The sequence below is a fragment of the Suncus etruscus genome, chromosome 4 (assembly GCF_024139225.1).
Source record: "Suncus etruscus isolate mSunEtr1 chromosome 4, mSunEtr1.pri.cur, whole genome shotgun sequence".
Lineage (NCBI taxonomy): Eukaryota > Metazoa > Chordata > Mammalia > Eulipotyphla > Soricidae > Suncus > Suncus etruscus.
Genome location: NC_064851.1, coordinates 134,553,735 through 134,625,823, shown reverse-complemented (window position 1 = coordinate 134,625,823; position 72,089 = coordinate 134,553,735). Strand labels below are relative to the sequence as shown.

General features: G+C 32.7%; 2 non-coding genes across 2 annotated transcripts; one reads left to right on the top strand and one right to left on the bottom strand.

Annotated features, from left to right (window-relative positions):
* Nucleotides 1–46,379: 46,379 nt before the first annotated feature.
* Nucleotides 46,380–46,512, top strand: LOC126007966 (small nucleolar RNA SNORA51). Its single transcript, XR_007495428.1, has one exon. It is a non-coding gene; the product is annotated as a small nucleolar RNA SNORA51 (small nucleolar RNA).
* A 9,914-nt stretch (nucleotides 46,513–56,426) lies between these two features.
* LOC126007919 (small nucleolar RNA SNORA51) lies at nucleotides 56,427–56,559 on the bottom strand. Its single transcript, XR_007495390.1, has one exon. It is a non-coding gene; the product is annotated as a small nucleolar RNA SNORA51 (small nucleolar RNA).
* Nucleotides 56,560–72,089: the final 15,530 nt, after the last annotated feature.

Below are 72,089 nucleotides of genomic sequence, written 5' to 3'. Positions count from 1 at the left end.
TTTAGATAGTTTCTTGGAAATTACAAAGTTATTTATGATTGGATTTTGGGCTTACAATATTTTAACACTGCTCCTCTCACCAATGTACACTACGCTGTCTACCATTCTTATCTGCTTTTTACCAGTTTAGTTGTACAAGAGGCACTCTTAAAATACAATTTTTTGCTCTGTGGTTCATAGTACTGATCTCTTTCATATTTAGAATATATCTCATACCTAAATATTTAGAAAATTTAGAATTTAGACACATAGTGGTAGGATAATGAACATTCAAAGGCAATGGAAACAAAAAACATGAGAATGGTATTTATTATTCATGAGGAGGCTGAAAGAATTTAAAAATTTAAAGCTCTTTAAGTAGCAAATATTTGGGGAAGTACATAAAAAGGCATCCTCAAAAGTTCTCAGAGTTTTGGAGACCAATACCTATGATATTCACACTAGATGAGTAGTTTAGTTACTAGGGTCCATGAAACTGGAACTGCTCAGAATCCATGATGTGGGGACCTCCTTGGCTACAACTAGCAATGACAAGGATAGAACCATGATAGAACCATAAAGAAAATGTTCATGATGGTAGTTTTGTTCTGTAGTAAATAGCTTAAGAGATTTGTAGCAAAACCAATTCAACTATGGCAAAATCTTTTCTTTCCACTTACTTAATATTCTTTGAATACCAAATACTAATCTTCTAAATACTCGTGTATTTAACTGTTGAGTGCTGTTTTAGACTCATGGGTATTATTTAATATGTATGTGCAGTTCCAAATCATAACAACTTCTGAAATCTAAGACATAGGTTTGTCCTTAAAAGTAATGAATAAAGAAATTTGAATTTGTTCTAGCCTTAACTCAGCAAATCAAATACCATATTTGTAAGCTTTAGTTTTTCCTGAAAGATTAAGTTGTAACTTTTGGCCTTAATATATTATTCAATGAAAAGTATACTAAAAGCAATTTTATTTTTAGAGTAAAAAATTACATCTTCAGGAGACTTGCTGTACATATTGGGCTTACAGAGATCTGTTTTCCAGTTTTTATAAGCCTAAAAATTGTGACTTAAGAAATGAGTGCACATTCAGTCTTATAAAAAAACAATAAACCACAAGTAATTTAAGTGTTTAATACAGGCATTACATAATCCAAAAATGATTACTGAGAAACAGTGTCTCATCACTCAAAGTGCTGTATTACAAAGATGAACTATTTTAGAGTTAAGAAATTTTAGACAAAATGTGGTAAATTGATACAGGTAAGGGCTAATATACCAATCTTGGTGCCCAGCTGGAATAACAAAGAGGGGGGTGAACTCTTTCTCTATGTGTGGTCTCTCAGACATCAACAGATTTGCCTCACAGTTGCTACATTTCACTCACTCTGGATGCATTTATATAAATAACTTGGCCGGACTTTTCCCAAAGTGTGAGCCTGAGTGTACACACAGCAATTAGAATTCTCAAGGTAATAACTTATTGTTCCCTGGCACCCCTGCAACCCCATTTCCATTTAAATTTGGCTTTAATTCAGAGACTTCTGAATTAGCCCTGTAGATGTCCGGGAGAGATTAGCAGTATGCTCTAGTTTTTTTAAAAAATAATCCTATGTAACCAAAGAGTCTGGGGTGGTTATGAATAATGATAAAACTTCACATAGACATTTTTATAAATTTTGTAAAACCTATAATAATGGTGCTAATAGAGTTTCATGCTTTACCTTAAACTTAAAAAAGTGAAAAGCACTCACAAGAAATGGACTTTATGTATAAACTAAATGTAGAAATTTTATTCTACATACAATTGCTTTTCTCCTAAATTGTAGCACAAACAAAGAAAGTACTTTCAACCTACAAAAAAATTTTTACCCAAACGTTGAACCCTCTCCTGCAGTCTGGGTTTGACTTTTATGACATCTCCATAACTCTGTGTGCCCTGAAGGCTTATTCATTATTTACAGGATATAGAAATACATGGTTGTTGTTCTGTTGAAACAAGGTTACCTATGTTTCAAGTTTTACTGTTTTGTTTCTTAAGATTAAAATTCTAAAGAAAATTACACAGCTTTGCTGGGAGCTTAATGCTTCTTGAGATCATTATTATAGCATTAAAGCATATGATATAAAAATCAGAAAATCAGATGCTTCAGGTGACTCAGCATTTTTAATAGTAAAGTGAGTCATGTTCTAGCAATATTATTTGCCTTGTTTGAGGCCTTTGTCCTTACACATCCTGAACACTGCCCTTAAGTGTTTTAAGAACTTTTAAGCTCAAAAATACTTTAAATTGTAAATAAAATTTAGCTAAGTATGCATTCTAGAAATATGAGAACATGCAGCTAGCAGACATTCATTTACAAGACATTGAATCAGTGATGATGACTTGTTTATTTTCTCATTTGGAATCTGTTCCTACACACAATATAATATTTAGAATAATTTTTAAAGAGATTAGAAAACTTGAAAAGAAATATTAGATTATCTTCTCAGCATGAAACAAATAAAATGCAAATTTAGTCAGATAAAGAAAATCTACAAATATTGCCAGCTGTAACCCTCATACAAATTAAGATCAATTAACATTTACAATAACCATGCATGCAAATCAAAAACATTGAAATAATAATGATAATACAAGACATTCTCTTTAGTATTTTTTAAACCAGATTTCACTTTTCAGTGATATATATGGATTCAAAAAATACTCATTTAAGATACTTAATAAATGACACAATATAATTAAAATAAAATATCACAGCATTTGTTTAAAATTAGTGAGTATTATATTCAAATATTTTAGAAAAAATGGATGATAATCATAGAACTACTATAATAAGGTCGAAGACATTTAAAGTAATTTTAATTTAAACTTGTATTTCATATATATTATATATACATACTTATACATATATACATATATGATATTTGGTTAGGTACCTTTCATAGAGAGAAGTAGAAATCAGTTTTATTTCTAAGCATTTTGCCTACTCTTAAGTATTTCAATAATCAAAAATCCAGGAAATACATGGTAGCTTTTCATTAATTAAAATGATATTTTATTTGCATTAATACAGAAAATAATATAAGCAAAGAGTTTACAAGTAAATAAATTTATTAAATTAATATAAGATATCAAAGGCTTAAGCATCTTTTATATTTCCTATTACATGGACCTTATATGAATAGAAAAAAATCTGTATTATAAAGTTAGATATTCTCACAGTTGCATATTATTTACAGATGTATTAATTGTGTTCCATTTTAGTTAAGCAACAAAGAGATATCTAGGTAGGAAATCTCACTCTCTTATCTTCTAATTCTCTTTAAATGCCTCATAGCTAAGCTTTTCAAAATTATTTATCATTAGGCAGAGAAAATACCTAGAATGCTGGAGCACATAATGATGGCACAATATCGATTACCAATGTCACATAGCCTGCAACACCAAAAGATGTGTGCTTCCTGGTGGTAGGGAAGACAGAATTGATGGGTTCAAGGACTAAACTATCAGCACCTGCAAAGCTAAGAGAAGTCTCTCTGGAAGTGACTACAAAGTATTTTCAGTATTGTTTGGAAGCTCCCCATACAGAGTTACAAGGTATAAGTTAACATTTCATTCTTCTTAGACTTACATAAGTGAAACTTATGTTTCTTCTGGTGTTTAGATTATGGAGCTTTGTTTATTGTGGCAGCTAGGATTTTCTAAGGAAATCCCTTAATATCCATAAAAATATTCTTCTGTTTAAAGAAGCCCTAATGAATAGTAACATCTGTACATAATTAATATCACAAGTGCATTCTTTTTCACTTACTTGGAAAATAAACTTTTATATCATAATTGACAATTTTACTAATTCTACTAATAAAACCACTGATTATCATTTTAACAAACAATTATTAAGCATTGGTAATGTGCCAGACACTATGGTCAATACATATATTGTTCAATACGTATACTGTAAATATTGTGTCAATTTTAATTCATAAAATCTTGAAAGTGTTGTTCTAATTTTAAGACTCAAAAAGTTAGAAGAATGCATATAAGAAATTCCAGTATCTGCCGAAAAATTTACCGTATTTTCCGGCGTATAAGACGACTTTTGAAACAAAAAAATGTCAACAGATTAAAATGTTTCAATATGCCGCTAAACAAAACAAAACAAAATCAGGCCGCAGAGTTTCCAAATCTCTTTCTTGGGAGCTCCCAAACAGTACTCAGGAGATCTGGGGGCCACTTCTGGCAAAACCCAGCTAACTCTGTAGGTGGTTCAGTGCTAGGGTCCCAGGATGGGGTGTTGTTTGGTTCATGTAGTGGGGAGATTAACTGACGCCACCAGGGAATTGCCAGAAAAGGTGCCTATGATAAGGGACCAATCACTGTGCAGGCTGCTCGAACCGCCTCTCTAACTCAACCAATCCTAGCAGGCTTTTTATGCATGCAAATTAGACAATGTTCTGTACCGAATCTACATTGTAAAAAGCCTGCTCAGATTGGCCAGAGTCAGAGAGGAAGTCTATTACAGTATAACATCTGAACCTTTCTTGTTGTGATTGGCTCACTGTGGTACATGAGCACAGGAACACATGCAACACATGCAGCACAGGAACATTCTGTCTAATATAGGGAATATAGGCCTAAACCTATGTTTTAACTGCAAAATTAGGGGGTCGTCTTATACGCCCAGTCGTTTTATATGCCAGAAAATATGGTATATCCTTTGTCACTTACATTTTTTCTTTATATGACTTATCTATAATAATTCCTTCTGTTCCTATTCCAAAGAAGTTAATCTTCTCTCTCACCCACACCATCATCATTATTACTCCTTCAGTTTTATGTATTTCACAATGCATTTTGAGACAATCTTATCGATTAGTTAGGAAGAAATTAAGATTAATAGAAGTAATTCAGTCACTATGTGACTTCCTACATGCTTGCTCTAATTTTTTTTATTTAATTATTTTTATTAAAGTGTTACACTAATGTTTAAGTTTCTGGCATTGATATACAAAGTCAGTCACTTCTCTACCACTACAGTGCTCAAGAGAAACCCCAAACTTTTGTGACCATTGGCCCTAAATTCCTCTCTCTCTAATAATCACCACTATTATTTTTATTGGAAATATTTTAGTTCATAGAAATACCTTTCAAGCACCATTCATGTGCTGAAGACCTTCTATTTCTGTTCCTTGTTATTTCATTGTAACCTATTGGTTTTTCTTACCACCTGTTTTTCCCAAACCTGATACTCTCATATTTGTATAGCACTATCCAAACTATATTATCAATTAATATTATGTACATCTTTGATTTGTTTCTCTGCATGCCAATGAGTGAGAGAGATCATTCTATTTCTACAAAAAATGAGAATAAAGACAGAAGCTAATATAACTTATAAACACAGCAAAAACATCACTTAGGGATAAGTTCAACAGCAATATAGACACTAATCAGGAAAGATAAAAAATATTTAAATCATTTGTCTACATGTGCAATTAGAGAATTATAAAAATTAAACTAGAGAATTATAAAATTACAATAAGGAAAAGAAGAAATATAAAAATTATAAAAATTAGAGCATACATTAATGATATAGGTATAAAAATAATGCATAGATCAATTGAACTAGAGGAAGATTATTTCTTTTAGAATAAATGAACTGACAGACATGAAGCTATGAACTACAATCACGAGGAAAAAATAAAGCCCAAATAAATATTATCAGGAATTAAAATGGAGAAATCACAAAAGATACTTTAGAAATACAAAATATTATAATCAATTATTAAGAACAACACTATGCCAGTAACCTAGAGAAGTTCATTGCAATGAACAAACTCTTATAAACATATTATCTTCCAGGAAATAGGAATCCTGTGCAGACTAATTTCAATCAAGGGCATTGAAATAATAATTAAAGAACTCCACAAAAATTGAAGTCTGGGTCCAGATGTGTTGAGTACTAAATTGTAGCACACTTCAAAAAAAAGATGCATAATTTATTCTCAAATTCTTCCAAAATATTGAAGGAACAGAAATCCTTTCAAACAGAAATATTAAGCCAAAAACACCTTTTAATTCCAAGCCAGACAAAGATGTCACTAAAAAAGCAAATTATAGACCAATATCTCTGCTGAATATATATATTCAGTATATATCAATATGTATCGATATATATTTCTATATCTATATATATTGATTTTGGGCCACACTGGTGACATCCTGGATATGTGCTCAGTAATCGCTTCTGGCTAGGGGGACAATATGGGACACTGGCAATCAAACCAAGGTCCGTCCTGGGTCAGCCACGTGTAAGAAAACACCCTACCACTGCGTCATTGCTCTGGCCCCTCTGCTGAATATTGATGAAGAAATTTCTCAAAATTTCCAAATCCAATCCAGCAACCCAGCATCATAGTAAAGGATCTTACATTATGATCAAGCAGGGTTCATCCCAAGGATATGGATGATTCAATGTAACCAAATCAATTAAAGTAGTATCAGTCAAAGGTAGGATAACATTCATATGATTCTAGTTGACAATTGATATTAGTTGACACAGAGAAAGTGTTTGAAAAATTTTAACATCCATTTATGATACTCTCGATAGAACTGGAATCAATGGAAAGTTTCTGTTCCTAATATAGTTATAACTATTTGCAACAAATCCAATGCAATCATCATATTAAATTGCTAAAAAGTGAAGGCCCTTTAGTGGAGGCATAAATCAAGGATGATAATTTTCACCACTTTTATTTAATGTGCTTTGAAAGTCCTTGACATATCCATTAGGTGAGAAAAATAAAGGTATCAAATTTGGAAACACTCTAAATTTTAACTTCCAGAATACAAGATTAAAAATTAACTGAACATTATATACTATTTAATTACAAAGGAAAATTAAAACATTGAATTTATTATTCAATTATTTATTTATTCAATTATTTATTTAGACATTAAGGTTATTACCAAAATGAAAGTATTGAATAAACTTCTATTACTCAACAACACCTAGGAAATAAAAAGATATAGAAATGCTTGTACCTACATACACATATGTGTTTTGTCTTTGTAAAAGAAGTAGAAAAAGGAACTATCTCTATTTGCAGGTAACATAATAATATTATGAAGACCCCCACTGAAATCTCTGGAATAATATAATTTAGTGCAATAAAGCTGTAGGCTACAAAATCAATAATCAACTATGATTTAGAAAAATATTTAGTAGCACATTTTCTTGGGAATATGATACATTTTAATTAACTCCAATTATTTACTGATGTCAGAGTGATTTTTGCTTGTTTTAATTCACCAACACATATCCTTTTTATTTTGTTTGGGGGGGCACACCAGCAGTGCTCAGGGTTACTCCTGGTTCTGCCTATGTGCTCAGAAATAGCTCCTGGATTGGGGACCATATGAGATGCCACAGATTGAATCTACATGGAATCGCACCTTCAGCTGCATGCAAGGCAAACACCCAACCACTATGCTGCCTCTCCAGTTCCATAACTCATATCCTTATGTCATATCATATAAAGAGTTTGTATCTCTGTTTACTGAGTAACTTTTTCAGTACTTGAAGTTTTACTGAAATTTTACTTCTGAACTGTTATATTAACTGATCCTTGGAATTCTTTAAAAATTGCTGAACTTATGAATATGTGAAAAATAGAAGTTCACTAGTTATCCTCTTGAGTTAAAACTGAATCTAGCTGGAGTGATGGCGCAAATGGTAAGGCATCTGCCTTGTGCGCGCTAGTCTAGGAAGGACCGCAGTTTGATCCCCCAGCATCCCATATGGTTCCCCAAGCCAGGAACGATTTCTGAACACAAAGCCAGGAGTAATCCCAGGTGTGGCACCAAAAACAAAAACAAATAAAAAAAAAAACCCTGAATTTTGTAAATTTGATAGTGCCTATTAATGATGAATGATAACTTCTCTGATCAAATTACTACTTCAAGTTAGCACAATTTATAGGTTTTTCCATATCTGTCATCTCTTAATTGAACCACAGTAACCATCTAAATTTTAAGTTGTGTTAAAATGTCATTTTGTGTTTGCTAGGTAATCTTTTCTGTTCATAAATTCAACTTAGAATATGAAACTTTTATTTTTTGTTATTACAAAATTAATTGTAAAAATTAAATAATTACTTATAAAGTACATTATAAATTGTTATATTTATACATTATTAATCATGCATTATAGTTTATTATATGTTATTACAATTATAAATTTATAAGCATTTAATGAATAAGTTTAAATAATTTTGTTAGCATAAATTTATATAAGTATTGCAAAACAAGTCTTGATAAGAAAAATAAGTCATTTAATTAATTTAATTCATTAAGAGAAATATATGGCAATTATTTCAGAGTACTTGAATATATTTAAAATGTAGATATTAAATAATAAAGACTGCTTTAATAATGAAAGTAGTACTTAAGAGTATGCACTTAAAAATCTATTGTGATGATGATGATGATGAAGATGATCAACAATTTTTGTGCCTTTTAAGCTCTCCCCTGATATTCAACAGACATAAAGTTTCAGATTATTTTCATACTCTGTTACCAAGAGTATTGTCATCTAAATGTGATTATGTGAGCTAAAAGGAGAGCTAAAAGTTAAAATGAAGAATAAAATTGCTACTTTGGTAGCCTCATTAGACTTATTCAGAGCATTCATGAAGATTTGCAATTACTTTTAAGGATTCTACACTGAATTATACTCCCAAGCTGCCACTGAGAACTACAGTCCTAGCAAGTTGAAAATTTTTATAATTTAAAAATCAAAAATTTTAGGGGTGGGGTTGAAAAAATAAAAATAAAAATTTTTAAATTAAAATTGTAAATGTTACTTATGCTTTTTACAAATTTAGTAAAAGTCTATAGCTGTCAAAATTACTGAAGTTATTTAATTTTTAATACATTCAAAACTCTGGCTGACATATCTTGAATAATCTATTGCATAATTTGATTATAAATTTTATTCTTAAAGTTTCCAGCTTTCTACTAAGTTTTGTAGATACAGAGTGTTGGAAATAACAGGAGTACATTTTACAACTGCTACAGAGTAAATATATTAGTCAGACAGAAGAGAGATCAAGAAGTGTATGCATGCTCTTAAAAATATATACTGAAATGATGCTTATATATGTAAGATTTTAAAGATGATGCTTACATATGTAAGCAAAAATTTAGATTTGGGCCTGATAAATATTACAGTAATATTTTACTTTTTTTTTTTTTTAGTTTTTGGGCCACACCCGGTGACGGTCAGGGGTTACTCCTGGCTATGTGCTCAGAAGTCACTCCTGGCTTGGGGGACCATATGGGACGTGGGGGGATTGAACTGCAGTCCGTCCTAGGCTAGCTCTGGCAAGGTAGACACCTTACCTTACCTTAGTGCCACCGCGCTGGCCCCATATTTTACTTTTTTGTCTAAGACCATCTATAATATTCACTGAGGAAGAACCCAAGTGGAGATTAGTATGTACGCATAATAATTCCCATTCTGGCACAACTAGGAGAATAGAGCAAGTTATACAACAAGGTTATAGATTGTGCAAAAAAAAATAACAGACACAAAAAATAAATAAATGACAGTTACATCTATTAAACTTATATTTGGCAAATGCTCAGACATCTTCAGTTATTATGCATGTTTATATATTTGAACACTAACCTCATAATGGTCTTAATTCATTTGAACACTCTAATACTATAAAACTTAATCTCCACAATATGAGCATGAAAGTAAACTAAACATACTATTTTATTATAAATAGACATTAAAAATCTGTTGAAAAATATTGAGTTTATTATATACTTGTGGTTTTAGTATTATGGTTTTTACCACCCAAATTGAAAGTATTCATTTTTTTTTTTTTTTGGTTTTTGGGCCACACCCAGTAACGCTCAGGGGTTACTCCTGGCTATGTGCTCAGAAGTTGCTCCTGGCTTGGGGGACCATATGGGACACCGGGGGATCGAACTGCGGTCCGTCCAAGGCTAGCGCAGTCAAGGCAGGCACCTTACCTTTAGCGCCACCACCCGGTCCCGAATGTATTCATTAAACTTTCAGGTTACTCAACAACCAGGGAATAAAAAATTATGTAAAAAATAGATGAAAATTTCTAGATTGATAGAGACATTCTTATACCTTTGTACATATGTGTGCATTGTATTCACATGAATAAAACATTAAAGTGTGGGGACGGTGTATATCATCAGAAAAATCGAATTATAGAATGTTCTCTATCATGTATCTTGATAATGATGTGACATTTATTGGTTAAATTGACCATACATTTAAAAATCACAAATATTTCATTTCATTCTAAGTAAATTTTACCTAAAAAAGTGAAGTTAACTAATATTTATTCTAGTTAGCAAACTTGCTTTTGGTAGTAATAGTTTTTATTAATTATTATGAAGATATTTTCTATACATTCAGGCTTCGGGAAGTTAATAAATTCAATTAAAATGGTGAGGAACAGAGTTCTCACTCTCAGGAAAGGAACTATATTAATGAAGATGACTAAGTTTATAGTGTCATATAAACAATGTGATCATATATTAACATATATATGTGTGCACATATAGAGATGTATATTCTAAGTGTATATATTATTGCTAGATAAATAGCAAACAAAAGTTTTGACATATGTCTACATGAGTATCTAACTTCAAAGGACTTAGACATCTGAACATGTTACTGTTCGAAGTTTTAGTTATAATAATCTCTATGGATAATAGAAACTTGAACTACTTCAGGAATAGACAGAATTTAAGACTAGGTAAGATTAAATGTAATAACAGGGATATATTTGAGTGGCTAGAATTAAAGATTAAAATAACAGCTTAAAATAACAGGTGATTGTTAAAAGTTTAAATACTAACAAATCACATTAAATCTATGACAATTTTATCAATAATGAAACATTATTAAAATATGAATATAGAGTTAATGCTTACATATATTAATAAGTAAGTGGCAAAATATAAGTAAATGGCAAAAAAATTAAACTCTATGTATTTAATTCTGTTATTTATTTCATTGTAGACTGTCAACCTTATTTGTTTTCTTATAATTTTTTGGCATCTCTGTTTACAAAGATGCTATTGATGTTTTCACACATAAAACATTCCAGCACCACACCATCTGCTAAACTGTTCACTTTCCTAAATCATCATTCTGGTAACCCTTTCCCAGCCATTTCTTGCTCCAACCTATTCTCTCTGTAGTAGAATTCAGTTAAAGAGCAACTCAGTTTTTGTTGCTTTTGGACATTTGTTATTTTCCTTCTATGTGTTTATAAGAAACAAACATGAGAGAACTCATTCTTTCTGTCCTTCTCTTCCTTCTGACTAATTTCACTCATCATGATATTCTCCAGACCATACAGGAAAATTGCATTATTATTTTATCATTTATTATAGCTGATTAGTATTTCATTGTATAAAGGTACCATAGTTTCTTGATCCAGTCACTGGATTCTCGGTAATTTTTGTACTTTCCAAATTTTGGGCTATTGTGAATAATGTTGCAATGAGTGTGGGAGTCATGTCTTTTCTCAATAGTTTTTGGTACTTTAAGATAGATGCCAATAAGTGGAATTTCTTAGACAAATGTAATCTCAGTTCCTATTTTTTGAGGTATCCGTGTTGGTAAAACTCTTCCTTTTTGTGTTTGTTTCATCATTACACCAGAATATGCTCAGAAATTACTTCTTGTCTGTGCTCAGCACTCTTGGAAGTGCTCAGGAAACCATATTGGTGCCAGGGATTAAGGGAAAGTTGACCTTGTGCAAGACAAGCATCCTACTCAGTGTAGGATGTAGGCAAACAATCTACCCAGTATACCCAGTTTTGCAAAGACTTTCATGTACCTGTTGGCTATCTGTTGGTCTTCCTCAAAGGAGTATATGTTAATTTATTATTTTTATTTTTTTATAGTTTTTGGGCCACACCCGGTGACATTCAGGGGTTACTCCTGACTATGTGCTCAGAAATTGCTCCTGGCTTGGGGGACCATGTGGGACGCCGAGGGATCGAACCACGGTCTGTTCTAGGCTAGCGTGAGCAAGGTAGATAGATGCCTTACACCCTGTGCTACTGCTCCGACCTCTCTTTCCACTTAGGGATTTTTAGGTTTTACCCACTGCTGGTAGGAATGCTACCTGATCTAACCCGTTACTATGGACAAAGGTTTGGAGGGTTTTCACTTAACTCAAAATTGAGCTGCCATATGAGCCAACAATTCTGCTTTTGGGTGTCTATTCCTAGGACAGAAAAAATAATGATTCAAAAGGATGCTTACACACTGCTATTCATCAAAACACTCAATATAATAGATAAGAGTTGGAATCAACCTAATTGTCAAAAAAGACAAGTGGATCATGAAGCTATGGTACATGCATACAATAGATCACTACATAGCTGTAAGAAATTATGCAATCAAAATATTTGCTGCAAAATGAATGGATCTGGAAGATACTATGTTAAATGAATTAAGCCAGAAGACGGATAAATACTGAAGGATATCAATTATATGTGGTATTTAAATAACTGCATGAAGAAATGCAATGATTTAAATAGGGGTAGCCAAGAACTAGAACTCTAGACTCTATAGTATAATGATGACAAGGAAAGAAATTGAGTGAAGGAGGAGGAACACAAGTATGAAAGGATGGGGGACAGGGGCCAAGAGGTCTCATTGTATTAGTGATGTTAAGAAAAGACAGAAAAAATATCCAAGATATAGTCAATAATACTAAAATCCTGAGTCACAAACATTAACAACCAAAATTTAGAATGGTCCAGTTATGCTGTAAGGCTGGGGACAGGAGGTGGTGGCGTGGAGTACAGCCTTGGAACACTGTCGTAGGGAGGTAGACACTGGTATTGAGATTGTACCTAAAAAATTGTATGTCTGAAACCTCACTATGAAAACTTTAATTCACAATAGTTTAAATAAAAATTGAAAATAAACAAGTAAAATGTAAAAATTGCATGAATATCAGGAATTTTAAGCACTTATATTTATCAAGGATTTGAGAAATTATGCAACTGTATTACCTCACAAATTACAGTATTAAGTGAAATTTTATATTCATAAGAAGAGAAAAGACCAGATGGTTAATGAAAAAAATTTAAAACATACCTACATATATATAGTAGTCATCTGATTTTTGGCACAGGTTTATTATTATTATTATTATTAATATTATTATTATTTTGGTGCTAAGGGCTTTGAATTTGGATTTGAATCAAACACGTGTCCACTGTGTGCAAAGTAAGTGTTCTACATGCTGTATTATCTCTCCAGCCATTATAAAGGCATTATTGCAAAATCATAAACCATTAAGTCTGGTTATACATTCTAAAAATGTATGGCCCCTCTTGGCAAATATTATGGAGTTTATGATTATTTCTAAAATCTCAACCTTGCAGACACTTGAACTCATGAATAAGTCCCATAGGTATCAATTATTTTTTTATACACCATTCTTCAATTTTTGGTGACATGATCATCCCAAAGTCAACTAAGATTCTTGGTACAGTCCAGGATATACTTCCACCAAAATTACATCAGTACATTCTCAGTGTCTTTCAGTAAGGAAGAACTGGGCAAAGTTGCTCAGGTAGAAGATCATACAATCTACTCTAATATCAAGTAGAAGGTGTTTGGAAAAGAAATAGGATTTTGAGATCTTTGCAAAGTCACTTATAAAAGGACAATGCTTGGGAACCATGAAAATATTCTTCAAACAGGGGTCAGAGTGGTGGTGCAAGTAGTAGGGTGTTTTCCTTGCACACAGCTAATTTAGGACAAACCATGGTTCCATTCCCAGCATCCCATATGGTCCCCCAAGCCAGAAGTGAGTTCTCTGAGCATCCAGCCAGGAGTAACCCCTGATCATCATCAGGTGTGGCCCAAAAATAAAAAAAAATTGTTTTCAAACAATACTCCTTCCTTTGCCTAGTATAGACATTTAAGAATGTATCTTATAAGAAAATCTAGAAGATCTATTCCTTTTACTGCATCAGAAACTCTACTGACCCTGTGATTATTAATGTGCTTGTACACTTTGAGAGTTTCTATTTGTCAAATCACAAATGCTTTTAATTAATAACATGTAAAGTTTCACCTAAGTAAGGTTATAATACTATACGGGTTGGAAACCTGGAATTGATTTGGCCTCATTATGTATAAATAAATCAAGTAGGCAGCGTTTCCAGGTTAAGGGAATTAATTCACACTGAATATTTAATCTAAAAAGGAAATTCATTTCACAATCAGCTAATCTAGAATTTTCCAAAAAATGTCATTTTTCTACATCAATAATCAAAATAATCCCCATTTATATATTACTTAATAAATAATATTTTATTACTAAAATTCAAAATAGCAGTAAGTTCAACATTATATTGCTCTAGCTGTTCAATATTACAATGCAAGAAAGAGGTACTTTTGTGACTTATCTTAATAAAGGTCATTAGAGGGTCCTGAGCATATAAGATTTTCTTGTCATAATTGTTCTATTACTTTTATTGAAGAAAATAATATTCAGCTTTCAGTGATTTTTTCTTGTGATTCAAGGTCATCACTATGAGAAAGAGAATATGTTACAGTATAAATATGGCTGACTCTGAACTTTTATAAATCATTAATTAATTTTAATTTTATTTCCAAGTCAACACTTGATAAGCCTCTTAATAGCAACAGTAGGTTTTGCATGTATAGGAGGCAAAAATAAGCAAAACAATGTAAACTTAAATATGAGAAATTAATGCTATAAGGAACTATGGCACAAATCTACTCCCAGTGAAAAGTTCTATGACATTTGACTGTTATGTCACTAGACAATAAATATCTGGGGACTATAATCATATATGTAGTTGCTATTGACTGAAAACTCCTGTGTGGTGCATTGCTGTAATCAAGAGAGGATATATATGATCTTATTAAAGTGGTGGCAATGGATCACTGAATATTCTAATAAAAGGAAAATATATCCCATTCCCTGTTTTATATTTGACACAAAAATCAATCCCACGTGGATTACTGACCTAAATGTCAATTGAAGTCTCATAGAAGATGTGGGTCTTAAACAGGAGCTAAGGAACTCATTTCTGATACCAGAATCTTTTATTAAATAAAATAAAAAGCTGGAAATATAATTCCAAATGTAAGCTGGTATCTTTAATGAAAACATAGAGGAGTTTCTCTACCATTTCTTCAAGAAGTATATGGTAAGATTACTGAACTGAGAAATTACATATAAAGTGTTTAGAAATCATAGTCTTTCTGTTCCACAATCAATATGCATGTAATAAGAAATAATAGAAGTTTAAAGCAAGGCAAAAATATATTTTCAAGTGATGAGGTGAAATCATATAATGACTATGTGAAGAAGGAAAAAGGATTTCTATTTGTAGTGAGGCAAATGTAATGCTACATTGCAGAGAACATTCAGTAGGCTAACATCACAGAAACTATAAAAATATGCTTCAAAATTTGTATTAAATTAAAACTTACTATTTTGACATACATTTTAGTAGATGATAAATTATATGTTTCTTTAAAAATCTTGGACAAATTAAGGTCAGAGAGGTAATGCACATGCAGTATTTCCCCTGTCATTCAATCCCTGGCACCATTCAATCCCTGCACCAGGTAACACTTCTCTCTGCTAAAAATCTTGATACAGCATATAGTATACAAAAGCACAATACTATAAAAGAAAAAAAATAAAAAGAGTTGAGATATTACTATTTTCAGAAATTATATATCAAGTACAAAGAGTTTATTTATTTTTTGCACCAGTCCACAGATAAGCATTTTAGAACCACTGCTTTAAATCCTCGTATATAGAAAACATTTATTGAAATCACCTAAAATAGTATGATCAAGCACTTTAGTATTAAGACATTTATCATGTATCAATAACAACATATACTAGGAGAAAGTAAGAAAATGTTCATTAAAATGTTTATTTGTCATACTTTTTTTTTAAGAGGTCATATTCAGAGATACTTAGTGCTTACATCCTGGCTTTGTGCTCAGAAATCATTCCAGGTGGTGCTTGGAGGACCATTTGGTGCATTGGGATTAAATCTAGTGGGCTCCACATAAGGAAAGTGTCCCACTAACTATACTCTCTCTTTCTCCAGTACTATTTGACACATTCTTTTTTTGGGGGGGTCACACCTGGCAGCGCTCAGGGGTTACTCCTTGCTCTATGCTCAGAAGTCGCCCCTGGCAGGCACTGGGGACCATATGGGATGTCGGAATTCGAACCACTGTCCTTCTGCTAGAAAGGCAAATGCCTTACTTCCATGCTATCTCTTCGGCCTATTTGACACATTCTTAAGTAACACACTTCATAAAGTAGCATCTTTCAAAAGGCCTTTAATGAATTGCTTATTGCATAAAAATTGAACATAAAGATTTGCCTGGACCTATTCACTTCTCCCAAGATGCAGCCCCAAAAATGTATGGTTGGAATGTATATAAAAAGTATACTTAAATTTTTTCAAGCATCAAACAATGGGAATAAAAAATTACTTGAAATAATGAATAAAACTAATTTATTATAAAATTTATTGATTATGTATAAATATTTTATATAAGTATGTATGGATTTGTGGATTTAGGCCACACCTAGCAATACTCGAGCTACTCTTGGGTCTGTACTGAGTCATAACTCCTGGCAGTGGGTTCACAGGGGACATTGGGTATCAGACCCAGATCAGCTGCATGTAAGGCAAGCACCTTTCCTAAATTATACTAACTCTCCAATTCATGTTCATTTTAAGATATTTTAATTCACACATTTCTTATACATTTTAAAGGTATATTTCCAGTATATGTGGGTTATAAGTTTAATAAAAATAGCTATCGGATATCTCTCATATATAGAAATCTTTCTGTGTTTTATCTTATTCTATCACCACAATAACATAAAACAGACATTCCTTTATCATAATTTACAATTGGGAAAATTTAATATTAAAGAAACTATTGAGTAAGCATTTTTGAAAAATGTGATCATTTTATTTTAGTGTAATAATAAATTATGTTACAGTAATTACTAAAGTATTTCAGAGATTGTCTTTATTGATTTTTGTCTAATTTTAAAGTAAAGAAACTAGGACAATTGTTTTTTTTTAAACAAAGCTGTTTTTATTTGCTTGGTATTTTTGGAAGGCATGCATTTAGTTAATAGGTATCCTAAATTGTTTCTAATATATTATTTTAAATGCTAATCTAGAGCATAGTAATTTTAGGTATAATATTTTGTTTGCAAATCTATTAAAATATTAATCAACTCAGATTCTTATAAAAGAAAATTGAAAATGTATTAATATCATAGGACTCTCTAGAATCAAATTTTTATCCTTACAAAATTGATAATGAGAAGTTGATGCTGTGAGAATTCTTTTAATTTGAGAGGATAATGGTAATACTTGGGAATTAATTTTATTAATTTATCACTTCTGAAAGAAGCTTTTTCTTGAAGACTACTCATTTAATTACATAATTGATCCATATCAAATAAATGAAGTATGTCTTTCATTATAAGTCAAAAGTAATCCAGATCTCAATATGCTTCAGGTACTCAAGTATATGAAATAATTTTTGAAAGACTAAAATCATTTGCTATTATATAAAAATAATACTCAGAATACTAGAAGTTTAAGGAAATCTTTTAAGAGTTTCATTTTTGAGTAGAATGTTTTCTCTACTTTTTTTTTTGCATAGGAACTGTAAAAGTTGCCTTTAATAGCATCAGGGTTTAAATTATATACATTATTCTCAAAATAATGAGCTTTTGTCATATTTTTATGTTATATATAGCAAAATTTTTTTCATTAATTTCTCTGAACATAAACATTAGAACCTTTCTGCAGAATTTGAAAATTCTTAAACATTCTTACACCAAGCATGTAATATGAGTCTAGAACATCCAAGTTCCTTTTCATAAACTTCTCAAACAAAATCATAAGAACATTTCTACATACATATATATGTACAGTTTGAAAATAAGTTTGCCAATGAGTCTATAGTATCCAAGTTCCTTTTCTATCAACTCTTGTGGACAAAGCCATTAGAACATATTTTTGCAGACATAATTTGAGAATAACTCGCTACATAAGATACACAATCAAGCATCATAGCAATTGGGAAATATTCACTAGGATATATGAGTACTTTTAAAAATCTAACATTATACATTACTCCAGAATTGTGTAAATTAATATTAAACCACTAAAGTTGGATACAACATTTTCTGTTCACAGTGGGCATAGAACAAAACAGTAGCTATAAAATATATACAAGTAGAACACACAGTTTAACCAGCAGTATAATGATAGACGCTAATAGGATTGATTGATTGATTTAGAAGAACGTTACAGGAGGTTCTAAAAGCAGCTTCTCAGTTGTTCTCTGACTGGGTTTAGATCCTTCATTTTCTCCATCTTCTGTGTTAGGCTGCTGAGGTCATCTGGGAAGACAGGTATTTGGATCCTGAGCTGGAATCTGGGTTGAGGAACCTTTTCAACTCCGTGTTGTTTGTCCACTCAAATAGAGATTTTTCTTTGACTTCTACCCCATCAGTGATCTTGATAAGCTGCTTCAGGTTGGAGGGCCAAGATCCTCACACAAAGCACCTTTGGAAGAACAAAGGCTGTGGGCCTCAGCTTCTGGGATGCTGCTCAGAGTCTCTACTTTTTTAATGAAATAAAATTTCAATAGAATTCCTCTTCTAAAAAAGAAAAATAGCTCTATCAGAGCCAGACAGATGGTATAGAGAGAAGGTTCTTGTTTTGCACCAATCTAACTCCAGTTTAGTCTCTTGCACCACATGTTACTATGAATTCTGCCATAATTTATCTCTGGAAACAGAGGCAATCAATAAACCTCGGCAATCTCGTGTGCCCCCATCCCCGGGCAAAGACAAAAATAGTGAAATAGTGTAAAACTAAAATTAACGTTCTAAAAATATATATAATTCTTGGGGAAAGTTCTTGCCTTGCATATAACCAATCAGGGCCTAATCCCTGACATCCCCTATGGTCCTCGAGCTTACAAAGAGTAAATTCTGAGTCAAAGTCAGGAGTAACACCTGAGAAACGAGTGTGGACCAATAACCCCAGATGTGTGTGTGTGTGTGTGTTTATATATGTATGTATGTATGTATGTATGTGTATATATATACATATATATGCACACATATATACAGATACACACACACATATATATATCTTTGGTAGTTAAGCACAAATTCCTCCACTGATTATGATTACTTATGCTTATAATCATGGTTTATCTTTTTTTTTAAAAAGAACTTTACAGTATTCAGTATTTTTGTTTGATTTTAAGTTTTAAACTTAAACTTTAAAAGTTAGTTTTGCTTAGATGTTCTCTCAAGAAATTTGCCAGAAATTTAGCATTAAGACATTAGTCATTATACAAATTTATAGAATATTAAGTATTTTGAGAGTAGGCAAGGCTGACTTAAGCTTTGTAGAGAGAGTAAAAGTAATATGTCTTTTCCCAAAGGAGAAATAAGTGCTAATATATATTATTTTATCAGCAGGAGATTAATATTGTAACTGGTCAATTATTTTTCTATGTAAAATATTTTAAGTTATAAATATTATACCAGAAATATTTTGAATGGAAGCATGCATAGATACATGAAGAAAATTTGACACACATAAATATTACCTTAAATTATTTTTCAAAACATTTCAATTTAGGGGACTAAAGTATAGCAGGTAGAAAATTTGCCTTGCGCATGGTTGGCCAGGTTTGATCCCTGGAACCCCACACATTCCTCTGAACACCGCAAGTTATCTAAGCACAGAACCACAAGTAAGCCCTGAACACTGCTGAGTATTGGTTCCACAGTAACAACAACAAAATAAAACAAAAGCAAAACCAACTCAGTTCAGGCCATCTTTGTATTCCTACTTTTTTACACATTTATCTCTTTCTCATATGCTTCAAACTAAAATTATTGCAATAGTATGATTCATTGTGTAGTGTTGTCAGTGATTTTAACTTTTTTATTTATTTTTATTTTTTAATAATATCTTTATTTAAGCACCATGATTACAAACATGATTGTAGTTGAAATTTTTCAGTTAAAAATGAACACCCACCTTCACCAGTGCAACATTCTCAACACCAGTGTCCCCATCTATCTCCTCCCCCATCCACACCTGTATTCGAGACAGGCATTCTACTTCTCTCATTCATTAATATTGTCATGATAGTTGTTAGTGTAGTTATTTATCTAACTGCATTCACCATTATTGGTGGTGAGCTTCATTCCGTGAGCCAGTTCTTCCAGCCCTCATCTCTATTGTCTTTGGGTATTATTATGATAGTATCTTTTTATTTTCCTTAAAGCTCATATATGAGTGAGACTATTCTTTATAACTTCTCTCCCTCTGACTTAATTCATTCAGTATAATAGTTTCCATGTCCAACCATGTATAGGAAAATTTCATGGCTTCATCTCTCCTGATGGCTGCATAATATTTGACTGTGTGTATATACCACCCTTTCTTTAGCCACTTTTATTCTTAAAATAAGTTTTCATTTTATGGCATTTACATGAGCCCATGATTTCAAAGTATTGTGCATAACATTAGTATTCACATTGCTACTTGAGGCATTGAGGCAAAAATTTTTTTTTGAGGAGGTGGGGTTTGGGCCACACCTGGTGGCGCTTAGAGGTACCTCCTTACTTTGTGTTCAGAAATCGCTTCAGGCACGATGGGTTGGTTCTGGGTAGACCACGTGCAAGGCAAATGTCTTTCTGCTGTGCTATCACTTTGGCCATGGCATTGAGGGCTTTAAAGAAGTAATATGTCTACCAGGAACAAACAATTGCATGAACATTGAGTGGAAATAAAAACTATCAAACCTAAATAACAAACCCAAAGTCAATGAGAATAAAATGAAGATAACCAATCTACAACAAGCTATACACAAAGGGGACCTCTTACACTAGAAGTGGGGGGGGGGGGCAAAGAAGGGAGGAATGGGATGTCTGCTGGGAATAGGTGTGGAGGGAGGACAACACTGGTGGTGAGAATGCCCTAATTCACTGTCACTATGTACCTTAAATATAACTGTGAAGGACTTGTAATTCACATTGGTCACAATAAAAATTATTTTTAAAAAAAGAACAATTTCTTCTTCTATTATTATTATTATTATTATTATTATTATTATTATTATTAGTTATTGTTATTGTTATTATTTTGGTTTTTGGTTCACACCCGGCAGAGCTCGGGGCCACTCCTGGCTCTATGCTAAGAAGTCACTCCTGGCAGGCCCAGGAGACCATATAGGATGCCAGGATTTGAACAACCATCCTTCAGTATGCAAGGCAAACACCCTACCTCCATGCTATCTCTCCGGCCTCTCTTCTTAATACCTTTTACTCCTTTTAAGGAGTAATACTTTTCTTCTTAATATCTTTAATTATTTCTTAATTAATACCATAGAATAATGAACAAATTCTTATTGTTTTTTACAAGAATTTTAATTTAATATTGCAGTAGTGTTTCCTTCATACTTTATAATTTTGATGTAATTTAAGACAAGAAAACGTGGAAAAGTCTATAGTTTAAAGAGCTTGTACAAGGTTATATTCCAATTCCAGGGCTACCGGGTACACTGTAGTAATCAGGAAGGTCCAGGTATTTATGACCCCCAGCAAAAAGAATATAGCTAGAGTATGGCTCTAGAAAATGGTCCAGAATATGGTTCGCAGTGGCTTAATAGCAAAGCAAAGAAGCCCTGAGTTTAATCCCTGTTGTTATGCATGTGCCAATGTGGGAGTCTCCACAGCAGGGGAAAACAAACAAAAACAAGAATGAACTTCTAAGGCTTCTAAAATAGCAGCATGAATTTCAAAAACTTATGTCAAGGGAGAAACAAAAAAGTAAACAAACAGACAAAAAATAAAATATAACTACTGGGCCAGAGAGCTTATACAGGTCATCTAACATGGCACACAAGCTGGTTCCATACTTAGTACTAAGTCCTCTGAGAATCATTGGATGCAGTTTTGGAGGACCTCAGCAAGATCAGTGGTGACGTAGAAGACCCATGCAGCACGCAACACCACATCCTGAGGTACTGAAACTGAAGTTCTGATTCAGTTACCTGAAGTGGAAGGAAATCGCACAGCAACTTAATACAATTGGGAGGCAGCCCCCCCCACAATAAAACATAAAATTATGTGAGGAAAATCTATAATTGAAAGATTAAATTTCGTTTTTATTCACTAACCTTGTTTTTTTAATAATAGATGTTTTAATGGCATCTCCTTGAGATCACAGTTATAAAGTTGTTCTTTATTGAGTTTCATTCATACAGTGTTCCAACAAATGTCTTTTCTTTAGAAATAACCTCCTAAATCTCACTACAACAGTTAGAGATTATTATAGTAGAGCTTTGATCTAACATCATTCCTCTTACCCCTATTCTAAATTAAGCATAATAGCAGATCTCTTAGGAAAGATATGCCAAAACAAGTTTTTCCTCTTCCCTTGACTATGAGATCTCCAGGAGGAACATGTCAACAATATAGTTAATGGTTCTCTATTTCATTTCAAGCTATGGGTTGCAGAGGCAAAATTTCAAGTGAGTCTAATTAACAGTTAATGCTTATTTCCCCTTTTGAGTCTCTCACTCATAATATGGAAAGTTGAATCTAGGACTGGAAGGTCAATAATTATTTGGGCCCTACTTTTTCCAGCTTCAGATTCTTAATAACACAAAATTTCAGTATTGTAAAAGGTAAGTTTCAGAGTTCATGGCCTTTTTGCTCACCCCAAAAGTAAGAGTATCAGCTTTCCTGGAGGACACAACTTTCTAGAATATTGATCTGAAAGATATCTTTAAAAACTCAACTCACTTAAGGACATTTTAATCAAATTGTAATAAAAACAAGTGGAAATAACAAATTAAAACAATTTTTCTTGGCAAAGGTGTTAAAAGACATTTTAATGGGATTTTAATTTAAAATGCTGAACATTTATAAAGTATGTATGAAGAAACACAATACAGAAGTGAAAATAATAATGTCAACAAAAATGGGGAGAAGAGATGGACATACATTTTATTTTTAGAGTACATATAATCTGTCTATAAACAGGTGAAAAAATGTAAATATCTCACACTAATGAGAAAGACATTAATCAAAAAAACTGACACAATTAGTGTTGGTAATAATGTAGTAAAAATGAAGTCTTTCCATTGTTAGTAGATAGTTTGTCTTGTTCAATCTATGAAACATAGTATAGACATTTAAAAAATGACTAAAGATTCTATGTGACCAGAGATGCTATTTCTCAAAGTTGAAAAATCCTTACAAAAACACAATATAAAACCAACCCAAATTTTAATGACATAAAAAATTGAATAAAAATTGAAATAAATACACATGAAAAAACTAAACAGTCATATAAGAAAAGCTGAAACTTTGCAGTTTGTCATAACTTGATGGAATTGGAGTACATTATAAAAATAACATATCTGAAAAAAATGGCAAACACTGGATGACAGCAATCATCTGTGATATATAGAAAAACAATGCAATAGATATTATTAAATGTGGAACAGACAATATAAAATGAGGACTATCTCTAGACTTTTTATTGCACAACTGAAATTACCAAGCAATGAGATAATGGAGAATGGGGAAGGAAGGATGGACTAAAATTATGTAGAACTCTGGCAAGGTATATGTGGTACTTTGGTGGTTGAGAAATTATAATAACTTTATATCAAGACCAAGAAGTTACCAGAATTAGTAAGCATTTTTTTAAATTAGTAAGCATTCTACTTATGATTCAAAAAATGACAATTTAAACAGTAAATTAAAAAATGATAGGAGTGCCAGTCTAAGGGGAATAATATAGTCTAAGGGAAAATATAGAGAGCTCAAGACCTGTCAATTTTTTGAAGAAAATTATTTCATTAGGAGTTTGGGTAAATAAAGTCTATGGAGAACAGTATGGACTTGAACAGTGAAAAATAATAGAGAAGGCATGACAGCAGCAAAGTGAAATCTAGGGCAGTCAGTTTACTAGGAAATAACAATGGAAAAAGGAGGCTAAAAGTAGTTATTTTAGTGGTTTAACAAACTTCAAAATTGGCCTCAAAAATACCCTACCACAGAGACCTGGATTTACTTGAAACTGACTGTGGAACAAATTGTGCTTAAGGCAATGATGAAACATTAGGCCACACCAAAATTTAATTTAGTCTAAGGATTTATTGTAATACAAACCAAGGTAGAGTTAAATGGAGAGATTAGGAAAAGACAATAAAATAGATGCCTTCAGGACTAGAGAAATCTCCTAAAACCCAATCCATGCAACACAGCAAGGCATTAGTCAGTCTTGAGTACACCTAATAAGGTCCCCCATAAACAACAATGAAAATATTCTAATGCTACTATAATAAAAACATAAAGTGTGCAAATAAAAATACAAATAAAATAAATTAGACATACATATTAAAACAGATGTAAAGTCTGGAATTAAAAGTACAAGAAATCAATATTTTAGTAAAGGAATTGAGCAATAAACTGGAACTGGTAGAAGAAAGAATCAAATTAGGTGGACATGAAAATAGATTGAAAGAGATGGTTAAATCTAAAGAAAAGAGAAAATAGAGTTAAACATAGACAGATTCTCAGAGAAAGTGATAATTAAATCATAATTGTATTCATTTTAGAGAGAGAACAAAGATACAGAAGTAGAAAAATATTCAAAGAAGAATGGCTGGAAACTTTCCGTGATAGATTAAAAACACTATTTTTTTCTTTCCATTTATTTTATTGTGCGCAAAGTGAATTACAAATCTTTCACAGTAATATTTAAGGCACATAGTAGTAATGAATGAGAGGCATTCCCATCACCAGTGTTGTCCTCCCTCCACTCCTATTCCCAGCATGCATCCCTCTTCCCCCAAATTTACCCCCCATAATGCTAGTGCAGCTGTTCTCCTCATGTACAGCTTGATGTAAATTGGTTATCATTTCTGTTGTCGTTGACTTTGGATTTTGTGTTCAAGTCTGATCATTTTTTATTTCCACCAAATGGAGATACGACTGTCTGGTCTTGGTACCATCCATTTTTTCTCCCTCCAAAGTTGATGCTGATCAAGGTGATTCCAGTAATGTGGCTCTATTTGAGATATAAGAAGGGATATGAGAGGAGTCTGTCTAGGTTCTGTAAGTATTCCTTTGGAAGAAGAAAGGGAACTAAAGAAAAAAGAAGAAAAAAATAACAAAACAAAATAAAACAAGACAAGATAAAAACAAACCAAAACAAAACAAAAACCAATAAGGGAGTAACAAAAGAAGTACAAAAAGATTAAGGAAAAGATAAAAAAGTAATCAAAAAACCAAAAACTTAAACCATCTGCTACGAAGAAACAACAACAAAAAAATCAAAAACAAAAACGAGGGGAAAAATAAGAAAAGAGAAAACTAAACAACAACAACAGAAAACAGACCAACAACTTCTTTAAAAGGGTAGTGTTTCTTTTTCTTTTTCTTTTTCTTTTTTTTTTTTTTTTTTTTTGCAGAGGCAAAGTAAACATTGGGAAAATTAGAATGAGAATTCCCTTGGCTTAAGAGATAAATTCTCTTGGCCTAAGAGATAAATTCTCTTGGCCTAAGAGATACATGGTTTCTCTGCCCTTGAAGCATACTGCTATGGGAACAACTACAGGCTCTGTACTCACTCTTTTATACACCCCATGGTCTTTTTATGGTGACAGAAGACGTTCTACTCAGGTGTGGGCGATGGCATCTTGTCTCTGTAGCTAAAGATCTTGCTATTTGCGTAGGTCATAGGGTGAAGGCTAGGAGAGAAGGCTTTTTTTTGTTTGTTTGTTCCTTGTTTGTTTTTTTACAGTTCTAGGATTTTTGTTTCATCACTGTTGTACTCAGTCTTTTGTGGTTAGTAGACTTGGTTTTTGCTCAGATAAAAACACGAATTTTATATACACAATTAAATAAACTTTAACAACAGAAATGTAAGCACATATACTTTTAAAATAAACAGTACTGGAGCGATAACAGCTAGATCTATCTCCCAATACCCTATATTATTTGGAGGCTCCATGAACACAGCCAGGTGTGGTTAAAAAAGTACTCCTAATAATAATGATAAGTATAAGTAGGTAGCAGATAGATAGTAAAGTGGTTGAGGTGCTTGCTTTGCATGCTACTCATCTCAATTCACTTTCTCATGCTACATGGTTCCTTGGTCCTTGGTAGATATCACCCTGGAGCCCCATCACTCTAATAGCTCAGAAAATTTCAGATCATAACTTTATGCCCTTGCATTGAACCACTGGCTCAGTTGGTAGATAAATGCGGGAAGGTATCCCAGGCATACTGATAACTGCTCAGGACATTCACCACCCATCTATCTCACCTGGGGATGGGTCTTGGGGGTGAAGAGTAAATGTGTTGAATGAAAGAAGAAAAGAAAAATATTGAAAGAATTGAAAGAAATTTGCTATAATTAAACAAACCCTATTATGGTGAACAATTGACATTTCATCAGAGGCAAAGGTGATACAAAAATAAACCATTATTATTCTGCTTGTACCTTGCAGTTATTAAAAAGTAATTTTCATTTAGGTGATTTTGAGGTTGGAAATTTAGAAGCCATAGGCATTATCTAAAACTCTTCATATTAAGAATCAACATGCTATTTTCAATTGCTAAAGTTATATATTCTCATATCACAGGACTGTTCTAGCACCTAGATACCAGGTAGGTTTAAAATGTATACATGGGGCCGGAGAGATAGCACAGAGGTAAGGCGTTTGCCTACACATGACTGACCCTGGACAGACCCGGATTCAATTCCTGGCATCCCATATGTTTCCCGGAGCCTGCCAGGAGCGATTTCTGAGCACAGAGCCAGGAGTAACCCCTACGCATCACCAGGTGTGGCCCAACAACAAAACAAATGTATACATGATAAAGAGAGTCAATTAATACATTAAAAAAGTGAGAGCCAGAGATAATATAGAGATTAGGGTGTGGTTTTCATTGTTTTTCTCTTGCATATAGCATGCCCTAGTTCCATCCTTGGTACTGTATACAATCCCCTGATCATAACCAGAAATGGTCTGAGTATAGCTAGAGTCAAGAGACTTATCACTGCCAGATATGACTCTGCATTTATATTTATGACCCTGAAGTTATTCCTGCCCTAGTAAAGGTGAGGAAAAAGAGAAAGAGATAGACAGAAAAGATTGAAGAAAAAGAGAGAGAAAGAGAAAGATAGGACAGAGATGGAGACAGAGTCAGAGAAACAAGAGAGATATAGAAACACAGTGGGAGATAAAAGAGAGAGAAGCAAGAGAAGAGAAGAGAGGTCTCTCATATCCTATTATGCCTAATAATTAAAAAGTTATTTCTTTTACTTTCTTTTTAAAATTTTTTTTGCAGCATTGAAGATTGAACTCGGAGCTTCAAATATGAACCAGTTAGTCATATCCCCAGTTGTTACTTTCTGTTTTTACCTGTAGAAATTGTGTAATAAAGTAGGGATGTATTATTGCTATATAATGTCAGTTTGCATGCCATTCTTTGTTATTTCTTTTTGGTAAAAATTTAATTTGAATGTTTTTATTATGTACTTCCTTACCCATATAAATTAGTACTTCTTAGACACTAAGAAAAATTAATTTGATGTTCTTTTAAATAACAACCTAGTATAGAATTCATTTAATCAAATTCAGTGGGTCTATAATTCAAGATGTAAAATTAATACTATGAGAAATAGGTCCTGCAATTGAGAATGTGCTGTCAGCTTCTTCAAATAAAAACCAAATTCCAAAAGCAAGATAGATTTTTTTATAGGAAAAAGTTGCACATTTGTCATCTAAATTAAATATACACCAATAGATTTCATGAAACTTTCTAAGTCTATTCTGTTTGTGTAAACTAATTTTGGGTGACTGACATTTGGTTGCTTTGATATATCACTATAATTACAAAAAATGAAAGTCAAGTTTTCAAACATATGACAGAAAATTTTGAAAACAAAGGTAAAATATGGAAAGAGAATTAGTGAAAAACCCATGTTGATCATTTAATTTCATAGAACACATTCATTTTATTATTAGTAAGCAAGTATAAGAATGACAGTAAAATATGGGGAACTATTATTTTGCATATTTAAGTATTCATAATAATAGATAAAATATTTATTAGCTATTTTTCTTGAGATGTAAATATTTGTGAAAAATGATCCTCCCGGTTAAAAAAATCTTAAGCTTAAAAAATATCAAGGAATGAATTATTTAAGTAGGTAATTTTCTCAGTCCTTAAATAGAGCCTACATATATTAATAGCTAAAACATTTAAACATATAATTTTATATATACATGTATAATTAATATAAATCAGGAATCTTATATGCTAAGATAATGGGTCACTACACAAAGTTATATGTAATAATGACAAAAGAAATAAAATGTTGGTAGACAATAGTTTATATACAATTTTTATTAACAAGGTTAACCTAAAATATTGTTCAGTTTTCCCCAGGTTTTACATTCTTTTTAATTCTACTAACTACTTTATTTCCTAAAGTCATGAAAATAAATTTTAGAGGCCAGAGTGACAGTGCTTCGGTAAGGCATTTGCCTTGCATGCTGCTGATCCAGGACAGACCTTGGCTTGATCCCCAGCATCCCATATGGTCCCCCTAGCCAGGATCAATTTCTGAGCACATATCCAGGAGTAAATTCTGAACATCATCGGGTGTGGCCCAAAACCAAAAAATCATTCATAAAATATTATTAATCTCTCTATAGCATAATAGCAAAAGTCCAAATAAATGATATAAGATACATATAATTTCTTTCTAAAAACATGAATGTTATTTTGAAGAACTTCAATCTATGTAGTTTCAAACTTCACAATTTCTTCTTTATTTATCTACAAAAGTAGTATTAAAAATTAACATAGTTTTGAGTTAATCATTAGACATTTCTTTTTTACTAGTGTATTTTGGCCCATACTTAGCAATGCTCAGAGCTGACTCCTTGCCTTTGTGCTCAGAGATCATTTCTGGCAGTGCTCAGGGGACCATACAAGGTGCCTGGGATAAAACCTGGGTCAGTCAAGTGCAAGGCAAATGTCTTACCAACTGTACTATATTTTTGGCCACTGATATGATTTTTGAAAAAAAATTAATATTTATTAGCAATAGTATTTTAACCCATAGTGCAAAAATTTATATATTTATTTTAAAATAATGCCAGAGTAGCAAACTTGTGAGAGGCAAATGGTGGTTCTTGCACATTAGAGGAGGGAAGTGAACACTAGTGAAGCAATTGTGTGGATACATTATATGTGTAAAACCCAACCATGAAAAACTGTTCAATTTTCTGGTGACCTATAAAAATAAAATCAAAATACATATAATTTTATTTAATTTTACACTAAAATAAAATGAACAATTATGTTGTTTTAACTAACTTTTATATAACTGAAATAAAAGCCTACTACATTCTAATTTTTAAGTTCATAGAATGTGACATATTAAAAAGTTCTTCTAGCTTTATATAATTGAGTATTTAGTTTAGGATCTTATTAAATTTTATAAACATGCTTATCTGTAATGTTTATTTTTTAAAGAACCTCTAGATTATAACATTACATGTTACATATATTAATATCTCTATATCTCTGTGTATATGCATGGTTGAAGTAGTATTAATATTTGAGATAGTAACCTGTCTTACTAAGGACAATGACTTTACCTGAATGAAAGACAAATTGAGAATTTATTAAATATTCAAGAATATGATTGAAAAAAAATAGTACAGGACTTAAAAGACTCAGGCCTTAACCACAGTGCATGTTTCCTTTAGCATTGCTGGGTACAGACCTGGAAATTTCTGAGAATTGCTGGGTATGGTCTGAGAGATCTCTGAGCATTGCCAGGATAAAGACAGCTAATCTTCAAACTGAAAGACCAGAGCATCATTTTATCCTGGGTTCTCAATCCCAAACGTGGATCCAACTGTCAAGATTTTCTGGAGAAATTCCTGAGTCTCCTAACCACTGTATAAGCTAGAAGGGAGTATTTCCCCAATTAAATATTCAAGATAGCCTCAAACAAAAAAATGTAAGGTAATACATTAGATATATGCTGTAAAATATAGTTATTTTAAAGTAAATTGAACTTAAAATTAGCAAAGTAACAGTTAATGCTTACATTTAAATTAATTGAGGAAATAATGTAATGGGCAGAATAAATTGTAGTATTTTAAAAAGTAAACAATAAGGGGGCCAGAGCAGTGGCACAAGCAGTACGGTGTTTGCCTTGCACGCGGCTAGTCTGCGGGCTTAGGATGGACCAAGGTTCCATTTCCCCAGCGTCCCATATGATATGTGATCCAAAAGCCATAAAAATGTAAACAATAAGAACAAAAATATGAAATATAATCAGGCAATTTAGAAAATTATAGATACTTCAAAAATCAAAAATGTTTGACCTATTAGTATAAATTTAATATACCAATAATTAGAATTGCATAAATACTTTTGATATAATGGAGCCAAATAAAAATGCATTATTTTTAAGGAATTTTGACAGCTCAATAAATTCTTTTTTTTTTTTTTTTTTTTTTACTTTTTTGGGCCACACCCGGTGACAGTCAGGGGTTACTCCTAGCTATTCGCTCAGAAATTGCTACTGGCTTGGGGACCATATGGAATACTGGGGGATCGAACCAAGGTTCGTCCTAGGATAGCACTGGCAAGGTAGATGCCTTAACATTTGCACCACCGCACAGGCCCCTCAGCAAAACCTTTTATCCTAAAATATATCCTAAATAATTTTTGTATTTCTTGGTGATGTAACATACTAAGAAATTTTGAACAGGTGAGATAATCTTTTTTTTTTTTTTTTTTTTTTTTGGTTTTTGGGTCACACCCGGCGGTGCTCAGGGGTTACTCCTGGCTGTCTGCTCAGAAATAGCTCCTGGCAGGCACGGGGGACCATATGGGACACCGGGATTCGAACCAACCACCTCTGGTCCTGGATCGGCTGCTTGCAAGGCAAACGCCACTGTGCTATTTCTCCGGGCCCGAGATAATCTTTTGGAGTGAGAAATTAAATTGATCTAAATAAATAGAATTGGATAAAAAAAACAAATCCGAAGGATAGCATTGACACCTACTTTTCTATGTCTTCAGATTTACTAGGTAGGTAAACTGACAGTTGCCAACTGTTATGCTTTTAATGAACTGATTTTATGATTGAATGTTTATGTCTTTCATACAGCAAATTCTTAAGTCACAATTTTAACTCCCTGGGGGGTAATGTTACTATGAGGAATTAGGAGAGGGCTTCTGGTCAGGAATGGAAACGATGTCTTTTAATCACCCTGAGACCCCTAGTTTTTTCCATCATTACAAGACACATGAAAACATTACAACTGCCTCTCGAGTACCCTCATCTCAGACTTTGGTCTCTTGTACTATGAGAAGTAAGTTTCTATTGTTACTAAACTATACCAGTATTTTGGTATAGTAAGTAACAGAGAAAATTACACCTCACCTTGTAACTGTTTCCCTATTTCTCTTGAACATAAAGTGACACGGTTGTTTTAGCTCTTTATACTACTTTTTCGGGTGGTTTTTTTTTGTTTGTTTGTTTGTATTTTTTGTTTCTGTACCACACTCAGCGCTACTCAGGAGTTACTCCTACCTCCTCACTTAGAAATCACTCCTGTTAGGCTTTGGGGACCATATGAGATGCCTGGAAACAAACCAGGGTCTATATCTGGACTGCTTGCAAGGCAAAATGTCTTGCTGCTGTGCTATCACTCTGGCCCCCTCTACACTACTTTTTTAAAAGTTACTGAAGGGTATTATGCACATTCTAGCATTTCAACTAAATCTCTCAAGATTGTGTAATATTTAGGACTTGAAGTTTCAGTTCAAATGTTCAGTCATATCTCAGATTATAGGTTTGCCTTAGATTGAGCCATGAAAATGCATTCCTTTAAACTGGCCACACAAACCTTAAGAACTATTCAGATAATCAAAGTTGAGGAGATATAGTCTGTTATTAATCAGTAAATGTAACTATGATTCAGGGCTAAAATCAGAATTTCAGCTTATTTTGTGAGTTTATGATGTGAAACTGAGCCCGTACCTAGAATAAGTGAAATTGCATGTTTCTATTGAATGAAAGTCATTTTACCTTAAGTAATGATATTACCATCATGTGCAAAGCAACAATAGACTTTTGCATTCTCCTGTGTTATCTCTGTGACAAAGCATTGTGCATCTTACTTCAATTTACTTAAACCTGGTATAATACTTTAATTCAGCTCCTTTTACAAGTAGAAAAATCAAGACACAGAAAATTCAACTAACACATACATAACTAAGTAAATAAAGTTTTGCAGTCAAGATTAAAATCTGGGGATTATGGTCCAACAATTTATATCTGTTATAAAGATAACAGAGATAGATGGACAGTATAGATAAATAGATAAATATTGATTAATAGATAGATAGAATGATGATAGATACTACCAGATGTCACTACATCTTATCCAAACATATTAAAAATATTTTATAAAAAATAGGTACTTATCAGGTGGGCTTAGGGACCATATAGGATTCTGGGGATGAACCCAGTTCAACTGCATACAAGGCAAGTGCCTATTCTCTGTGCTATTGCTCCAGCCTCAGTATCTTTTCTCTGTACTATAAAAAGTTAATTGTCATTGGTAGCTGCTATTTTCCTGTAACATCATTAAAAACAAATAAGTTAAAACAAAGGGCTTGCTTGTATGCAGTGTTCAGTCACTGCCAATGTCTACTTTTTATATTTGTTTGTGTTATTTTGGGGAGAGGACCACACCTGGCGGCCCCAGGGGTTACTGCTGGCTCTGCGCTCAGAAATTGCTTCTGGCTCCAGGGACTGTATGGGATAACCTGCATCTTTTCTGGGTCAGCTGCATGCAAGGCAAACACCCTACTGCTGTGCTACCTCTCTGGCCCCAATGTTTACTTCTAATTGGAAAATATAGGTTGCATTGTGGATTGAGTTATGTTTTTGATTTGTGTTGGCACAATGGTTAAGATACTCTGGGATATAATTCTTCCAGGCATTTTAATGTATACTTTTCACATACATACATGACCCATGAATTTTTGCAGAGGATGTCCTCAATATTTCTGAATGAATAAATTGCAATATATAGAGTGCTTCTGACTATGTCAAATGCTGGAATAACATGTCAGCAAGAATAAAAAAGGATAATGACTGTACTTTTACATTTCAAGTGACATGCTTACAGGAGTGGGCTATTTGCCAGAGGCCGTCAAACAGAGCTTGGAAGAAAAAATAACTCAACTAGATTCATTTGGTAGATTATTATGGTAAAAAAAAATATTAAGACATTCTTCCTCAAATCCTATTGGGAAATTTAATAAAGACAAAGTACTGTATACTGCATGCTATCATTAAATTTCTTAGGAAATTGATATTTTTGTTTGCTTGCTTTTGGGCTACACTTAGGGGTAGTCTATGCTTACTCGTGGTTTTGTTCTCAAGATTCACTACTGGCAGCATGCTCCCATCTGTACGGCAAGTTCCCCTTCCAGAGTAATACTCTTCCAGCCCCAAGAGACTGAGATATCTTTGAGAGCAGATAGAAGTTTTAAAATTCTAAGTAAAAGTAACAAAATAACAACTGAATTATATTACTATTTTAGAAATGAAGTCACATTTTGTTTGTCTATATGAGTAATTAGCATAAAAGCATTTATAGTGTCATATTCATCTAAGCCTTTTTTAATACAAATTAAATTTGACACTGAAGTAATTTAGCTAAAATGAACTTTTACCATTAGAATGAGTAGTGTATAATGCTGAGAAAAATAGTCTGCTTGCTTGCCAGACCTTATGTTAGATTTCACTCTTGATTAGGTTTTGATTAATGTTATTTTAAATGCTGTTAAAACAACAGCAAAATACATAATAGTACAAGTTAGCAATGCATATGGCATAGTTACCTTTAAAGAAATTTGGCATTGAGAGAATCAGAAACAATTTTAAGAAGCAGTTGATAAAGATTTGACCTCAAGCTGCCTCCAACATCGTTCACACTAAATAGAGAATGTGTTACAGAACCAGAAGCCTATTAAGGAAGAGCAAGTCTATCTTGTGAAAATTGCCTAAAATATTTTGACTTTGGAAAGGTAAAACAAAAATTTACAACTTCCCAGGTATTTGGAAACAGAGGTAAGAAAGAAATGAATAAATTAAATGAAATACATTTTTTGTTATATAAATATAAGGTCTGCAATTTCTTTGACATTAACATTAAAGCTAGGTTAGTTTATTAAAATGAACACACACCAGGAAATATAAAGAAAAACAGAACATTATCTGTGCATTTTCCTGGGTTTCTCACCCTTGGGAGCTCCATTTTTACTTATTTAGAGATCAGCCCAGCACTTTGCACGGCAGACCACAAATTGCTTTACAAACTTTCATGTTGATTTTAACTGGATTGCCAGATTTGCCTCACAGCTTGAAGCAAATCAGTCTATAATATCTCCTAAACAGGGACATTATTTTAAATGGTACATTTAAGAAAAGTATATACTTTATTCGGAAACTTTCTGGCCCATCAGTTAATTAGATGGATTTGTTTCTTTAGAAAGTTAATTCTGTTGACAAATATTCTGTAAAAATAGATGCTAGGAATTTGCACTTCAGCTCAACTTATCAAACTTTAATATTAAACAAATTGAATATAATTTTATATACAAATACATATTATGTGTTTACATTTGAGAACTAAGAGTTCTATATTTCTATTTCAGTGCTGCTGAAATAACTAATGTTAGGCTAGAACTCTAATTCAAGGGCATTTTTTATCTTTACTGTTGTAATAAAAGATAAATATAAATAAAAGATAAAGATATTCCTTCAGTAACAGAATTGGTGTCCTCAATAGATATACAGTCCTGGTAAATGGATTACTTCATTTAACCTCATAATTATAATGATGAAAAACCTCCTAGATTAAGTTAGAAATGGTATATCCATTGTTGGAAAAATTAGAACTCTTGAAATATAAATATGCAACCAGGTGATGTTAATGGAAAATGTATTTTGTGGATATTATCATAAGGTTATTATTAAAATTCAGTAGATTTTACAAAGTATAGATAAAACCAAATTTGAAAAGGCCTACGTTCCAAAGAAAATAAGTATTGTATTAATAAAACATTTTATTACCAGGGCTTTGAAATTTTGGGAATTAAAATCAAATTTTCAAAGGTTTTTTAATAGGTTATCAAATAATTTTAAATGGGTTATTCTATTAAAGATACACAAATCAGAAGAATTTCTATTTTAATAGTTGTGTGTGAATGCATAATCTCATTACTCTATTTGTTGTTAATATTTTAAATTCCTCCAATGAATGTGGTTTGGTTTCATACAAAGGAAGGACTAAGCTGAGAAAATTTTTATAGTCATAAAACCTTTGACGTCTTTTTCTTACTGCTCTTTTCTTCCTATATATCTTTCATTGTCTCTTCCTCAGAGAGGAGAAATTAAATTTTATAGCAAAAACAGAAGAACATCAGAATAACCAAGTATCTGCTATGTATTAAATACCATAGTAGATACTTTGCTTATAGTATTCCTCAAACTGTTTCAATATTGCCTGGCTAATAAAATGAATGATCTCACATGATCTTAAATTCCAGAGGAAAACTGCTTTTGTTGTATCTGTGTCGAGTGTCTCTAAAACAATGTATGTGTTTTAGATTTCATTTAATTCAATATGCCCTAGAAGTATAAGTTCTATTGAGGCATATTTTGACTTATGTCAAACATAATACTGATCTCTTCAGTATTTTTTATTGTTTCCTCTTGGTCATTAAGGGAGCTATTGAAACCACAGGGTCTCTTCACCACCTTAAAGATGCACAGGTATACTTCCATGTCCTATTTAGCTTCCTGGGTACCCTTTCCCTGTTTTCCCTTGGGGACTATCTAAGGCAGGGTCTGTGTTTTCTACATGCTCCACAGCTCTCCAAAACAGTGTCTGGACTAAAACTTTTCTTAGTTGTTTAGTCTGGTTCTACAGGTTGCAAATTCCCAATTTCCCAGGGGACAACCAGGGAGCTAAAAATTATCATAAAATCTTAAAGTAAATTGTCATCTGTTTTTGTAAATATAGTAAATCTAAGTTGTAAAAACTTTATTTTGTAGGTAGTTGAAGAATGACTGATACAGGGCCATAATCATAGCACAGCGGTAGGACGTTTCCTTTGCACACTGCTGACCCAGGAGAGACCTGGGATCAATCCCCAGTGTCCAATACGGTTTCCCAATCCAGGAGTGATTTCTGAGGCATAGCCAAGAGTAGCCCCCGAGTGTCACTGGATGTGGTCCAAAAACAAACAAAAATTAAAAAAAATTGAATGACTGATTCAAAGCTACTTTAATATTTTTTCTTAAAGGAGATTAGTTAATAATTGGTATAAAGTATCTTTTTTTTTAAAGTTCACCTTGATGTATTGTGTTTTCTACTTATAAACCAGGTTAAATAAATTCTAGTAACTCTACAATTCAATTTCTTTTGTGTTTTACTGAAAGTAGTCTTTATTAAATTGAATATCACACAACTTTTAGCTAAATTAATTATGACAGCTATATTTGGGGCTCTGTGATAGAGTATTTTAGATTTCTTCTTCAATTTGATTTAGCGTAAGTTTGAAATAAAATGTCATGTAGACTAAACAGAATAAAAATATGAGATCTATTTCTGCTATGGGAGGCATGTGTCCCCTAAAACTGATGTGATACTTCCCTAATTACCAAGTTATGGCACTGAATATGCAGCCTTTGTGTGATGTTGAGGTTTGGAAGTGATAAAGAGGGTGGAACCTCTTATAAAGGAGCAATATGCACTTATAAAAAGATACTAGTGTATCTACTGTCTGTTTTTTTGGCAATATCAAGATGGTTATTCAAAACCAGAAAGCTCAGCACATATTTGCCTGGGTATATGATCCTGAGCACACTTATTCCGCCATTCCCCATATGAAACGTGGATTTTCAACTCAGGGATGTGTACCAGAGCTGTCTCCTTTGAAGAAATCTGCGATAGCCCATGAAAGCATTACTAGTTATTCTTTTTGTTGTTGTTTTGTTTTGGGGGGGAACACCTGGCGACACTCAAGGGTTACTCCTGGCTATGTGCTCAGAAATTGCTCCTGACTTGGGAGACCATATGGGACACCACGGATCAAATCACGTTCCATCCTTGGCTAGGACAGGCAAGGCAGATGCCTTACTGCTTGCACCATTACTCTGGCCCACTAGTTATTCTTTTTTTTTTTTTATCTTCTCCCTTTCTTTCCTCAGTATCTCAAATTAAATGTTTTTACTTTAAATATGAATGTGAGTGGATAAATAGAATAAAAATGCCAGAAAGCTCTCCCCAGGAAATAAAACTTCAACACCATGACTTTGGTCATCCAAGACTGTAGAAGATTGAAATGATAAATGCCTTATTGTTCAAGCCACCTAGTGTCTTCTCTTTTGTTATTACAGCCTGAAAAGGGTAAGACATTCTCTCTACTGTTAAGCTTGAGATAAATAAGCAGAAGCAATGCAATTGCAAATAACCTCTGAAATAAATTGCTTCAGTGTTCTTTCTTATGTCATGACACACTCTCAGGATCTATGCTTTTTGTTTGTTTTGTTTTGTTTTGCTTTATGGGGATGCCACACCCAGCAGTACTCAGAGGTTACTCCTGGCTCTACACTAAGGAATCCCTCCCAGAGGACTTTTGGACTATATGAAATCCAAGGTGTGAAGCCAAGATGCAGCATTCAAGGAAAGCCCCTTTCCTGCTGTCCTCCTTTTTCTGGCCAAGGACCTATGTTTTTTTTTTTTTTTTTTGGTTTTTGGGCCACACCCAGTAACGCTCAGGGGTTACTCCTGGCTATGTGCTCAGAAGTTGCTCCTGGCTTGGGGGACCATATGGGACACCGGGGGATCGAACCGCGGTCCGTCCAAGGTTAGCGCAGGCAAGGCAGGCACCTTACCTTTAGCGCCACTGCCCGGCCCCAGGACCTATGTTTTTAAAGCCTTGGAAAACTAGACTGCCTCCATAGATAGTACCTCCATTTATATTCATTGAGTTGATTCTTCTCAAAGATTCTAAGCAGGTCTCTGAGGACCATTCAAAGGAAAAATATAGTTTTTAATTACTTAGTATCTTTTCAATATAATCAAAATTAAAGAAGATCCAAAATACAAAATTAAAAAGTCAGAGGTTTTCCCAGTTGATATTCTGGACTCTAGGATAACTCATGTTTTAACATAAGATCATCTGATAACCTCAGAGTAGAGGTCTTAAGAAAGCATAACCCTGTGAATATTAGGTTAAAATATAAAGCTTCATCTCTGTTAAAAGATTCACAGATCCCCTGCCTTTAAGTTTACATTTTAGACTTGTTTTTTGGGATAAAAAATCGGGTAAATTCTATCTCACCACTCAATGTTGAAATGAAATCAGAAGACGCTCTGTCCTAGGATCTGTGCAAGAACCAGTATTTCTAGTTACAGAAGATTGTCTATAACAACCACGACTAAACAGAACTTTTCCTGGGACCACGAGGAAAGACTTTATCCTAGGCTTCATCTTAGGACCTGTGTTAATACCAAAATCTCTAACTACAGAAGACTGACTTTGACAACTGTGACTGAGCAGAACTTTTTCTGGGACCATAAAGAGAGACATTGGAGTTGGACAACCAACAAGCCGAAGCCTATAGTTGGTCATTGGACAGTATGCTTCATGGATGGAGACACCCTGTATCTCTTAGGCCAATGGAATTTTCTTTCTAATTTCCCCAACGTTTGCTGTGCCTATACAAATAGAAAGAAAGAAAGAAAAAAAGAAAGAAGAAAGAAAGAGGAAAGAAAAAAGAAAGATAGAAAAGAAAAAAAGAAGAAAGAAAAGAAAGAAACGAAAGAAAGAAAGAAAGAATAAAGAAAGAAAGAAAGAGAGAAGGAAGGAAGGAAGAAAGAAAGAAGGAAAGAAATATATAAAGAAAGAAAGAATAAAAAAATAAAGGACAGAAGGAAGGAAGGAAGAAAGAAAGAAAGAAAGAACAAAAAAGAAAGAAAGAAAGAAAGAAAGAAAGAAAGAAAGAAAGAAAGAAAGAAAGAAAGAAAGAAAGAAAGAAAGAAAGAAAGAAGAAGAAAAAGAAAGAAAGAAAAAGCCACATCTGCCCCTTTGCCCCCACTTGTTTTTCCTTTTCTTCTTTTAATTTTACTTGTATTCTAGATTGGGTCTCACACCTTTTCAATAGATCCATAGAACTTGATTTACTTTGTTCTGTCTCGTATTTCTATGTCTTTCTACAGATAAAAAAAAAAAAAAAAAAAAAAAAAGGTTGGATGGGGCCCAGAGGCCAAGCAGTCTCAGGAACATTGAGTGGAGAAAAGGAAAAGGTCATATCTGATTACTCAAGCCAAAGTCAATGGCAATAGAATCAAGAGACCTAAATTATAACAAGCCAAACACAAAAAAGGACCTGTTACACTAGTAGTCCCGGGGGCTAAGGGTGGAGATATGGGATGCATTTGGGGAACTATGGTGAAGCGAAGTCACCTCTGGTAGTGGGAATGACCCTAATTCACTGTAACTAAATGCCTGAAATACAACAGTGAAAGACCTATAATTCACAATGGTCTCAACAAAAAAAATCTTTTTGCTTTTGTATTTTTGTTTTGTTTTGTTTTTTTGGGCCATACCCTGTGATGCTTAGGGTTACTCCTGGCTATGCACTCAGAAAGTGCTCCTGGCTTGGGGGACCATATGGGACATTGGGAATTGAACCCAGGTCCATTCTGAGTCACCTGTGTGCAAGCCAAATGCCCTACTACTGTGCTATTACTCTGGTGCCTCAACAAAAATTTTTTAACATAATTTTTATTTTGATCATAGTGTCTTACATATTTTTGACAATAATATTTTAGGTACATATTTACATAAAATCAGGAGGGATTCCCATCACCGGTTTGTCTTCCCTACTCCTCCCTTTTTGTCCTACCTCCCATATCCTCTTTCCTCACCCCCAGGGCTGCTAGAATATGTGGTCCCCTCTGTACCTATCCTATTACTTCGTAGTCTTACACCTGTTTGGTCCTGATGCCTTCTTTATTTCCCCCTCTAATTGGGGGGCAGGACTAGCTAGTTCAAGTTATGTGGTTTTGTTTGAAGAGGAGAAAAATAATAAACTGGGGTAAAAGTCTAATACGCCGGAAATAAGCAGAATTCTTCTAGAGGCTCTCGTCATCGGTTTGAGAGATGAAGGAGAAAAAGAAGGTGAAACAGTCCACCCCTACGAAATAAAGTGTCAAATATATATTAAGAGTTCCAACAATAATGCTAAGCACCACAAAAACAGAACAAAACAAACAAACAAACAAACAACCAAAAAAAAAAAAACGCCGTGGTCTTAAGATAGGCACCATGGCAGAGCACATGAAGAGGGAAAAGAAGGGGTCAGAGAGATCACATGGAGGCAAGGCGTCTGCCTTTCATGCAGGAGGTCATCGGCTCGAATCTCGGCACCCCACATGGTCCCTCGTGCCCGCCAGGAGCAATCTCTGAGCCCGGAGCCAGGCATAATCCCTGAGCACTGCCGGATGCCACCCAGAAATCTGAAAAGAAAAAAAAAAGATAAGTGGGGGCAATAACTTCAATAACCACACTAAAACAAAGAAATCGACCAAGAATAGGTAGGTAAATAAAAATAATAATAGTAGTACATGAAGATAAAAAGTAATATATGAAAAATAAACAATGTTTTTTTTAAACTGAGGTAAATTATCAGAAATATTTCAGGAAATGTTTAAATTAATTCAAATGATCAGAAACATTTTTTCTCTGAGAGTAAGAAATGGGTTTGACAGATTATTCCTTTAGATAGTTCCTTAAAAATAGTGGGTCTTTTTTTTTTTTTTTCAATTTAAATCTGCAGAAATAAAACAAGAACAATATATTTCAATTTTGTTAGAAACCACACTGTTGACAACATGAACATCATCTAGATCAAATTCCTTGGATAAATTAATAGTTTTAATATGTCTACTTTACATGGGCTTATTATAGGTGTGGTGGAACTTAGGTCAAACAAATGGCGAAGGTTTGGAACTGGTTTAGATTACCAAGATTTGTAGAATGTGTTCTTTTGTTTTCGTTTTTGGTTTTGGTTTTTGGGTCACACCCACCGATGCTCAGGGGTTACTCCTGGCTGCTCAGAAATAGCTCCTGGCAGGCACGGGGGACCATATGGGACACTGGGATTTGAACCAACACCTTTGGTCCTGGATCGGCTGCTTGCAAGGCAAACGCCGCTGTGCTATCTCTCCGGGCCCGTAGAATGTGTTATTGTATTTAACTCATACTGTAATGCCACCAGTGAATGTTTGCTTAACCTCAGCCTCATGAACATCAAGTTTCAATCCCCTTGCATACTTCTATGCTTTTAATTTCTATTTTCAAAATCTGCCAAAATCCTGTTGTTCCTTTATGATTCCTAATGCATATGACCGGCTTCCATATGGATACATCAGTCAGATACTGCATTTAGGCAAGAACTCATCTGAATCTTCTCAATTAGAGCTAATACTTTAGAACTTCGCTTCAAGTTGATCTTGGGAACTCCATTATATAAACTATCGAATTCTTTCAAACTGTAGCTAATTTATAATATTATTTCTTTAAATGATGGTTAGAGGAAAAATTTCCCTTTTAGGATCAGATTGGGAAAAAATTCTCTTTTAGGATCGGATTGAATGACTTTAATATTATATTATTTTCTCTGTCAGAGTACTCCTGCAATTTTCACTAGAAGTGTATTTAAAAGTTAACATTACACATATGAAACTAAATTAAATGATTTTTCATGTAGTGACAGGTGATTTAAAAATAAACTCTAATTATTTATTATGACTTCAATATTCAAATGTCTGTTCCAAAGCAAGATATTTAATCACATAAGTATTTAAATTAGCTTAAGCCTAAGTAAGGAAAATTGCTACTTGTTGACTTTAGAAAATAAATTCAATCAAATGACAAATTCCTAAAATTTCCCATTGGGGGGAACTTTACAATATTATTAAGATGTTTTTTAAAAATGTAATAACATTAGAATGTTAAAGAAGGTGGTAATCATGAGTGTAAGAAAGCAGAATTTAATTACTACATGTGGAAGAGAATACCATTTCAACAAAGCAACTATGGAAAATGTTTTGTTTTCATTCAAGTTACTCTTTGTAAAAAGTAATTGCATACTATCTCTGAAAAACAACTCATTCGCTTCTTATTTCTCTACCTTTTGTTATGTGTTTTTTTTTTTTTTCCTGTCATGAGCTTATTAACTTTTTTTCTCAGCAGTGGCTGTGACTATATATTTACAAGAATCAAGGGTTAGAAAACTGGGTGTTTTTTTGTTTTGTTTTTAATTTTTTGTTTGTTTTCTGGTTCTTGTGTGACTCACAAAAATTTTTTTCCTCTTCAGTGGTTTCATCAGCTTCAGAGCAACTTTAAGAAACAAACTCAAAACCAAAAATAGACATTTAAGTAAAGCACAGAAAAAACTAAAACCAAACAATACTAGTGCATGACTGAGAACTATCATTCTTAAATAGATGATAAAGGGATATGTAAGAGGGGCCTTAGTGCTAGCACAGTGGTAGGGTCTTTGCCTTGTAAACGACTAACCCAGGACCTTCTGGGTTTGTCTTGGTCTGATCCCTATTATCCCATATGGTCCCTAGAACCTTCCAGGTGTGATTTCTTTTTCTATTCTTTTCTTTTCTGTTTTTCTTTCTTTCTTTTTTTTTTTTTTTGGCTTTTGGGCCACACCCAAAAAGTCAGGGTTATTCCTGATTCTGCACTCAGAAGTTGCTGCCAGGAGCGATTTTTTTTATTTTATTTATTTATTTTTTATAAATAAAATTTTAATATTTAAATTAGGAAATATGATTAGGAAAACCTTATCAAAATGATATAGCATTAAAACTTTGGTTGTAGATATTGTAATTCTTTTTTATTTTTAATTTTTATTGTGACCAAAGTGCATTACAAATCTTTCACTGCATCATTTATGATACATAGTAAGTGCAGAGGAGAAACCCAAGCACTGCAGGTATGGCCCAAAATTCCACTAAAATAAAATATTAGAAAATAAGATATTTGAGTTGTATATTCTTTTTCAAGTTACCCTTGTCTTTAGCAACTTCAATGACCACAAAGTCAATTGTTTTACCACTATTTATGTAATTATTGTAAGTTTAGTACACATTAAATTCAAGGCATATAGAACCACACTCTTATCTTCACTTAGGATCATAAATTTTGTAACTCACTACTAAGAACAGGTATAAACTGGAGAAGGAAGCTTAGAAGTGTACATAAAGATGGCCTGCATATCATTAAGAATAAAAATCCACATCAGTAGGATCAATAGGTAGAATAGGCAGAAAGGAACTCTACTAGGAAGGGTAAGATTTAGTGTTGGTTATGTTTTATTATTTCTTTTAAAATAATCTCTTTACTAAAAATACTGAAAATTTGCAAAAATTATAAAATTTGAAAATTTGAAATGTTGCTGAATGCTTCTTATGAAAGATAAAATGAGAACTCAAACCAACTATGTTTCTTTTACCTTCACTCACTTGCTTTGGATATTTTTGTTACTCTCTCATTTTTATTTCTCTCCTTGTCTCAAGCTTAAGGATGTCTGCCTTTCTCACACTCACTAACACCCTATGGAAGTCAAGGAATGCTTTTTTATTTAGCTTGAAAAAGGAAATTTTAGATTAGAAAATATTTTTAGTGTAGGAAAGAATAAAAGAAAAATAGGAGAGAATTTAATAATACATCAGAGATATTAAGAGGTGGCATTTAGGCATTTATTTCTTTAATTAGAGCACATACAATATACATAGTATAGAGTATAGAGAGAGGTATGGAATATAATTCTTAACATATTATAATTATTCCCTAAGGAAACTTGTTAACTATAGCTTACTCATAAGAGATATATGCAACATTTGTCATGATTTAGAAAGGTTGGAGAAAAGTATTCACATATAAATATATAGACATAAAAGAATTGCAACTAATACAAATTTGAGTTTTACAAAGGACAATACCATTAAAAGAGAGATTGAAAAGGACCAGAAATAAAATGTGTTATTTTTTTTCAAACATAAATTGCATGGGAAGAAAGCAATTTGTAGTGCGAACTCTTTAAATATAAATTACTTAAAATATTTTACATATTTTTGTTATCAAGCTCACTTAATTAGTGATTGAGTGGTCTTAAAGTTAAAATTAACCAATTAATCTACTAATAAACTAATAAATTACTTATAATTTACTTGACATTTTCCAAATCTGCTAGAAATTTGCATTTCTATTGACCGTCTGAAATTCTGTCAACTACTTTGTAAACTATGAATTTAAAAATCTTGTTTACATGCAGATCAACATTTAAAACACATAATATATAATATTATTAATTTTCCAATAATATTTTGTCATAAAATTTAAAATTATAAATTACATAGAACATAGAAAAGATGTTATTCCATGCCATCACACTAAAGGATTCTTTGGAAATCAACAAGGGGGGAAAAGCATAAAGTGAAAACTAGGACTGCAACAAATTTAAATAATTCTATGTAGTAGAAGAAAATATTAGAAGAACAAAAATATAATAAACTGAATGGGATAAATATTTTTACATTATATATCAGATAAGGGTTTTATATCCATTATATTTGCAGCCATATAACAAATTTATGAAAGTCAACCACCATAAAACAAGCATTCCAATTACAAAACAGCCAAAAAAAAAAAAAGCTCCTAAAACAAGATGTAGACTTAGAGCACTCAGTACAAGAAAAAAAAAAAGCAGTCATCATGACAAATAAAAAAGTACAATAAGATCAAATCTCTCAAGTGTCTTACAATGAATTTATTTGTAGTAAACAGAGCTGGTAAGGTATGAATTAAAAGAAACCATCATACACTGTAGAAGGGAATATAAATCAATACAACTCCTTTGTAAAACAGTGCAAAACTTCCTTCAAAAAACAAAAACTGGAACTATTATATGATCCTATAATGCTTCTTCTAGGTATTGATCTGAACATATGAAATCACTAAATCACTGTGGTTGTTATATACATATGTTGTTTTGGGGGCACACAAGAGTTACACAATTTACTCTTGCCTTCTGTACTCAGTAATCACACCTGCTGGGGAACCTATGGGAATGCCAGGGATTAAATCCATGTTGGCAGTTAGCTAGGCAAATACTTGACCCATTGTACTATCACTTTGTCTCTTGCTGGTTATAAATAATTGAATGTTTGTTTAGCATTTATTACAACAAATTAGATCTAAAAACAACTTAAATATTTATTGTTAGATAATTTAATAAAGAATATGTGAAAAAATATACAATAAATGCTATCCAGCTATTAAAATGCAGAATTTACCATTTGCAGTAAAATGGAAAAAACACAAATGGATGGTGTGTAGTAATACAAGACAGGAGAAATGTGCATATTTGGATGATCTTATCTACACGTGCAATATAAAGAAATGAAATACATGAATATACATACATCACAACTAAGCAAGTAGGAATTGAAGTAAATGTAATATAGTATAATAGTACAGCATATAGTATAATGTATAATATATATAGAATAAAAGTATATAGTATAATGGATAATGGTGAGTGTTTAATAATAAAATGTTTGAAAATACAAATGAAAGCTCAGGGATATAGATAAGTGCAAGAACTTCTGAACTCTTGCATAGTATGAGTTTATATGTTTAATCTTAGGCAATACCACTGTTATCCTCCGCACCACAATAATGCTTAATTCCCACCTTAAATCAACTAAGTGCATTTAAGCATGGCAACTAAATGTGTAAGCGACCAAGTATATTAAAAGTCAAGTGTGACAAAACCAATACCATAAGCATGCAAACACTGACAGAAAAAGGATGACAACAATAAAGACAAAAGGAAGTTATAAAGTATAAATAAAATATAAAATAATCGAACTAAATAGTCTATCACTTTATCTATGGGTGGGGAGAAAAGACACTTGGGATAATGGTCATGGGAATGTCGCACTGGTGAAGGACTTATATATACATATATATATATATTAAAAATCAAAAATAAAAGAAAAGATAAGAACTCCCAATTCTTACCACAGGCTGTGTTCTTTATACTGACTGTATAGAAAGAGGATGTACTGTAAATGCAACCCATATACACCTCAACACCGGCCCTTTGCCTGGTCTGTATTGTGAATTGGGGGACAAAAAATAAAAAAGAAAAAAAAACTTTATCTTTGTTGACATAAAATTTTCTTTTTCTTTTGTTTGGGTGGGTTTGGGACACACCTGATGGCACCTAGGGTTTACTCCTAGCTCTGAGCTCAGAAGTTGTTTCTGGCAGGCTTGGGGACCATATGGGATGCCAAGGATCAAACCTGGTTCAATCCTGTGTCAGTGGCATGCAAGGAAAATGCCCTAATGCTTCGCAGTCATGTTATGTTGACATAAAATTTTCAATATTTCAGTTTACTTGAATTAAGAGGTTAGAATTTGTACTGGTAAACTAAAATAGTAAATTAAAAGGTTCTATTATTTTCATAACCAAACATGGATAGTAAAATAATTTATCATTTTATATTTTCAGTGGTTTTTAAACAATGCCTAATATAAATTTTTGTTTTGATTTCTAGTTTGGGGGCTACACCTTGCAGCACTCAGGTTTTACTCCTGGCTCTCTGCTCAAACATTACTTCTGGCAGGCTCAGGGGCGATATGGGATGCCAGGAATTGAACCCAGGGCACTGCATGAAATAGTACAGCACTATCTGCTGTACTATTATTCCAGCCCCAAACAATCCAAATATTTTATAATTTAAACTATATTAGCAACTATATATTTATTTCATGCACACTCTATTATAGATATGTATATATAAACATTTTCATATTCTAAAAATATCTCTATTCTTGCATTAATTCCTGTTTATTTCTAGCATCAGTGCAACAGCTTAAAAGAAACTGAATACACTATCTTATTTTTTTAAAAACTTTGGAGAGGGGTTACTTGAGCCACAACTCTCAGTACTCATGGCTTACTTCTGGTTCTGTGCTCAGGTGTTAATACTGTGGTGTACCAGGAACCATAAATGGAGATCATATCATTTCATCAATCTCAACCAGGACTATTAATATTTTCAGGTTAAGTAATCTTCCTTTAGCCCCAATTATATGACCTGCCTCTCTTCTTTAAAGAATAAAGATAGGATTTTTGGTTTTCTCTTTTTTTGGTGGGGGAGTTGGTTTTTGGGCCACACCCAGTGATGTTCAGGGGTTACTCCTGGATCTGTGCTCAGAATTTGTTCCTAGCTTGGGGGACCATATGGGACACCAGGAGTTCTAACTGCAGTCCGCTCTGGGTCAGCTATGTGCAAGGCAAACGCCCTACCACTGAGACATCGCTCTTCCCAAAAGATAGTTTTTAACTTACTCTTATCAAAGAATATCACAGATTTAGGATTCAATAATATTAACTGTTTTGTTTCATTTTATTATTAAAAAGATAAGAAAATGTTTTTATATAAACTGTACAAAGTTGTTAAAACTCAAGAGAATCTGCTTCATGTTTTTATAAGATGGACAAAGTTCACCCCTCTTCAGTTTTCAAGGAGAATAACATTTATACATTACTGCAAAGTAAAAATTGATGATCTTATAAGGTGAGAACAACTTCTTTAAATGTAAATATATATTCTTAAAGGGGTCTAGTATATTGTAGATTTATTTATTTACATATTTATTTATTGGTTTTGGGGCCACATCCGGTGGATTCAGGGGTTACGCTCGGCTCTGTGCTCAGAAATTGCTCCTGGCAGGCTCAGGGAACCATATGGGATGCTGGGAATCAAGCCCAAGTCCTTCCTGGGCCAGCTGCTCACAAGGCAAATGCCTACCGCTGTGCTATCTCTCTGGCCCATGTAGATTTTTTATATTTGTTTCAGTTGGCATAACAAAATATGTGATAAAAATAAAACAAGTTAAGTTTGGCTAAATCTGTACTGGCTTGTTATGTGGATGGTATTACCATATAGTTGAATGCCAGCCTCACCATTAGTGGTGCAGGAATGGGGAGGAGGATGTTAAATGATCAGTCCTTCTTAGTGACTTCTTTTATGATTAGATCTGTGATAACGAGGTGATTCTCACCATCCAGATAATACAAATGGTTAATTAAAATATCACATGAAATTGATGGATTGGGCAATTATATGTAGCATGTTAAAATTTATTAAGCTATTGTGTTTCTTCCTATTATACTTTAAATGATTTCTTTCCAATATAATTTGAATGAATAATCAGAAAATGGAAATCAGGAAATGGAGTCTCTAGAAAGAAATACACATCTTTAAAATCCTTACTTAAGGAATGTAATTAAAAAGTTTGTGCACTAACTGTTATTTAACCTACTTTGACTTAATGAGACATTTCCCCCAGAATTACCTTTAAATGCAATCAAAGTTTTTTTTCAATAGTCTATAAAGGCAAATTTATAAAAGATGTGATAGCTTAAGATAAGTCAAATTGGGAGTTCAGGAGATAGTTCAGCAGGTATTATCTTGTCTTATATGTAGCTGATCCGGGTCCATTACCTGTACTCCCTGGTACTCCATATGGGCCCCCAGCACCATCTTGAGTGCAGTTTGAATAACTCCTAAACTTTGCTAGGGAGCACACCCTAAATAAAAAGAAGTCAAATTCTGCTTGAAATTTATGCTATGAAGGGTACTATGAATGGCCCTTTCATATGAGACCCTTCTCTATTCTAACTGCACTCACTGCTCTTTATGGCCGGTTTCCTACCATGGACTGGTCCTCCTAATCCTCATCTCTATTGTCTCTGGATATCATCCCACACTGCCTTTTATTTTCCTTTTATTCTAGATATGAGTGAGATTATTCTATGTTTATCCTTCTCACTCTGACTTATTTTACTTAGCATAATACCCTCTTGTCCATCATTGTATAGACATACCACAGTTTCTTTAGCCACTCATCTTTTGCTAAAGCACCTGTGCTGCTTCCAGATTCTGGTCATTGTAAATAGTGCTGCAATGAATATAGAAGTGCAGAGGGCATTTTATTATTGTGTTTTTGTATTTCTAGGGTTTATCCCTATGAGTAGTATTGCTGGATCATAAGGAAGCTCAATTTTCAGTTTTTTAAGGAATATCAATTTTTTTACAGAAAGGATGGTCTAGATGGCATTCCCATCTGCAATGAGTGAGAGTTCCTTTCTCCCACACATCCATGACAGCAGTGGTTCTTGTTCTTTGTGAGGGTGTGTCATTCTCTGTATTATGACATGATGCTTCATTGTTGTTTTGATTTACACTCTGATGGTTAATGAAGGGGAACATCTTTTTATGTGCTTTTGGCCATTTGTATTTCTCTTTGAGAAAATGTCTGTTTATTACTTCTCCCATTTTTTGATGGGGTTAGGTGTTTATTCTTGATAAGTTCTGCAAATGCCTTATACATCTTAGATATCAGCCCTTTATCAGATGGGTATTAGTTGAATAATTTCTCCCATTAGGTGGATAGCCTTTGTATCCTAATAACTATTTTCTTTGAAATGCAGAAGCTTCTCAGTTTAATGTAGTACCATTGGTTTATATGTCTCCACTTTTTTGGACAGTGGTGTTTTGTCTTTGAAGATTCCTTTAACCTCAATGTCATAAAGTATTTTGCCTATGTGTTACTCTATGAACCTTAGGTTTCAGGTCTGATACAAGAGAATTTTCACTCTCTTCTATAGTTCAGAGGGTAGAAGTTATGTTGGATATTCTATTGGGCAGCATTTAATAGCAATCATTGGGTCCTAAATTTCAATAGTCTTGATTTAGTAAATTATAAATTAAACACTTAAACCTTAGAAAAAGAGCAAATTACTTTTCATTTTAAATGGGGTAGTATTATATATTCTTAAGTATAATATATAATCTATAAATTGTTTGCATTGATCTGGTTATCAAATGCAAGTTTTATGTATGCAAGGCAGTGTTCTATTATCAACCAACTAACTGAGAAGTCAGTATTCTGATAAATAGCACTTTACATAGATATTTGAAATTTGGTTATTTTAGCTCAATCCGTTGCATTCTATAGGGTTCCCTAAGCCCCACCAAGAGTTATAATTGAACCCAATGACAAGAACAGAACCTGAGTATCACAAAGTGTGGTCCAAAGCCAAAAAAAAAAAAAAAGATTATAAATTGCCTTCACATAACTGCTTATTATATAGACACCAAACTAATTTCTAGTGTTTCAGACTGAATATACCTCCAAACCTATATTTTAACAGAAAAAGTAGGCCATCTTATATGCCCAGTTGTCTTATACACCAGAAAATATGGTAAATAAAATATCATCCTACTTTGCTCTAAAAAAATATTAAAATGTTTGCCAAAATTTGACATAGTTTAGATGTATGATACTTTTATGGAAATAAATTATGTATTACATATGTTAATGAATAAATCTAGAACTTATACTTGGGGGGTCTCCTAAGCATCTCTATGGAGCTCAGAGGCACCACATAATGATTCTCAGACAACCGAACTGCTAGCTTCCTGCAATCCAGGTACAAGCATTGAATTTCTGGCCTGCACAGCTAGGCATAGTTTCCCCGAGAGAGGCTTAGGACCCTTAAACACTGCTTGAATTCCTTCTGCAAAAGGCACTTTATAATTTCATACTAAAAAATTCTCATTGAACAAAGTATATTTGCAATAATATATATATTTAAAATTTTATTTTAAATGTTGGGACTCTAGTTTAATATATATCTGAGTATTAGAACAGTTAGCGATTTTGACTTTGCTTAGAGCTATTAATTGGAACTATTATATAGACAATTATTCTTTTTTTTGTTCTGTTTTTTTGTTTTTGGGGCCACACCCAGCGGTACTCAGGGGTTATTTTTGGCTATCTGCTCAAAAATAGGCCCTGGCAGGCATGGGGGACCATATGGGACACCGGGATTTGAACCAATGACCTTCTGCATGAAAGGCAAATGCCTTACCTCCATGCTATCTCTCTGGCCCCAGACAATTATTCTTATACTACATTTACCTGAAACAAAAACTGAATACTATTTTTGACATAAAAATAACTTGAGTCACAAACTGAAACAACTCACAGGAGACCCGAATCTCCAATTGGCATTTCATTAAATCCTTTCATAATTACTCAGAATTTGTTGGATGAAACATTTGCTACAAACCTTTGCTAATGTAGCATCTTAACTAACCTCAGAAATGAGCTGGTACATTTCTATTAAGTAGTCTTAATGAACAATTTAAGAAGAAAACACTTCAACATTTTTTATTGCTCCTTTCTGTCTTATTCACATTTTCTTCATGCTGCTGATTATATTTTTATACTTATTTTTAAAACTGGTGGAATTTGTGATAATAGAATATATTTTTCTAGTTAATTTTGATCACTCTGCATTTCCACTGGAATAATTCTTGGGAGAGCAGTCTTCACAATGAGGGATTTTTGTGTAGTAAGATAGTAATCATTTTCTTCCTAATCCAAATCTCAGCATTTGGGAAGAAAACTGGAGGCTGATCAAATGTAATGTAGGTTTTATTTTGTTTACCAGCCAATCACTTAAATAAAGGTATTAGTACTATGGTACTAAATATGAGTCTTTTATTTTAAAAAATAACTATTTGGAATATATCCTTAATTTTGTTTTTATGTATATACAAAACTTCTTATTGAGGGATATATCTGACAGTGCTAGGGGGTCATTGTGGTGCTGGAGATTGAATTTAGGTCTTTTTCATGAAATACTTGTGTTCCATCCTATCAAGCCACCATTTTGCTACCATAATCTCTACATTACATATTTCATCAAGCATATTTCACATACTTATTACAAACCCAACATGATTCTATTTAGAAAAGATAAAAGTTCATTAATCTGGTTTTACTATTGCATGCTTATCAAGGAGCAAAGGAGTCCTATAATATTTTAGGATTTTCTAAGTGTTTGCTTTGAAAACAGTTTTTCAACGCAATTATCATATCATACAAAATAGAATAAGTACACTGGAGAAAAGGTGTTAACGGCATCTTTTGGGGTTTTAGCATCAGCTTATAAAATTAATTATGCAATGATCCTGAATAGATGTAAGTAACCCTGTTGACATAAGAAGTCAAAAAAACTTCCAGAAAAGAGTACCACTTCTATTTTTCTGGAGCATAAATAAATGCCCTGTTGTGATATTCTGATGTTGTCACTTTAGAAGAAAAAGGCAAAAATACTCTTTAGTAATCTGTAATGAATTTGAAGAAGCAAGGTCATATTTCCAAGTCTGAGATCAGTTATTGTGTGGATTGCATTGAAGAAGATAATGTCTCCAGATCAAGGTATGTATATGTCACATTGTAGTTCAATCTTCATGCATAAATGTGACCAAAATTTTTCAGAAGACTCAAAACCTTAAGCCCTTTGTTTTTCATTTGAAGTGCTTACTCATTTGGAAGAACCATATGTTATATCAGTTATTCACTTTTTGTGATAACTGATTATGAATGTCATAGCAGGATTCTCATTGAGGATATTCAGTGCAGTGCCATTCTATGAAACATTTCAAAACTCATAACTTTTATTCATTTGAGATTGGCTGGGTCCTACTGTAGATCAACCTATAACTCGGGTCTCATATAGTACTATGAAGTTACTTGTCTATGTCTATCTCGAGCCTTAAAAGGTAACTCATATTAAATGATTAGCTTTGTTGTCAAGTCAATTCAATGACATCTCTATTCTTCCGTCTTTATATACCAGTCTTTTTAATCTCATCTTGCCTTGTGTATCTCTCTTTACATATTAAAATCCTAAATGTTCAGAAAAAGTTAAATGCTATAAGTACTAGTTCATATATAAATTCTTTGTAATCTGTATAGCAAAAAATAAGTGATTATTATGCTCAATTTACATTGAAGAAAAAATTAATAACACAAAATTATTAAAGACTACACAGTAAATGAAATGTGTAAAGTTTACACACACTATAAATGAAACTCCAAGTTTTATATGTTTCTGGAGGGGCACACCTGTTGGTTTTAATGACTTATTTTTGGCTCTAAACTCAGGGATCACAACTGACAGTGCTCAGGAGACCAGTTAGGGTGCTGGGATTGAACTCGGGTCAGCCACATGCAAGGAGAGTGCCCTCCCTTCCTGCTGTACTATCACTTTGGCACAGTCTTATGTTTGACTGCAAAAAATATTTTTATATCCCTGATATGTGCTTCTTGTACATTGAAAGTCTTATGAATGTTGGTTTAGGAATGAGCAATGTGTGCTTTATTCTAAGTAAACATTACAATATTCTTGAAGAACTACAATGAATAGAACTTGAGACTTTAAAAAAGTTAATATTTAAATAATTATTAACTAAGTTTATTAAGAGTTTGCTATAACATGTTTTTGATGCATACATAAAAAGCATATATCGGTATTGTTCCTGAACATCAGATCATATCAGGAAAGACTTCATGTCCTAAAAAATCTTTTTCATGATTGTTGTCTGGTTATAAGATACAGAAAAATTATTAAGTATTTTTATGTCATTTGAATGATTAACAGGAACACCATGATCTTACAACAGTATGATCCTGTGGAAACTGAGAATTGTGTCAGAAAAGTCATTTATTTATGTGTCTTCAGTTTTTTTGCTTGGGAAATGAAGAAAGATTTAAGAGAGAACTATTTTCCTAACACTTCAGAGAGCTTTGGGTATAGTGGATAATGAAATAATGATTTCTAAAACACTTGCAGATTTGCAGATAAAAGCTGCTATAAGATGCAAAGATAATAAGAATTTTAGTGAAACAGTCCATTTAATAGCCATTCACAAGAGAGGTTTAATTCTAAGAAGTGCTTAAAGAAGTATTTCGATTTAGCTTTTAAAGTCCAAATGATTATTTTAAGACTTTTAAAAATGCCAGCTTTGGTAGAAAACAAATAAGCAAGACATAAATATGTCACCTTTGCTAAAAAAGAAATTCTGTTTTCTAAATTTAAAATGTAGTAGGGTTGGATACTCTTTAAAAAGTAAACCAAAAAGTGCCAAAGAAAGCAGAAATAAGCATGTTTCATAACAACATAAAGTGTAGCTATAAAAAGAATCATAAAAATTAAATCACAGAAAGTCATTTTCAATTTTAATATAGTTTTTAGATACCAGTGTGATTCTATTTCTATTTTAAATATCAGAAAAGGAAAGAAAATATTCTACTTTTACAAGAATGGGTAAAAGTTATTCTTTGTTTCTATCATGCTAGTAAAATATTGCTTTGACCTGAGTTAGTTTTCTTTTGCAAAGATATTATATTTTTAATATATAAAATCTTTTTTAAATACCACGATTACAAGCATGATTGTATTTTGGTTTCAGACATAAACAGAATACCCCCCATCACCACTGCAGCATTCTCATCACCAAGAGCCCCCTTCTCCCTAACCCCTGCCTGTATTCACGACAAGTATTTTACTTCTCTCATTCTTTAACATTGTCATGCTAGTTGTTAGTGTAATTATTTCCCTAACAGCATTCACTACTCTTTGAGTCACCACAAAAGAGAGCTTTAAATTGTGAGCCAGTCCTTAAGATTAACATATGTTCAGAGAATTCTTTAGGAAATTAGTTACTTAAAACAAATATATAATTATTTACAAACTATAATAGTTTTCTTGATGTTTGCCTAATATCTAAGTGAATGGTCTTTAATCTTTTTCCATTTAAATGTATTTAGTTTAAGCTTGGCCCTACCCAGTGGGTCTTAGATTCTGTTCTCAGAGATCATGCCTGGTGGAGAGCAGAGAATCTTATGTGATACTGGGATAAAATCCGAGACAGCCATATGCAAGGCAAGAACCCTTAGATCAATATTGTCTCTGATCACTGACAAATTTTGTTGCCTCTAGTGATATTCAAGAAAAAGACACTAATTTTACTTTGAAAAAAAAATATATATTTGATTTTTTTGGCTACCACTGTGGCCCCTGAAAAAATATTTTTTAAAAAGTAGCTTGACTCATAATGTTATAGAAATAATACAGGAAATCCCTGGGTACTTTTCTTCCAGCTTTCCACAATTATACTATTTCCATATCAAATAACATTGCCAATACCAGAATATATTTCACATCATACTTGTAATAATACAAGCTTAATAAAATAAAGTAAAATGGGGGAGGGGCTGGGAAAATTATGGTTGATGATAAACTAAACCTAAGTATGGAATGATATAAAAGTAGTACGAATATCAACCATGACCACAAGCAGTCCCCATGTTTGAAAAGGCCAGCTCCATAAAGTCACTCTTTTCTCAAATAAGATGTAAAACAAACCATGGAAGATTATGGCCCACACAGCAGAAAGCTTGCCATCTCAGGAGAAGAGGGCAGACTAAGCGCTGTCCTGCCAAAGCCACACCTGCTGCCTTCCTCAATCAGAATCACAATTTTTCCAATGACCCCACCTTATCACCCTTTTACGATTCTCTTCTGGGACACCAATCCGACCAAATTTCAGATACGATGGTTTGGGTCTTTTATCACCAGGGCTTTTGGGAGTCAGAACAGGACCCCCCCCCCTTTTTTTCCCCTTCTTCCAGGAGTCCTGGCAGATGAGTAAACACCCCTAAAACTCTCTGTCTCAGTAATAGTTCTTTCAGTTTAAGGGCAACTTCATTTGTTTACTGTGATCACTATAGTAATACATCAATTTAAAAGAATGGACAGCAAACAGAAGAGCTTACTAAACCTTATACCATTAATGTACTAATGACTTTATTGGAGATACAATGATTTTATAAGTGGTCTTATTACTGTACTTTTTTTCTTTCTATTTTTAAATATTCTTCTCTTCCTTTTAATATTTTCTTTCTATTTTTTCAATAAAGTTACTTTCACTTATCTGGAAACAAATATATTATGGTCAATTATGTAATGGATTCTCTTTAAACAGAGCAAAAAATTTGAATGGAAAATTAGGAAAAAAGAGTGAAAGAAGGAAGGAAGGGATGGAAGGGAGGTAGGAACATATAATTCAATTATTTGAATTAAAGATGAAATATTGTTAATTAATGACATGATTATATTTTTTGTCCCCCAATTCACAGTACAGACCAGGCAAAGAGCCGGTGTTGAGGTGTATATGGGGTGCATTTACTGTACCTCCTCTTTCTATACAGTCAGTGTAAAGAATACAGCCTGTGGTAAGAATTGGGAGGCCTTATCTTTTCTTTTATTTATTTTTTGAGTTTATATATAGATATATAAATCCTTCACAAGTGCAACATTCCCATGACCAATATCCCAAGTGTCCTTCCTCTCTACCCCACACCGGCCTGTACTCTAGACAGGCTTTCTACTTCCCTCATTCAGTCAGATTTTGTTATGATAGTTCTCAATGTAATTATTTCAGTGACTCCACTAAATGATCCCTATGGTGAGCTTCATGTTGGGAGCTGGACCCTGCAGTCCTCCTCTATTTTGTCTCTGAGAATAATTACACAAATGTTTTTTTTGTTTTGTTTTGTTTTTTGTTTTTTGGGCCACACCCGGTAACACTCAGGGGTTACTCCTGGCTATGCGCTCAGAAGTTGCTCCTGGCTTGGGGGACCATATGGGACACCAGGGGATCGAACCGCGGTCGGTCCGTCCAAGGCTAGCGCAGGCAAGGCAGGCACCTTACCTCTTGCGCCACCTCCCAGCCCCAACACAAATGTTTTTCATTTTTCTCAAAACCCATAGATGAGGAAGACCATTCTGTGTTTATCTCTCTTTCTCTGACTTATTTCACTCAGCATTATAGATTTCATGTACAACCATCTATAGGAAAATTTCATGACTTCATCTCTTCTGATGGCTGCATACTATTATAATGACATCATAATAATATAATGACATGATTATAATAAAATAAGGTAAATCTGGTCAGTTCTGTTATAGAATTTTTTCCCTACTGTTATTGACTTTAATTTTGCTTACCTCCTCCTATTAACATATTATTCGTTTTTGTCGGCTGTTTGTTTACTTGGGTTACACCAGATGGAACTTAGGGTTTACTCTTGCCTCTGCTCTCACAGATCACACCATGAAGCCTTAGGAAATCATAATTGGTGTCAGATAGTAACAGGATGAGTTGCATGCAAGGCTTATGTCCCATGTACAGTACTATTTCTCTAACTTACTGACACAATTTTTATATTCCAAATATTCATTCTATATTTAATAATAACCAGAATATCCCCTTGTATTTGTACTACAATTATCAGTTAATTATCTTGGTTATTTTGATTTTTAGAGACTTTGGTTATCAAAAAACATTTGGTTTTCCAGAGACAGACATTAACTTCACCATATATATGAAATTCAACATATCTTATCCTCAGCAGTTATATTTATGTATTTTAGTATAGAGTTATTATTGCATGATTTTTTATTGCTAGATGAATAATTCTCTGAAATAATTTCTTAACTGTCTTACATGATGAAAACTCTTATTTAAAAAAACAATATATCTCTTTTACTTAGCATAAAAATATTTGTTGTTGTGCTTTTGTATCTGTGTGCTTGTGAGAGTGTTAATGCCAAATCCATCAGTATACAGGGATTTCTGTTAAATATTTGCTTGGGGATTCATTCCTGGTGAAGCATGGCATTGGGAATGAAACCATTGATAGCTGCATGAAAGGCAAGAACTTTACTCTTTGTATTATATCTCCAGGCCAATAATGCTACTTTTATCATAGTATCAACTAGTCACTTGAATGTTAGAGTGTGAAGGTAACAATAAAAGACACCCATTCATAAGATCACAATTATAACCCTGTGAGGCATTCTTGACTTTCAATGTTATAATTAGAAAATATTCTTTCCATATTAACATATGGAAAAATATTTAAATGAGTTATGTAAAAGTCACTGTAGACAGTTATAGGAGGTGAGAACATTTTATATGTTTCAGATCTTTAACATTAGGAAGAAAAGACAATGGAAAGAGAAAATAATATTGATTTTTTTCAGATCAATATGCTCCTAGCTTCTTCCTGCTACTCTCTGCTTCTAAGCTTAAGATTATTGCTGATTAATATTTCTGTGAAAAATTAATAGTGAGTTCAGTTTTCAAAAGACTTTAATCTATTAGCATGTTTGATCTTCCTCATACACTTGAGAAATTTTAAGACACATTTAACTCTGTATTTTGTAGTCAGAGAAACATAGCAATGTTAAATGACTAACCCAATATTTTAAAATAAATTAGAAAATAGACATTATTAAAGCTTCCAATCTATCAATATCCTGGTGCATGAGGCCATAGAAATTATAAGATTATCACAATATTATAACAAGAGAATAAGATAAAAATTAGAAACATTTTAAATCATATAAATTAAATTTGTTAATTTTTAAAATAATTTATGACCATGAAGAACATCTGACCCATGGTGCATAAGGCTTATGGAAATCACACAGTTTGACCTTGGTTCTGGATGGGATAGACATGGAAGCTTCCTGCTGGCTGCCACCCATCTGCTGTGTCATATGGCCAGTGAATGATGTTCTAGATCTTTAAATGGCTCTTGGAAGAAAAGTTCACTACGATAAAAATCTATCAGTATTTGACCATCACAAAAGCTACAACTTTGGAAAATTTTAGTAATTCTCTCAGATTTCCATAAGCTAATTCTTTATACACAAATGTCACTTTTTCCACTTTCTCACTTACAAAGCACTCACATAGTATCTTTACTTTTTTAGCTTACTGACAACACAATAAAGCAGATGTTTTATTAGTAATCCTCTTTCCAATGAGAGCATGGGCTTACCAAAACATTCCCATGCTCAAAGTGGCAAAATTTAGTAATCCTATTCTTTGATGCACCACATTATCATCTTCAGGAGAACTCTGAGATTCAACCAAATGAAATATTATAACCACAAACTACTGCTGCTTCTACTACTACTTCCATTACCACCACCACCACCACCACCACCACCACCACCACCACCACCACCACCACCAACCCCACCACCACCACCACCACCACCATTACTATCACACTACTACTACTAATAATAATTTTACCATAATTCTCAGGAATGGGTTCTAGACATTTATTTTTTAAACTCAATTAAATGTGAATTCAATGCACATAAAATTTCATAACCAAAACTTGGAGTAGTGGCTACATCATAGTTATCTGGAAGACTTAATATAGTGCTTCTTCCTCTGCATACTGTATGGAAATATATTAACATATAATTAAAAATTCCATATACTTTGATTATTCATTCTTCCTGTGGATGGTGACAGATTTTTATGTGATTTTCAGCCTCCACACATTTTGACCCTACTTCACACTGCTGCTGGAATGACAAGGTAAGCACTAACCTTTAATACCCTGAATTCTATTTTTAGCTCACCTTTTCTGTGGACTATGAGTTTATTCTTGTTACAACAATGAACAGAAATTCCTATCATTTTATATTTGGTTTTAAGCCAAGTAGAACTTGAGAACTCTCTGTACTTTGAAGATAGAAACAGAAAAGTTTTAAATCAATACAATAAACTTGCTTTATTTACAAGTTTACTAACAGTGTCTCACATAAGTTCAGATCTTTTCAAGTTCAAAGTACTTCCTTCCTCTATAATATTTTAGGTAACAATGATATATCTTTCAGGAATTGTCTCTTGCTTGCTTACTGGCACTGCTGGAAATCAAAACCTATATATCCCCACACCACAGTTTTAGATAATGGAAATTATCTGAGAATCATAGTCTTAAAATAGCATTCAAGAAACTTAGCCAACCATCACCACAGTAGAAAATTCACATATAGAAAATTTTCAACTGACTCAGAAATGTCAAAAAACCATGCTCCCTTAATCTGGAACAAGAAATAATAGCTAAGTGGATCTTTGTTGTTGTTTTTCTTTCACCTTGAAAACATGAATGCAGAAGTCAAAAGGCAGGAAACTTTACTATTGTTACTGAATATTTATTTTAGACAATCTTGGGGTCCCTATAAATAAAATGAAAATTTATGAACCTAAAGTATACATGAGTTTGTCTGCCTAAGAGTACTAAATTTGTAGTGAGTTGATAAGGAAGGTCAGACATTATATTACTATAAATAAAGAAATAATTTTCTTAGAAGCAGTTTCAATATAATTAGTCCCACTTTGCTGTTTGAAATCCCTTGGCTCTACTATATAAGCAATCTTCTCTTTTCTCTTAGTGCAAAAATAGTATGAAACCATAATTCACCATGACTGGACATATTTCTATTTGAAGAAAGTCACTTTCTAGTTAAGATTAGTATTAAGTACAATATCAGTATTAATAGTAAACTCATTGAAAAATTCAATAATTTGACAAAAGTTAAATAATTTGACAGTGCAGACCAGATTGAGTTACCTTAATTTGACAATGCAAATATTAATAATTTTATAAATGTAATATAATATCGTTATTAGCCAAATATTTACTTTAGTATAACATTTTAATGGAATAAAATTATTATATTTTCATTGTCTCCCTTTCAAAAACCATACATTTGGGAGAGTGGAATCTTTCCAACTAGTGTTCAAGGGGCCCTGAGGACCCTTCTAAGCTAATCTGGAAGTTGAATATGGGGCTGGAAGTTGAATATGGGGGCTTGTGGTTCTGGGGTTACTTGGGCCAACCTAGAGTGGGGGCCTTCAGGATGATGCCAGGACTGTATGAAGCTGATCATAAAACCATGGACAGCTTCAGGCATTATCTCTCCAACCCCTAAAAATACAACTTTTTGCAGATTAGTATTCAACTAATTATGCTTGAATAATAATTAAAATAATTTCAAATAAAAGGAGAGATTTCTGAAGGATTTGATAACTTAAATGATATAATATGGTGCCTTCTTTGTAATCTTGTCCACAGATATACCATATTAAATGATCATCATAATATTCAGAATACTTTAATTTTTCCTTCCTTGAATGAGTGGTTATATACTGATCAAAAAACCTTAGTATTTTAACTAAACTTTAATGTCGAGATTTCTATAGTCAGATGCTAATTTGTAAAAAAAATAATTTTATTTTATAAAATGAGGACATAGCCAAATTTAAATCAATTGAGTTGGATAAAAGATTATTTTTTAAGGGGCCATAGTGGTGGCACAGCTGTAGGGCTTTTACCTTGGATGACCCAGGACGAATCTGAGTTCTATCCCCAGCGCCCCATATGGCCCTCAAGCCAGGAGCGATTTCTGAGCACATAACCAGGAGTAACTCCTGAGTGTCACCAAGTGTGGGCATCCACCCAAAATGGGATCATTTTTAATATGAAGTATTCAGGAAATGGGGGACAAAACACAGCACAATGAAAATATATAAACTTTATAAAATATGTCAAAGGTAGGAAATTCACAGATATCTAATTTTTACATAAATAATTGTCTACATTGTTTATTAGATATACTTATTTACTATTTATTTATTTACCATGTACTTATCTTGCTATGCTAGAGATAGAACAAATAGTGTTAGATATGCAATGAATTCCATTTCTTTTATGAGAAAACACAATTTTGTAAATTTTTACTATTTTTACAGAACAGGAGAGGAGTGGAGAATTAAGATCTAGAATCAATGGGTGAGATAAGTGGGGCATGCCATGGAAAATATATCATAATTAAATAGAAACATTTGACAAAATTCACTGAGAATTTTGTAAGCACACCTCTGTAAGGTGTTTATTTGCTAAGGAGCAAATAGAAATAAATTTATCACTGGGCAACAAAATTCAGGACAATTACTCAAAAATGGAAAGAGGTCATTTCAAGTCCCATCTTTTTGTTTTTAACTCATATGTTAATAAACAAAATATAAATATAAAAATCACATACAAGTTCACCAATTTTAACAGAAGAAACAATAATCAATTTTATTAACAGATATTTGAGATAAAGTATGGGTGCATCTTATTTATCTTCAGAGTTATGCAGCAGTATGATTAAAGGGGGATTGTAGGACATAATTTTAAAGGAATGGTATCTCTATCAAGAAATTCAACTTTACTATGACTACAATTAGAAATTGGCAGGATGTGTCTATAAGAAATAGAGGAGGAAATAAAAAACTCTAAATCTTCATCTTTTTAGCAATTTTTTATATTACCAATATTTGTATTATCTTTTTATTAGTCCATACTAAATCTTTCAGCACAATTTAACATATTAATTGGTACTTATTAATTATATGTACATATGCTCAGAGAGTTTAAAATATTCAATGTCATAATTTTTTAATTTTTAATAATTCTGTAAATGTCACAATGATTAAGTTAATATTGTAGTAAATGTCAGCATTTTAAATTTGTCTCAGTTTACCATTGTAATCCTGGTCTCTAAAAGCTCAAAGAAAAGAATATGCTATACTTAGCCATTATAAATATTTTATAAACTCAAATTATAATGAAAATCTTTATATTTCAAGTAAATCAAACCCAAAGGAAAGTTAGTGATTGACTGAATTTACACCAATTAAACACAAAGTCCTGAACATACTGATGTGATACATATTGTTTACAAGATATAAGTGTTAAAGATTTTCCATGCATTAACAAATTCTTCTCTTTCCTCATTATGTAATCTCAATGCTTCAGAAAATTAATACATTAGTTTTCTCCCTATAGTAAACAAAACTATATTTTATTTAGACCAATTTTGAATATATGTAAATAATGAGCACCCAGTTTTTTCCCCAATGGCTATTATAAATGATTAGTAGTGCTTTCTATAATGACTAAAATTATGCATAATATTTAATGAACTCTATTGGAAATACTCCATATTGCAGAAAAGACCCATTCCTGCATTTGTGTTTGCTAGAATAAAAATGCTTTTTCAAGAAGGTGTACTAACATTTATAGCAGAATAAAAATATATTAAAACTACTCTACAGAGAAAAATTGTACAGAATTTATAAACTGTAAAACTGCTATAAAGGTCATTTGAGATGCAAAAGTTTAATTTAGAGTGTTATGTTATGGCACAAAAATTCTAAACTTCATATTTGTTAAAATGGGTGGTTTAAATATATTTGTCTCAGATTGTAAAGTTTATGAACTCCAAACAAAAATAACATCTTATGATTTAATCATTTATATAGTTGTTTCTTTAGTATTTCTTCATAAAACCATGGCTTATGTATTAAACAGCAAAGAAAAGGAATCAATTTTGATATCATTTTCAAAATTTACTGTCATTTTCTATGAGCACTAAATACAATTACTTTTCCAGTTTTTAAATTTCATGTCATGTAATTGTTTCAATACAGATACTACAGAAATGGAGAACTTCTCTAAAAATTATAAAGATGAACAAGACATTAAATATATGTTGCATGAGAATCTTTGCTAAATCCATTTAGGATTTTAAAGTGTCTTAATCTGTGATATTCCATTTGTGTATTTATAAAAATTATATGATAATCTAAGCACATAAGAAGTAAATTGGAACACAGTTACACTGTTGTATTTAATTCTAATAAATATGGTGGGATAAAATTATAATAATATTACATAAACATTAATGTGACTTTTGCCCTATTTTGCCCAAATATTATTCCTATAGTAGTTCAATAGTAAAATAGTATGTCATTATAAAAGTATATCACATTTTTAGCAAATAACTAAATTGTATTTGCTAGATACATTTTTTTAAATAATTGTGACTGAAAGCATGCAAAAGATACACTAAGCTCAAAATAACAACAACCACCCACCACAAAAACCACATACAGTAATGATTTAGTGTCATAGATAATTCATTTTAAATGGAAGCTTATCTGATACTTATTTGCCCAAATAGTTTAGTAAATTAAAGTATAATAAAAATAGAAGTTAATGCTTTATAAAGACAGAAAAATAAAAATATTTATTTATTCTGCATACATCTTTGGAGGTAGAAATTATTATACTTACTTCAAAAAATTAGAAAACCTAAACATTAGTTATCTTGGTTCAAGATTCTATTAATCCGATAAGAATTGAGTTTTTCTTTGTTAGTGGTTAGTGATAATTAATTTGGGGGTCCTACTGATGATATTCAAGGGTCATTTCTGATTTAGTTCTTTGGGTTGCTTTTGGCAGTGCTTGGTGTATTTTAAACTCCCAAGAGTAGATAACATGCCTGCACCATGAAAAGCATGCGTTCTAACTCATTGAACTATCACTCCTGCCTCAACGAGTTGAGATTTAAACCTTGAATTGTGGGGCACTAATAATACGCTTTTAAACACTAATCTCCTTTACTACTTATTATCCTTATGCCTTCTAAAGACTCTATAGACACCTGTAACATTGACAAACTCAGTATGTTTACTTATTTATAAAGGTACTTTAATTGATATTTGTTGTTCAAGTCATCTGTTACCATGGGTTGATGGTGTTTATATATATAATTAGAGGGAAGAACTAAAGGAAAAGTGACTATTTAAAGGAGAAAGACATTGTTGCCACATACTATGAAAGGAGCCTTTCATAAGCAAAATAAATTCAAACATATACAAATGGTGGTCAAATTGTGAGAAAAATTTTTGAGGAAAAAATTGATTCATGATTGTGGATTTAGCTGACTGGTAGAGCACATGCCTCCATTATATGCATCCCTAAACTTAATACTGTATCAACGATCCCCCATCATTTCAAGCTAAAAATAATATCAGGAAATACCATCTCAATAAAGTGGGAAATGCCTTTAGAAATACATTAAATCTGATGTTTTTCAGAATCATTGGAATATTTGCCTACATTTTCAGGAAAACAAAACCACTTGGTTTATTTACTAAGTCTACTATTTTTTAGTCTTTACTGTGAACTTAAAAATTAAAATAAAATTATTTTTGCCATAATATAAATGGAACTAAAAGGAACCATTTAAATAGATCAGAAGCAGACAAATTCAGAGTGATCTCACTCAGGTGTCACAAAAGGAAACAAAGAAAGGAAGTAAACAACATCTGATTAAAAAAAAAACTTAGACTGGCAATATAGAACTGAGATTATATAAGGAGAAAAAATGTTAAGTTTCTCTGTACTATGATGGAATAATGTTGATAATTTGTGCGTGGTTTATGTGGTATGGTAGCAATATATACCAAAACACAGACATTTGCAATCTTATAAACTAATGTGGCCCCAATACTACATTATTAAAATAATATATAAATTAAAATGTGAACAATATTTTACTAAAACATTAAAATCTATGATATCTGAAGTGATCTACAGAAAAGGAAGCATATACAATTATAATAAAAATATACTATTAAATTCCTATTAAAATGGTGCTCAGAATGAGACCATTGAAGATTATATAAAAAGTATTCACATAAAAATATCATGTAAATTCAAAACACAAAATAAAGTTATGTGTCTACAAGCTTTAGCAGAGTGGCCAGCAAAGTCACAACACTTGGACATGGAGGAGCATATGCAAAGAAATAAGATATTCAATTCTTTTTGTTGTTGTTTTTCATTTGTTTGTTTGTTTTGGGCCACACCCTGTGATGCTCAGGGATTACTCCTGGCTATGCACTCAGAAATCGCTCCTGGCTTGGGAGACTATATGTGACGCTGGGGGATCAAACCTCGGTCCATCCTAGGCTAATGCCGGCAAGGCAGACAGACGCCTTACCACTCTGTGCCACCACTTCAGCTTAGGACATTAAATTCTATAAGAACTCTCTTCACTATATTTATTTTAGAAAATGGTTTAAATCCCTAAGAAAAGTACTTTTAATCTAGAATCTTATTTTTCACATAACATCATTCAATGTAATGATAGAAATAAAATAATTTTTAAATATTCTAAGTCTAAGTTAGTTCTTTGGAGTTATTTCAGAACAATTTAGGCAAATAGACTGTAGGAAGAAAAATTTCAAAATAGAGCAAGGATGGAGAAACACTTTCAGAAAATAAAAGATATATATATATATATATATTTATGTGATATGGGAAATTAGAACATTTAGATATAAGAATTGTTATATAATGATAGAAGAACCTAGGAAATCAAACCAGTTAAGGGAGAAACTAATGAAAAATTAAAAGATTCCAAAAAATGAAAGTAAATTTTAGTTTTAAAATAATGTAAACAGGACATATTATTGTTAGGAATTATTTTTAAGATATGATTTAAAAGTATATAATTATGGAAGAAGTTAGGAGACTTTTAAAGAAAGAAGAAAATTCTCAATGTTAACAAATGTTTAAAATATTAAACATACAATTTAGCTATATAGAGTCATCATAAATTAAATATAATGTAATTTTAATTAATTTAAATTACATTATATTTTAGGGAGTGGCCTACCTGACTGTGCTCAGGGCTTACTCCTCACTCTCTTTTAAGGATCATTCCTGGTGATACTCAGACGACAATACGATTGAACTGGCGATTGAACAGTGCTCAGCTATGTTCAAGGCAAATCATAACTTCTATACTATCTCTCTGTCCCCCAAATCTTTTTAAAAGGAAATTAATGACTTATTATAACATATATTTTGAAGAATGCAAAAGGAATAATTCTGACTCATTTTTCTACTTATGTGAGTCAACAAATTTTCTTTTTTATCTTGAACCATTCATTACTCAATGATATATCTGACTTTCTCAAAATACCATTTCATGAAAATTTTCATCTGGTCAATTCTCTGTTAATAATGATAGAACATATGCTCATAAACCAGATGTAGCATTTCATGCTTTGCTAAAATATTCCTCTCCATCATGTAGGTCCAAGTTATCAGGGACATAAAAAGGAACTTTTATTATAGCTTAGCAAATTTATCTCTCTGACTCATCTCTACTTGCCATAATCAGACACTTTGAGAAAGACAAGTGCTGAGAAGACTAATGGATAGGTCTCTCCCCCAGCGTTTTGCCTAATGAATATAACTGGGATATGATTTTACTTAAATATAATTTAGATGTGATACGTAAGAGATCCATCAATTTAGTTGATATAATTTTTTACTATATGTCATATTTTAAAAAGAACAAGCTTCACAGTTAAGTAATCAAGAAAGTAAAGTATTCTAACAATATCATTTGGCATGTTTATAAATAATTTTCTTAATTTTAAAGATCACAATTGAAAAACAAATTATTTAAAATTTATGCTAAATTAAATGTTCAGTTCCTTCTAATTTACTTTATAGTTTTTTTCAGCATAAGGTTCTAACAAGGATTTCTTGATTTTGCGCTTTTTAACACTATTTTCTTTTTGTTTTGTTTTGGGGTCACATCCGGCAGTGCTTAGGGGTTACTCCTGGCTCTAGGCTCAGAAAACGCTCCTGGAAGGCTCGAGGGATCATATGGGATGCCGGGATTCCAACCACAGTCCTTCTGCATGCAAGCAAATGCTTTACCTCCATGCTATCTCTCCAGCCACAACACTATTTTCTATGTTAATTATTATTGTTTTGGTTTTGAAGCAACACCCATCAGGGCTCTGGCTTGTGCTTGGCTCTACTCTCAGGAACAACTCTGGCAGGGCTTGGGGACTTGATAGGGTGTCAGGAATTGAATTCAGATTGACTTGATAACAGTCAATTTTTAAATAATTTAATAATAAATTCCTTAAGTCTTTTTATATTTTAAATAATTTTTAATTTATTCAAATATTTACAAAGCTGCTGATAATGGAGTCTAAAGCATTTAGTATTTCAACTCCAAAATCTACTAGTGTCAATGCCTCTCCAACAATGACCCAAGATTCCCTACCACTCTTTACTCTGCCTCCTTAGAAAACATTATTTTTATTTATTTGTTTATTTATTTATTTATTTTGTTTTTGAGCCACACACGGTGACACTCAGGGGTTACTCCTGCATATACGCTCAGAAGTCGTTCCTGGCAGGCATGGGGGACAATATGGGACGCCAGGAGATTTAACCAAGGTATGTCCTAGGTTTGCGCATGCAAGGCAGACACCCAACTGCTTGCACCACCGCTTCAGCCTCTTTATTTTTATTTTCTTATAATTTGCATTGCATGCTTACACTAATGTTCACTCTAATGCTTTTGATATACATAGCTTTTCCTCCTGCATATCACTGAAATAAAGTTTTATGGAGTCAAATCTATAAAAATTTTATTTAGGGTTAGGGAAATAGTACAGGGTATAGAGAACTTGCTTTGCATGCTCCTAGCATCCTATTGATCCCTAGCAACTTATGGTCTCCCAAATATAACAGAGTATAACTCTGAAAGGCACTATGCATTGTTGGGTGTGGATCCTATCAGTCTCTAGGCACTACAGGGCCCAACCAGCATGAACTCCTCTGGCCCTAGCATTCAATTGAACAGATGGATTGGCCAAGTATTATTGAGGATTGAACCAGAGAGGCCTCCCTGTAAAATTATGTTTATACCTTGACTTGTATTTATTTTAATTTAAATACAACACTTTTTTATCCCAACCTATAAGTATAAATATCACCCTGGTCAAGTTTATGCTTCATGTTGCAAAATCTCTTTATTTTATAAAAGTTAAGGTCATGATTACCTGTCTAGACTAAAATCCAACAGCACATTGCTGCCTGGAGGAGAGGGAGGTACCAGGAAAGACAAAAGAACTGCCAAAAAGAACTACTCTTCAATTAAATGTTACAGCCATAAAATCACTTAACCTTCTTTTATGTCTTGATTTGAATTTTTCCCATGAAAGTGATGTCCTATAGTGTTAGTGAAATTATGACAAATTGTAAAAGTCCAACATTTGAGAAATAATAATACAGCTTTAGTTTTTAATAGCCACTCATGACATGTGTATGAAGGAAAGTTTGACTGTGGTCAAATTCAGAGCAGAGTAAGGATAGACAGGAGCCAGGATGAAGGTGGTCAGGGAGAATGTGAGGGAAAAATGTGTTTTTGTTCTTCTTGTTCTTTTTTTTTTAAATAATTTTTATTTTAACCAAAGTGGATTACAAATCTTTCACAGTAATTTTTTAGGTACAGAGTGACATTGAATCAGGAGCATTCCCATCACCAATGTTGTCCTCCCTCCACTCCTATTCCCAGCATGCATCCCATTTCCTCCTCCTTTACCCCCCGGGTTGCTAGTCTAAGTGGTCCCTTCTGTGTCTAGCTTGTTGTAGATTGGGTATCGATTCTGTTGTTGTTGGCTTTGGACTTGGTGTTTAAATCTGATCATTTTTTTATTTCTACTTAATGTTCATATGACTGTTTGGTCTTGGTACTCTCTATTATTTCCCCTTCAATTTATGAGGCAGAACAAGATGGTTCAAGTTATATGGTTCTGTTTGAAGGAAAAAAGGGGGGTGGCAAAAACCAAACAAGCAAAATAATGAGAGAAGTCCTTCAGAGGCTATAAATATCAATTTAAGAGAAGAAAGTAAAAAGGAAGAAAAACATAACAACAGTACAAAAAAAAAAAAAACCAAACATACAAAATGAAAAGCACCACAACTATAAAGACAACAATCAAATAATAATCATGGTACCAAACTAAAAACATAACAAAGCAGAAAAACAAATAAAAAACAAACAACAATAATAACAAAAATTTAATTTGTGTTTCTCTCTTTTTTTTTTTTTTTTTTGCATAGGCACAGTAAATATTGGGGAGATTAGAAAGGGAATTTTCTTGGCCTAAGAGATACAGGGTTTCTCTGCCCTTGAAGTATATTGTCATGAGAATATCTACAGACTTCGTACATGCTCTTTTACTCTCCCCTAGTTCCTTTTCTGGTGTCTGAAAACATTCTGCTCAGTCGTGGATTAAAAAAAATTCAGATCTCTGTACCTAGAGATCTTGGTATTTGCACAGGTCATAGGATGAAGCTTAGGATATAATCTTTATGGTTCTAGAAGTTCTGTTCCATCACTGTATTTTTAATCAGTCTTCTGTAGTTGGTGGTCTTGTTTTTTTCACTGATCCTAAGGTGAAGCCTAAGATAGAGTCATTCATTATTTTTCCCTGAATTTCTGCTCAGTTACAGTTGTCTCAGTCAAACCTCTGGAATTAGAGATCTTTGTTGTTGTATGGATCATGGCCAAAGCCTAGAGTAGGGTCTTTTTATTGGTCCTAGAATAAGTTTTTGTTTTTTTCTTTTGCTCTTTTGGTTTTGGGGTCACACCCAGTGACACTCGGGTTACTCCTGGCTATGCATTCAGAAATAGCTCCTGGCCTGGGGGGACCATATGGGATGCCAGGGGATTGAACCAAAGTCTGTCCTAGGTTAGCAGTTACAAGGCAAATGCTCTACTGCTGTACCACCACTTTAGACCCGATGCCTACAGAATTTGTGTAAGAAAAAATTAGAGACTGTAACTGATATTTTAAACCAAGGATGAAAGAAAGAGAATATTGGATTCTCATAGCTTCTTTTATGAAAACTATCTAAAATGTACTTAATATAATATTCTCCACTGAGATTTAAGTCAATATTTAAAACAGAGCAATTTATCTATCATTTTATACTTATGTGTGCCCTCATAACACCTGTTATGAGAATACAACTCACAATATAGCAGGCACAGGAAGCACAGATCCAGTTTGTTATTCAAGTTAGCAAACAGATAATAGTTTCCAGTTTAAGTTTTAAAATACTTTGTTATAACTCGTTGAAAGAATTTTTCTAGTGTTTCATCCTGACCTATAAATTTTCTTCAACATATGTATCCCCTCCACTATTATTTTGTGCTTCAGAGGTGGAACTATATGTCAGGCAGTACTAAATTCGAGAATTTGGGGAGTTTCTCCTAATGCCTAAGACAACACAGAAAACAAACATGTAAATTGTACATAAAGATAGAATATCTACTAGATATAAAATATCTTTAGATATAAATATAAGTATCTACTAGGGTCTTTAGTAAATATTATTATTTTTTAATATTAACTTATTTTATAATTTTTGTGAACAAGAATGGAAAAAGTGACTAATAAGAATATTTTATGCTACACCACTGAAATATGTGAGCTGTAGTGCATGTGTCAGAGTGTAAATATAGCAAAATGTGGTATAATTGAAGCTCTGATTTAGCTTCCGTGTCAACTCTGATTTAACAGTATGGGGTCCTGCCAACTTTGGCTTAGTATGGAAATTAACTTACCTTGCAGCTATTTTCTAGAGAAAGGAATTAGAATGCAAATAGCAGACTAAACATTTAGTTCATCAGCAGCAATACTGTTTGAAATATTTACTATTTAGTATTCATGATGTCTTGGCTTATTTAAGCTATAGTTTAAGAGGAATTGGCAAAAATTTTTTAATTTTTCAGTACAGTAAATTGATACTACTTTCATAACAAAACCCCTTGATTTCTGAAGCTATTATTTATTCATTACCAAGACCTGAACAGGTGTTACTTTATAGTTGAAGTTTAATTTTCTTATAAAAATTTTCCCCAAATCACAAATTTGCAATAAAATAATTTTGAATCATTACTCTTCTTTATTGTTACATAGCTTAAAATTATCATATGTAGTAAAATCAACATGTACTAGTTTGTATTTTAAAATACTGTTTATTCCAAAGCAATCACCAAAAGACTAGAGAGATAACATAGCAGGAAGCATTTGCTCTACATGTAGCCAAATTAGGTTTCATCCTTGGTACCAATTATATATACTGAGCATTGCCAGAAGTGATGCTTGAGCACAGCATCAGCAGTAATCCATGAATAATATCAGGTATAGCCCCCAAAGACACAAAAGAATGTCAAACTTGTAGCCAG